The sequence below is a fragment of the Cricetulus griseus genome (assembly GCF_003668045.3).
Source record: "Cricetulus griseus strain 17A/GY chromosome 1 unlocalized genomic scaffold, alternate assembly CriGri-PICRH-1.0 chr1_0, whole genome shotgun sequence".
NCBI classification, from domain to species: Eukaryota; Metazoa; Chordata; class Mammalia; order Rodentia; family Cricetidae; genus Cricetulus; species Cricetulus griseus.
In genome coordinates this window covers 83,324,917-83,397,005 of record NW_023276806.1, presented here as the reverse complement: position 1 = coordinate 83,397,005, position 72,089 = coordinate 83,324,917, and the positions used below count along the sequence as shown (strand labels likewise).

Below are 72,089 nucleotides of genomic sequence, written 5' to 3'. Positions count from 1 at the left end.
CAGGCTAGTGGGAAGCAGTGGCTCAACTCTCCCTCTTCTAGGCAACCTCTTTCCTCTGCTCAGACAGTCTCCCCTCTGCAGATTTGATTCATCTCCCCTGAACTAGTGAAAAAAAAATACAAAGAAGCAGGGACTTCGAAGAACTCTTGGGTGGCTCAATGGCTGAGTGGTATGGGCAATGAGTGGGTTTGCTCACTGGCTGTTTTCTATAGTAAGCCCATCACCCATGTATGACACATAGTGTCTCAGTTAGGACTTCCATTGCTGCAAAGAGACATCATGACCATGGCAACTCTTTTTAAGGAAAATATTTAATTGGGGCTGGCTTACGATTTCCAAGGTTTAGTCCATTATCAGCATGGTGGGACACAGCAGCAGGCAAGCAGGGATGATGCTGGAGAAAGAGTTGAGAGTTCTACATCTTGATACACATTAGGCATAGATTGAACATGTAGACCTCAAAGCCCACCCTCACAGTGACACACTTCCTCCAGCAAGGTCATACCTCCTAATAGTGCCGCTCCCTATAGGCCAAGCATTCAAGCACATGAGTCCATGGGGGTCATTCCTTAATATATATATATACATATATATATATATGTATATATATATAAAATTATTATAAAGGGCGATGCCTTCCATTGGGATCTTCAAGTCTGTCATATCATTTGGAGCAGGGCCTAGCCCCTCTCCCATGTGTCTAGGCTGAGAGAGTGTCTCTCTATGTGGAGTGGGCTCCCAAAGTCCATTTGTGTACTAGGGATAAATACTGATCCACTACCAGAGGCCCCATAGATTGCTCAGACCTCCAAACTGACATCCTTGTTCAAGGGGTCTGGTTTCCCAGCAATCAGTCTGGGGTCCATGAGCAACCCTTGCTCAGGTCAGCTGTTTCTTTGGGTTTCTCCAACCTGGTCTTGACCCCTTTGTTCATCATTCCTCCCTCTCTGAAACTGGATTCTAGAGTCCAGCTCAGTGTGTAGCTGTGGGTGTCTGCTTCTGCTTCCATCAGCTACTGGATGAAGGCTCTAGGATGGCATATAAGATAGTCATCAATCTCATTATCAGAGAAGGGCATTTAAGGTAGCCTCTTGACTATTGCTTAGATAGTTAATTGGGGCCATCCTTGTAGATCTCTGGACATTTCCCTAGTGCCAGATTTCTCTTTAAACCTATAATGGCTCCCTCTATTATGAATCTCTTTTCTTGCTCTCCTCTATTCTTCCCCTGACTAAATCTTCCTGCTCTCTCATGTCCTCCTGTCCCCTCCTCTTCTCCCCTTCTCTTTCTTCTAGCGCCTTCTCCTCTCTCCCCATGCTCCCAATTAGCTCAGGAGATCTTGTCCCTTTTCCCATGTATGTCTCTCTAGGGTCCTCCTTGTTTCCTAGCATCTCTGGCAGTGTGGATTGTAGGCTGGTAATCCTTTGCTCTATGTCTAAAATCCATATATGAGTTAGTCCATAACATGGTTGAACAGATGTCTTTGTTGTATGAATGTGCTTCTTTTGGGTATATGCCTAATAGTGTAATTGATCGATCTTGTGGTAGACTGATTTCCATTTTCCTGAGGAACTGCCATACTGATTTCCAAAGTGGTTGTATAAGTTGGACTCCCACCAGCAGTGAAGGAGTGTTCCCATGGGGTCATTCCTATTCAAACCACCACAAGTAGTAACTGTGTGAGCTGGATGTAGTGAGTTGGCCAACTGCATGATTTTGATTAGTGTTCCTGGTTGCAAGACCCTAAGTCTAGTCCACTACCCCAATTCATTCTTTGGATTCTGGGATCTACTAAAATTATATTCACAATTTTTCCTGCTAATTAAAACAGGGTCCCTTTCTATCACTTGTAAATAAGAACACGGATGATGGAATAACTAATTGAAATTTTAAGAAGCCTTGTTTTAGAATTGACACACTGGCTGCACCTTAATGTACTGCTATTTCAGCCAGCAATTGCAACTCCACAGATACCAGCCTGCCACACAACTCCACAGATAGCAGCTGCCGGTCCACTCGTCTACTCAGGGCACAGCCTGGTGGGAATTCTGCTCCTGAAAGTATGCACGCTGTTGCTGCCTCTACAGGTAGCTTTAACTAAATCTCTGTCATTCTATTTATGAATAAGATTCAAGATTCGGCTGGGCATTGGTGGCACATGCCTTTAATTCCAGCACTCGGGAAGCAGAGGCAGGCGGATCTCTGTGAGTTCGAGGCCAGTCTGGTCTACAGAGCCAGTGCCTGGATAGGCTCCAAAGCTACACAGAGAAACCCTGTCTTGAAAAACAAAAACAAAAACAACAACAACAAAAAAAAAAGACTCAAGATTCAAAAGCTGGGGTGAAAACCGGAAAGGTCAGAGAGGTTATCTAGAAGCTGAGTAGCAACTAACTAACTCTCTCCTTGCTGGTGTCCATGAAAGACTCATGCTTCTGCTTGGCTAAATTAGAAAAGGCTGTGCCACTCCAAACCCCACCCTTCTACTTCCTGTGTAGGGCATCCCAATCTCTCTGGGATGCCTTCTGAGACTCTATGATTACTTTCTGTCAACTAGTTTCTAATGCAGCATCCTGACCCAAGGTTAATTTTATTCAATTAACACAAGTGTAAACTTGGGGTTCACAGTATGGTCAAATGTCCCCCAATAAAGCCTATTTTAGGTCCAATTAAAAGAAATCTCACAAACTATATTTGGTGTGTTAATACCTGTAGGGGAAATGTTGGGGCTGGCACAGGTGATGCAGACCACGCATACTAGGTCATGGTCAGTGCTGTAGCAAGACCTTAAATATGATGGTCGCTTGCAGGCCACTCTCTCTATTCCATGGTTTGCCTGGTTGTAGGGGACTGACTCTGTTGTGTGAATGCTCTCCTATTAAAACATCTGTTCCTCAAACTTGCTCTGACTCCCAACCCCCACTAGTAATTGAAGCAATGTCTTTTTGAAATAGCATGTTATTTTTGTCATCATGTTTTACAAATGCTATATAGTTTGGAAAGCAGGGGTTAATTTAAGGTCTTTCCCCCAACTTTGGTTTTAGAACAGGTTGGCCTCAATCTTGTTGTGTAGCCAGAATGACCCTGACTTTCTGATTCTCTTACCTCCACTTCTCAAGTGCCTTTCTTATAGGCATATAGTCCACTCCAAACTTTAGTTTAAGATATTATAAAATTCACAGTACAGTACCCCTGACAATCTGGCAGGAAAATACTTATTCCATACTGCTGAGAATAATAGTGCAGCTCAGGGAGAAAAATATTCTTGAAGGGAGGCAAAAGAGCTGTGGTAATTTGAATGTAATGGCCTTTACAAATCCAAAGGGAGTGGCACTATTAGGAGGTGTGGCCTTGTTGGAGAAAATGCATCACTGTGGGGGTGGGCTTTGAGGTCTCTTTTGCTCAAGCTACTTCCAGTGTCACAGTTCACTTTCTGTTGCCTGTGGATCAAGATGTTGAACTCCCAGCTCCTTCTCCAGCACCTTGGCTGCCTGCATGCTGTCATATCCCACCATGATGATAATAGATTAAACCTCTGAACTGCAAGACAGGGCAATTAATAGTTTTTCTTTGTAAGAGTTGCCATGGTTGTAGTGTCTCTTCACAGCAATAGAAACCCTAACTAAGACAGGAACCTTTTCCCTTTTCTTTCTTGATACTCTCACAGATCAGCAAATGCTTACAAATGTTTACAGCACCTTAGAGACACTCAAAGGAGTATGAAGCAGTTCGCAGCCTCTCGCTTGCCGAGCTCCAGCCGAAGGAGAAGGTGGGTAAGTAAGGAGGTGCTCTTACTATGGCTAGTACAAAGCAGACTGCCCGCAAATCCACCGGTGGTAAAGCACCCAGGAAACAACTGGCTACAAAAGCTGCTCGCAAGAGTGCATCCTCTACTGGAGGGACAAAAAATCCTCATCATTACAGGCCTGGTACTGTGGCACTCTGTGATATCAGACGCTATCAGAAATCCACTGAACTTCTGATTCGCAAGCTCCCCTTCCAGCGTCTGGTTCGAGAAATTGCTCAGGACTTCAAAACAGATCTGTGCTTCCAGAGTGCAGCTATTGGTGCTTTGCAGGAGGCAAGTAAAGCCTATATGGTTGGCCTTTTTGAAGATACCAACCTGTGTGCTATCCACGCCGAACGTGTAACAATTATGCCAAAAGATATCCAGCTAGCATGCCACATACACGGAGAAGGTGCTTAAAAGTCCACTATGAGGGGAAACACTTCATTTTCAAATTTTTTTTCCTCTTCCTGTTATCAGTAGTTCTGAATGTTAGATATTTTTTCCATGGGGTCAAAAGGTACCTAAGTATATGATTGCGAGTGGAAAAATAGGGGACAGAAATCAGGTATTGGCAGTTTTTCCATTTTCATTTGTGTGTGAATTTTTGATATAAAATGCAAGATGTAAAGCATTAATGCAAGCAAAATGTTTCAGTGAACACATTTCAACAGTTCAACTTTATAACAATTATAAATAAACCTGTTAAAATTTTCTGGATTTGGATTTTTTTAAAATAAGGAAATTTCTTTTTGACGGCAACTAAATGGTGTTTGTAGCATTTTTATCATACAGTAGATTCCATCCATTCACTATACTTTTCTAACTGAGTTGTCCTACATGCAAGTACATGTTTTTAATGTTGTCTGTCTTCTGTGCTGTTCCTGTAAGTTTGCTATTAAAATACATTAAACTATAAAAAAAGAAGTATGGATCATATAACTACCCTTAAAAGAGATGCATTCATTCACTGTTCAAATGGTTTCCACTGAGCCTTTTAGATTTGAAGATGTGTAAAGTGTAGCCCCCATCCCCTGCATAGGTAAAGTCATTTACAGTTCATCTGACTAAAGTCCTTCATGATATCCAGATTTAGTTATGCATTAGTTTATATACTTATTCCTAATTGCCACACCCCTGGGGCTGTTATTTTATTGGAATACTTTTTATTATATTGCGTCTAGAGAAATGAGCAGTATATGATGAGGATGTTATAAATAAACAGATTGGAGAAAGACATGCTTCTCACGGTGACAGATGCTGGTACATTAACTAGAAGAATGCACTTAAAATTACAACCCAATTGTTTGTAAAGTGAAAATTGTGAGATTATGCCTTTAAAATGCAGAGATTATTTATATACTTCAAAAACAAAATACAATTTCCTAATCAGAATGGCTTTCATCAAGAAAACAATATAAAGTGCTGACAAGTATGTGAAAAAAAAGGAACCCAAAACACTACTTCTGGGAATGTAAACTAGTACAGATGCTGTGGAAGTCATTTGGAGGCTCCTTAAAAAAATCAAAAAGAAAAAGAAAATAGATCTATCACCCAGAGTATGTACCTGAAGGAATCAAAGTTGGGAAGTTTTGAGACTTGCATTCCTATGTTTATTGTAGCACTAGTCACAAATCAGTGGTAGAATCAGTTTAGATGCCCATCTATGGATGAATGTATAGAGAAAATGTATGTATATACAATAGACAATTACTTAGCCATTTAGAAGAAAATAATGCTACTTGTAGGAAAATGGGCAAAACCTAGATATTATCATGTTAAGTAAAATAAGTTGGACCCAGAATGACAAAGATGTAATGTTTTCTCATATTGGAAGATTATTAGGAACAACAAGGGACCAGTAGGGAGGGGAGGGGTGTGTAATAGAAATAGATATACCCATGAATGAAAATGTCATAATAAAATCCATTATTTGGTGGTTTGAATGAGAATGATCTCCACAGGCTCATATAACTGAATGCTTGGTCCCTAGTTGGTGGAACTGTTTGGGTGATATAAGGAGATGTGGCCTTGTTGGAGGAAGTGTTACTGAGGGTGGCTTTTGAGGTTTCAAAAGCCCATGCCACATTTGCTGTTAGCTCTCTCTCTCTCTCTCTCTCTCTCTCTCTCTCTCTCTCTCTCTCTCTCTCTCTCTGCCTCCTGCTTATGTATTAAGATATAAGCTCTCAGCTACTGTTCCAGTGTCTGCCTGCCCGCCTGCCTGCTGCCATGCTCCCTGTCAGGATGGTCATGGAATCATGTTCTGAAAATGTAAGTCCCAAGTAAATTCTTTCTTCTTTAAATTGATTTGGTCATGGTGTCTTACCAGAACAATAGAAAAGTAACTAAGAGGTTGCAGCAATAATATATGCTAATAAAAGTAAAACATGATATATTTGAGTTGAATGGCCATGCCAGGATTCTACTGCTTATAGGGAAGTAGAAGATTTCCAGAAATAAAAACTTTTTAAGGACTGTCATCTAGGTTGTATTAACTGTAAGAATGTGAGAGCACTGTAGGAAAAATTTAGGGAGGGGTTGGAGTGATAGCTTAGTAGTTGAGAGTACTGGCTACTCTTCCAAGGGGCCTGAATTCTATTCCCAGCACCCACATGGCACCTCACAACTATCTTCAACTACATTTCCAGGTGACCTGATATCCTCTTCTGGCTTCCACAGGCATCAGGCATGCACATAATGTAGATATACATACAAGCTCATATACATAAAATAAAATAAATCTTAAAAAAGTAAGTCTATATGTATTGGATAGAGGATATATGAGGATAAATGAAAGATAAAAATCCCTCCCCAATATTAAAAATAAAAAGAACTTAGTGGAAAATATGAAGCCTAAAGTTAATTATCTTTGTATTTTCTCCATTACCTAGACAACAGCAGAGATAACACTATACCTGTAATTTAATCCTCCACCTGTTATCAAGGACACGATACAAAATATAATCCAGCTGGAAACCATCAAGCTTCAGATTACAAATTGGCTGGGTTCAAATTATAATATGGAATGTTTGGCTGAAGAAATGCTCAGTAGTTAAGAGCACTTGCCTCTCGTTCAGAAGTCGAAAGTTTGGTTAGTGGTTCCCATGGTGAGGGGAGCTCACAGTTGCCTGTAACTCAAGTTCCAGGGCATTCAACACCCTCTTCTGGCCTCTGCAGGAAGGTTCTCCCACAATGTAATACATATGTGTGTATACATATATGTATCATAATATATCATATATATTTTATATGCAAATATATGTATGAACTCCCCAAACAAAAATCTTTGTAATTTATCAACCTGAAGGGAAGTTAAAAGCAATTAAGCAGTCAGGTGGTGGTGGCACATACTTTTAATCCCAGCACTTGGTAGGCAGAGACAGGGGGAATCTTTGTAAGTTTAAGTCCAGCCTGGTCTGGTCTACAGAGTGAGAGAGTTCCAGGACAGCCAGGGCTAAGCTGAGAAACCCTGACTTGAAAAACCAAAAAGTAAACAAACAAACAAAAAACAACACACCAACCAACCAAACAAACAAACAAAAAGCAACCAAACAAAATTGATGGGGAATGTACTGTGTATGTTTATCTTATTGATTGTTAAATAAAATACTGTTTGGCCAAAGAAACGGCAAATTAGGCAGGACTAGGAGTCAAAGAGGATTCTGGGAAATGTAGTAGAGAAGTGCTGATCCAGGCAGGAAGTGACATAGCAAGGAGACTCATATTTAAGCAAAGGAGAAACAGGAAGGGCCCTCTTTTCCCCTCCGCTCCTGCTCCAGCGGCACGATGTGATCCACTGGCCAGGAGGGACGCCAACAAGGTGTCCGATAAGATAAGTCTTATAACATATATAGATTTATGATAATTAAGACTTGAGCTAGTGGATGAGAATCCTAGTCATTGGCCAAGCAGCTTTGAACCTAATACAAGTTTCTGTGTATTCATTTGGGCCTAACTCGGGCAGGCGGCTGGCATAAAGCACACACGTGGCGGTGAGGCTCAGGCAGCTTTTGGCAGAAATATTTATCATAGCACAAAATGCACAACAAAACAAAAACATGTCTTAAGAACCAAGTCTGGAGCTGATCCCTCTCTAGGCACCCTACCTTAGCTAAGTAACAGATTTCACCTGATAAATGGAGATTAATGTCCTCCTCTAAGGCAGTTATAAAGTGAAATCAAACGCTGTATGAAAGATGTCTAACGTGTACTAGGCAACTCAATATTTCTTCCTTATCTTTTTCCCCCCACTGAGGAGCTTAAGACCCAATTAGGAAGATAAGCTATTAATCTACAAAGAGGCAATGAAAAATCCAAGAGTAAAGCCACAATTCCGATGTCCTGAGGTGGCTTGAGAAGAGGATGTCTGAGTTATTTCAGCTCTGAATGCTGGTGATTCCATGTGAGGAGCTTCACCAGCCAGCACATGCTGAATTGGCAATGGGTACCTGCAGAGAGTAAGTGTTGCAGAGGTTGAAGAGGTGTGGGCTGCCTTGGGCTGCAATTGTTTATAAAGCTCATTTTTTAAAACTCTGAGCTATATGAGCTGCAACAAAAGCTGGTTCAGTTAAGACCATGTCTTAGTTAGGGTTTCTATATCTGTGGCAAAGCACCATGGCCAAAGCAACTTGAGGAGGAACTCAAGAAGGGCAGGAACCTGGAGGCAGGAGCCATGGAGAAGTGCTGCTGACTGGCTTGCTCCCCATGACTTGCTCAGCCTGCTTTCTCATAGAACCCAGGACTGCCAACCCAGGGGTTGCACCACCCACAATGGGCTGGGCCCTCCCCCATTGAACACTAACCATTTAAGAAAATTCCTTACTGATGATCTTATGGAAACATCTTCTTAAGGTTTCCTCCTTTCAGATAACTACAGCTTGTGTCAAGTTCACATAGAACTAGCAGGGCAGAGAGTGACTGACATAAGTCTGATGATAAAAATAAACTCAGTTTTTTCAATTAAAGAAGTTGAAATGGAATGTTTTGCCTGAATTTGTGTTTCTTATTCTCCTCCAGTGTTTTGAAATTTTATTATAGGATCTGAAGAGATGACTTGCTGGTTAAGAGCACTTACTGTTCTTGTAGAAGATGTGGATTGATTTCCAGCACCCACATGATTGCTTAGAACGATCAGTAACTCCAGTTCCAGGGGATCTGATGTCTTCATCTGACTACAGAGGGCCGTAGGTGTATACACATAACTTACAGACAAAATACTTATATACATAAAATAAAATACTTATAATATAAAATAAAAACAAATGCCTTTACAAAGGATGGCAGGAAAACACAAAATACTGATTGGAGAAGACCTGAAGGAAAAAGCAATATTTGAAATTGTGTTTCCGAAACACATAAAGAATATTGGGCAAGTATAATGTGATTTATCCCATGACAGGTATAATACAGGCAAAGCACAGTAGCTCTTCCGAGAAGCTCCCTTGAGTGTCAACATCTGCTAGAAATGCATTGGGGGGAGTGGGTAAAGAGGCTGGCCAAAGTAGCTTAAGCAAATAAAGTCTTTTATCCCTAACATAGAGATAATGTGAATGCGGGGAGCCCAGGATCTGTGCCTGGGACTATAATACTGCCAAGATGCCAGTTTTCAGGCTGTATGCCTTAGTATGCAGGTGTTCACCCTTACTGCTGCTTGCTTTGTAGACGTCTCATGGCTACTCCTCATGATATCACATTTGTACTTCAAGCTTCAAAAGAGCCAGAAGGACATGGAGTATTCTGGGCAAAACTTGGTGATTCTAAGCCTTTTTAATGAGAATGTTAAAGCTGCCCTGGAAGACTGTCATAATGATTTTCTCTAGCCATTTTCTGCTGACCACTATGTCTCAATGAGAGAAAACATCCCAGAATTGTCTTTCTGCAACTGGCTCAGCTTCAGGTGCATCCATTTTGTTGCAAACAACTCCATTTTTCTTTATGGCTGAAAAGCATTTCCATTGTGCACATAAGTGACCCTTTTCTTATCCACTTCTCTGCTGTTGGACACTTGGGTTTCCATAACTTAGCTGTTGTGACTAGACCGGCAGAAAACAGTGGTATGCTATGTGTTATGTTGACTTCAAGCAAATACCAAGGGGTGGCACAGCTGGGTCACTTGTAGATCCAGTTTTTTGAGAATGCTTCATACTGATTTCTCTAGAAGCTGGAAGAGCTCACATGCTCACCAGCAGTGTATTTAGGGTCCCTTTTGTCCAAGTCCTAGCTAGCATTTGTCTTTTGTTTTCTTAATGACTGACACTATGACTAGGTTGAAATAGAATCTTAATATAGCTTTAATTCACCTTTCTCCGATTGCTAGTGAGTTTGAAAGTTTTTTTTTTCATGTTGACCATTTGTATTTCATCTTTTGTGAACTGTTTGTTCATTTCATTAGACTCTTTATAGGTTTTTGGTTTCTTGGTTTTATTTTTTGTGTGTTCTTGCTATTATCTGTCAGACTCATAGCTGGCAAATATTTTCTTCTATTCTGTAGGTTGCACTTCACAAGATCAACTGTCTCCTTTGCAGTATGGAAATGTTAATTTTATGAGGTTCCATTTATTGGCTGCTTACCTTATATTCTGAACACCTGGACTCTTATTCCCAAAGTCTTTACCCCTGCCTATATCTCCTCATTTACTACTCGCTATGTTTTTCTGTTTTATTGTTTCAGGTTTTACATTAAGGGCTTTGAAGCTCTTAGAATTGATTTTTTGTGCTGGATAAAGATGGGAATCCAGCTTCACTTGTCTACATGTGATATTCAATTTCTCCAGCACCGTTGTCAATGAATGAGGTTGTCTTTTAATTAATGTGTATTTTGGACATCTCTGTAAAAAGATTTGGGCTGCAGTTGTGTAGGTTTAAATCTGAAACTTCTTGTGAAATATTCTTCAAGACCATGGACACTTGAAATGAGGAACAGCAGGGGACTCACTTATTTGGGACTCAGTGCAGAGCCTTTATTCTTAACCATAGTATACTGTTGCAGCTTTGATTACAAAATACATAGTGTGTAAGATACCAGTCTGTAATGTTGGCTTTTTTCCTGCTGGACAAAGAGCAGCTTTTTAATAAGTTACTACTTGAGCCTTCTTTCCAGAAGATAAATGTGAAGAACATGGTGTCCTGCCAAGGAAATACTTGTTGGAGTGTGAAGGCAGTATTCTGACAAAACTCTGAAAACATCCTCTTGCTTTCAAGAGATGTATTATCCTAGCCTGGCATCAGTTCAGCAAATCTCCTTCATCTTCCCCTTTTTGTTTAACCACATTTTGTAACATAATGTTGAATACAGCAGCTCAACGTTGAGTCATTTCTTGATGTTGGGAGGTCCCCCCCATTAAAATTAACAGAAACAAGCAAACTATCAATATAAACATTGTAGCATAGGAAGAGCTTGCAATCTTAAATTGATTAAATTAATTTGACTTCCCCAAGCCATCAGCAATACCCTCCAAAAATCTGTCACCAGATAGTTCATACAATTATTCTGCAAACATATGATTTAATATCAGACTGTAATTTCAATATTTCTTGAGTCATATTACCCTGATTTAATAAAAGTTCCTAACCTTATCCCAAAGGAACAAGGTCTGATTCCAGTGCAATGAATAGAATCACATTCCAATTATCTCTTAATGGTAATTGTCTTTGTAAGATAATAACTGGGTCACCTAACATAACCATAGTGGATTCTAAGTCAGTGGTTTCAACATGCAACCTACTATTTATATGTCTTTGAGTGTTCCATAATTTTTCTAAAGCATGTTTAAATATAATGTACATTTTGAATGCTTTGATACAGGACTACTCCAGGAGTAGCAGCAGTAGCAGTAATGGCAACATTTCCCAACACATTGGCAATAATTAGTTCAACTATTCTTTCAGTTATTTTCTTCATTTGGTCCAGATATATGATAAAGTATAGACATAGAAGGAGATTCTTCCCAGGCTCAACTGATCTGTACGGGCATCTAAACTCCAATTTGGGCTCAAAGTACATAAATGCTCTGGTAACTCAAATTAACAGGAACATAGAACAATTGGAACAAGATGCATAGCCTACAGATTGATTCCAAGTAGTTTTTCTAGTCATAAAGAAATAAGAAAGATAAACACATACCAAAAGCAAGAGATTTCAGTTTATAAAAAGAATTAAAAGGATCCCTCCTCACATTGTATGAGGAACACCAATTTCTGGAGCCTCTACATTCTATACTGATGTAAATAAGCCAGGAAAATCATGTTATAAGTCAGCAAAAATAAGTAAAGAGGCTTGAAGCCCTTATGATTCTGTTCAAAAGTCAGAATTATATGCTTTTCTCATGAACATTCTCCAGAACCTCTCTAACTCTCCATATGCACAAAGAGTTATTTTACATATTGAAACCCCTGAGCTTATTCCAGATGATTCAGAATTAACTTTGTTATTTATTCAATTGTAAGAAATAATCAGAAATAGAAATCATCCCTTGTATATAACACGTATCAGATCCTATATGAGTCTACCAGGCATTCTACCACAATGCAATGATGAAATTGATCAGCTGTTTGTAGGAAATGTGCTAGAAGCCTCAGAATTTTATAAGAAACACCATGTTAAAAGCAAGGGTTTGAAGAAAGATTTTCCTATCGCTTGGCAGCAAGCCAAGGAAATGTCATACTTGTCCTTTGTATAACCAAATTCCATTACCTGCAGGAAATAAGCCAAGTGTACTCAAAGAAATGAAATTTGGCAAATGGATGTGTTTCATTTTGAGCAGTTTGGAAAATTAAACTGTGTACAACATACTGCTGTGGAACAATCTTTTTGTAAACTAGAGATATGTATTACTCTCATTGGCTAATAAAGAACTGACTGGCCTATAGCTGGGCAGTAGGAGGTTAGGCAGAACAGAATAAGAGGACGCTGGGGGAAAGAAGGCCAGAGTCAGAGGATTCGCCATCCAGATGCAGAACAAGTAGGACACACAAACTGGGCCAGAGGCAAAAGCCTTGAGCCTCCTGGCAGCACATAGATGAATAGAAATCAGCTAAGTTGTAAGAGCTAGTTAGTAACAAGCCTGAGCTATTAGTCAAGCATTTATAACTAATCTTAAGTCTCTGTGTTGGTTATTTGGGAATAACCAACTTCTGGGACATGAAAACACCGACAGAAGGTGCCTGACATCTGGCATAGATCTACATGAGACCTAAAAAAGCTTATAAAATGTTCTAAACACACAAAAACTGAATCAAACTCAACTTCCTAGTCCTGTATTTCTCATGCTGGCAACAGTACAGAGACACATCTGGCAGCTGCCAGTACACCATGAGCTAAGCCACATGGTGAGTTCCCTCAGTCTCTCACATGGATGTTGGTACATTGAGGCATCTCTCAGCAGCTGCCTATGGGCTTAAGCTGCCTGGGCAAGCTCCACTGGCGAGCTTCATGGCAGGTTTGGAGTTTTGCTCATGCAGACAGAAAAAGATTCCAGATACATAGTAAAGTCAAATTCAGATGGAAAAAAAAACCTCTAAATGGGTTACAGAGTTTTAAAAATATACATAGACTTTGGAAAGAGAAGAGAAAGTGCATATACAGTCTTATATTAAAAATGCAGTTTTAAAATAATAACATCCTTAAAAGGGGAGTAAAGTAATATAAAAGAAATAAGCCACATAAAGATGTAAAATACACTCGAGAGTCTGGATCCTGTATGTTATTGTGTTGCTTTTAGATTTTTTGAGTGCTAATGAGTGAATGTTAACTGTTAAAGGACATTTGATGATAAAAGCTGCTAGATTAAATGAACCTATATATTTTAAAAATATCTTGACTTTGGAAATTTAAGTCAAAAGGTGTGTTACGTTGCAGGAGAGGTTATGTTTTTATTCTCATAGAGTGAAATGCTATGGATTCATTCCAGGTTAAAGAAAATCAGTTTTGATTGGGGAAGCCCCCCCTGAAATCCTGGCTACAGACATAAAGAAATAAACCTAAAAGAACTGTAAGACGTGATGTACACTTTACCTGCTCAAACATAAAGCAAACAAGCAAAAAACTTCTTTGACTGGTGTGTACAATGTACAATCTATACTTGTATGAAGCAGACATGCATAATACCTTTAAACATTTGTGTATTTTCAGAACAAGGGGACCAGACACCAGATGGCCCACGTGATCCAGCATCCAGAACAGCTTCAAGGCTGCTGGCTGAGATGGTCCAACCTTACAAACTACTCCAGTCAAGACCTCACAATTATCCTAATTTTCTCAAGGTCCCCCAAAAGATAACAATGCCTACAAACAACAGGAAGTAGTCTAGAGAACAATGCCCGAGATGGAGTATGGGTGGGTTTTGGTTATTCAATGGATTATAGATGTTTGTCATTGTTTAGGGGGGTTGGTTAGAAGTTGTTATTGGTCATAGTAAAAAAAAAAAAGCTAAACAAAAATGTTAAATTCAAAGATCTCTTCCTAAAGGAAAAAATGGGGAATATGATATAGAAATGATGAGATAAAAGGGTAGTTTATTGAATCTACTTTAATCCAAAAAATTACTGTTAATTTCAAAATATTTTACATTGGTAGGGATTTTAGTTTATTGATACAAATCTAAAGTTAATTTTGTTATACCATATGTAGGTTCCTACTCTTCTTTATGATATTATACTTATGTAGGTCATTTAAAATGTAATATATAATTGAGAAATGCAGATTAATAGTCATCTTTAATAATCAAACTTATAGTCATGTTAGGTATCTTTTCAAGATCATATACAGATATATTTAGATAGATAGATGGTCTTTAATCATTTCAAAGAACTAAAGAATATGGCATTTAAGATATTTAATATCATAAGACATGTGTCATGACAGTGAGACATGTCTTTTCCTGGCAGCACCAATCTACTTCAGAGAAGATGATAGTCATTGAAGAAACTCTGTATGGAGTTTGTTTTCTTTATGGCAAAAGCTAGCCATTTGGGAAAAAACTGCCCTTGCTTTCATTGCTGACAGTATACTGTCTGAACTGGACCAGCAGAATGAAAAAAAAAAAAAAAAAAAAAAAAAGGAAGCAACTGCCAAACTAGGACAGTCCTTCAAAATCCCACATGCACCCTATCCCCCTTAAGTAAGGCATTAAGTAATTGTATATATTGCTCTTCAATTAACAGGGAATTTCTCCTTTCTTTTCTCTTAGTGCTAAAAGTTTTTCTTACTTTCCAGTGGACTCCTTCTCTTTCAGTCCATGATGTCTTTACTGAAAGTTGCACGGCATTCTTCAAGTCCCATGTTGGACACCAGATGTAAAAGATAGGGGTAGAGGAGGCCACAAACTTTAAAAAGTTACTAACTGAACTGTTTTTGTTTTCAAGGGATGTCTGGCAAGTGCACTGCCCTGCCCTGATGTCAGTTCAGCAACTCTCCTTCATCTTCTATTTTGTTCCATTGATCTACATGTCTGTTTTTGTGCCAGTCTCATACTGCTTTTATTACTATAGCTTGTAGGGAGACACCATAACCACGCCTCCTAAGGGCTGGATACAGGTGTGTCCAACCACGCCCATAATGGTGTGGTCAAGGTGACATGGTAAAGGTTTAAACAGATAGCCAAGGCACATGATAGCACTCTTTTGTTTCATGCTTCTGCTCGCTCTGGTTTCCTGTCAATTGGCATTTACTTATTAAAGATATCCTGACCATTACTGGCTACGTATTAGTTATTCATTGTAATAATAGCTATGTGTTATGACTTGAAATCAGGAATAGTGATACCTCCTGCATGGTTCCTTTTGCTCAGAATTTCTTTGGCTGTCCAAGTTCTTTTTGTACTTCCCAATTAATTAAAAAAAAACTTTTTTTCTATCTCTGTGAAAAATATCATTAGAGTTTTGATGGGGGGTTTTATTGAATACAGGGATTGCTTTAGATAAGATAGTCATTTTCACAATATTGATTCTTTCAGTCTATGAAAATGAGGGGTGTCTCCATCAATTTCTTTCTTGAATATTTTAAAGGTTTCATTGTAGAGGCCTTTCATGTCTTTAAATAAATTTATTCCAAGGTATTTCTTTTAAAAAGGTAATTGTATATGGGAGTTTTTTTTTTCCTTGATTTCTTCTCCAGCTTGTTTGTTATTGGTAAACAGAAAGGTCATTAAATTCTGTGTTGTATGTGTTAATTTTCATCTGTAGTGCTATATTTTGTTGTAATCTAACAAAAAAAATATTGCCTGAAGATCAGAGTGCAGAGGTGAGCCACTAGTTAGCCACACAGCTAAGAGTTAAGCTACTAGCTAGTCACACACACACACACACACACACACACACACACACACACACACACACACACACACACACACACACTAAGTCACTAGTTATCCATAGAGGACTGGCAGTAGTGGCCACACCTTTAATCCCAGCACCGGGAGACAGAAGCAGCTCAAGACTATCCTGGGCTACATGAGAGTGATTCAGTCTAAAAGAGAAACAGAGCTCACACCTTTGATCCCAGCACTTGGGTCGACATGCCTTTAATACAAGGCAGGAGCTCAGTGCAGTCTAGGCAGCGTGAGGAGCAGTACAGTTTGGAGATGCATTCTGAGGTTCAGTGAACTACCCCTTCGGTCTGAGCTTTAGTAGAGGTGAGAACTCTCCAGTGGCTGGCTGCTTTGCTTTTATGATCTTCAGCTTGAACCCTAAGATCTATCTCCAGGTTTTTATTATTCATGCTACAATCACTTTGCTGAAAGTGCATAACAATCCCAAGAGATTTCCCTCCCCTTTCCTGGTGTGTGTACCTGCTCGTGAGTATGCATATGTGTGCAGGTGCACATAATCCTGTGTAGGTCAGAGGTTGACTGGTGTCTTCCTTGATTACTGCCAACCTTACTGTTTGAGATAGGCTCTCTTTCTGAACCTGGAGCTCACTGATTTGCCTATATTGACTGGCTAGTACGACCCGGAGACTAGTGTGTCTCTTCTTACCCAACTATGGGATTACAGGCACACCTCACCATGCCCGGCCTTTAAAAACATTTTTATTTTTAATTATGTGTTGGGTCTGAGTGTGTATATGTGCACATGAGTACAGGAGGCTACAGAGGCTAGAGGTATCAGATCCCCTTTGAGCTGGAGTTACAAGCCATTGTAAGTTGCCAATGTGGGTACTGGGAACTGAATTCTGGTCCCCTGCAAGAACATTATGCATTCTTAGCCATTGAGCCATCTCTCCATCCCATACCCAGCTTTTTATGTGGTTGCAGGGGATCCAAACCCAGGTCCTCAAGCCTGCATGGCAAGCACCTTACTGATTCAGCTATCTCCCCAGCTGCCAGTTCTAAGATTTCTGTTGGAGTCCTTAGGTCTGTTATGTATAGGTTCTTATCATTGCAAATAAGAGTATTTTGATTTCCTCCTTTCTTATTTTTAATCCTTATTTTATGTCTCTTGTTTTGCCACTCTAGCTAAAACTTCCAATACTATATTGAAAGTGGAGAACATACACTCTCTTGTCTGTTATAGTAGAAATTAAGCATATCTTTTTAAAAGTAACTATGATTTATATTGTAGTTAAATTTCAATGTTTATTATGAATATAGAAAACATACATGACTTATGGAGCTGGAGAGATGGCTCAGTAACTAAGAGCATCTGCTGCTCTTTCAGAGGACCATGGTTTGGTTCTCAGGCCCCATGTTGGGCAGCTTAAAACCACCTGAAACTACAGCTCCAGGGGATCTGATGCCTTCTTCTGACCTCCATAGGCACCTGCATACACATGGAATATAGTTATTCAGACACACATACATATAAACACAAATACATCTATGCAATTTCTGTATGTTTCTCTTGTATCTTGATATCTTGTTGAGTTCACTTATCAGTTCTAGGAACTTTTCTTGGGATTTCTCATGCAAACAATAATGCCATTTGTCTTTTGAGGCAGTTTCCTTTCTTTCTTATTTTATTTTTTTTTGTTGGTTTTTCGAGACAGGGTTTCCCTGTGGCTTTGGAGGCTGTCCTGGAACTAGCTCTTGTAGACCAGGCTGGTCTCGAACTCACAGAGATCCACCTGCCTCTGCCTCCCGAGTGCTGGGATTAAAGGCGTGCGCCACCAACGCCCGGCTCTTATTTAATTTTTTATGAACATACTTTTAATTCCTTTTTCTTGTCTTATTGCACTGGATTGGACTTCTACCATGTTGACCAAGAGTGGTAGGAATAAACATTTTTGCTTCTTCCCAGTCTTAGAGGGGAGTATAGATTGTACATATTCTTTATTATAAATTATAATTATAAATTATATAAATTAGGGAAGTTTCCTCTATCCTTATTTTTTAAAGAATTTTTGTTGTGAAATAATTTTGTATTTTGTCAGTTGTTTCTTCTCTGTTTCTTCTCTGGTATGTTTGTGTGCTACTTTAGGTTCTTAAGTTCGCTAATGGAGTTAATGTGCTGATTCTGTAGTACTGATAATATCAATTCAGTCTTGCATCCCCTTAGAAGAAATCCCAGTTGGTCATAGTATATCATTTATGATGCTACTGAACTACATTGGCAGTCGTGAGGGCTTTGATTGGGAGGGCCTCACACATGTTGAACATCTCCTTCACAGGTGAATTGATGGCTCCAGTGTTTAATGATTCTTACATCCATGTTTAAGGATATGTTGCTGTGCAGTTTTCCTTCTTCATACCATCTTCAGTTTTGGTATACAGATAGTAGTTGCTCTGTAAAGAATAGGGTATGCTTCTTTCTCAGCTCCTCCGTGGCAGAGAGTGTACAGAATTTGTGCCACCTGTTCTTGAGACATGTGCTTTAGTTCTCCAGGGAAATGATTTGGACCCGGTGGGAATGGGAGGAGTTTTCAAGTTACACATCCAATTTCCTTACTAGTTAATGAGTAACTCAAATGCTTTTATATTAGGGAGTATTACTAGTTGGTGGACCTAAGGAATTAGTCTATTTCATTCAAGTTGTTGAATTTGTCTGTGTAACTTCATCATAGAATTCCCTTATAAACTTTGCCAGTTACTTATATATCTTCTTCTGAAACTGTTGTAGAACATTACAGATTTTGTCAACTTTTGTTTCTTTGATGGAGTCTCTGCTAGAGCCAAATGGAATGCTATCAATGGACTGGTGATCTGCTTTTGCTTAACTCCACCGATAATTCATAGAAACTATTTCTGTTTTCTTAGTTTATTTCTTTTATTAACATCTTCAGAAGGATGTAACTTCGTGTCATTGTTAGGGTTACTCTTGCTTTGATGAAACACCATGACCAAAAGCAAGTTAGGGAGAAAATGTTTTTTTTTCTGCTTACGTTGCTATGTCACAGTTCATCATCAAGGAAGTCAGGACAAGCAGGGCAGGAACTTGGAGTCAGGAGCTGATGTAGAGGCCATGGAGGGGTGCTGCTTACAGGCTTGCTCCTGGTGACTTGCTTAGCCTGTTTTCTTATGGAACCCAGGACCTCCAGCCCAGGGATGGCACCACCCACAATGGGCTGAGCCCTCCTCCACCAATCACTAATTAAGAAAATGCCCTACAGGCTTGTCTACAGCTCAGTCTTATGGAAGCTTTTTTTTTTTTTTTTTTTTTTTTTATTGCGGTTCCCTCCTCTCAGATGACTTTAGCTTGTGTCAAATTGACATAAAGCTATCCAGCACACTTTGCATAGGTGAAAATATCTTTATTGGGGCTTGAGAGATGGCTCAGAGGTTAAGAAGACATGGCTTCTGTTTCCTGTACCCACAAAGTGGTTCACAACCAGTTGTCTCCTTCTGATCTCCTCTGGCATTAGACGTGCATTTAGTACAGACACACATGCAGGCGAAACACTCAAAAGAAAGTAAATTTAAGTTTCTTAGAAATATTAGGATCTCCTTTTGACACCAGTTTCTGAAACCACATTGTAACTGTTGCTTACATATCTATTTTCATCTATTTTGTGAATTCGCTTCTCAGAAAAAACATGTCCGGATTATTTCTTTAAGAATAATTTCCTTTGGTGAAAAACATTTCAGTTTTTTCTGCTTATCATTAAAAAAGTACAATGTAATCTAGGAGAACGTTATCAGATTTTTATTTTTTGTTGTTTAGTAAACAGTGATTTGATATGCTTAGGCTATCTACGGTGATATTCATATTGGGCAATTTTTAGAAAGGTTTATCTATCCTATGTATATGAGTGTTTTGCCTGGATGACCATATGTGCACCACCGCATCAGATCCTCTAGAACTAGAACTGTGGGTGGCTGAACCCACCTCGTGGGTGCTGGAAATTGAACCCAGGTAAGAACAATTGGCTTATAGTCGGTGAGCCATCTCTCCAGGTCCTATATAGAGCATCTTCAGGGTATGGGAAGGGTGAAAAGCAGAGGGAGGACTACACAACCCCAGCAGCGGTGACCAGAGCTCCCTGCCTGCTCAGCTCGCCCCGCCTCTCATGACCCGCTACCTCCATAGGCCCCGCCCTTTGCTACACGTGTACCTTACCTTTGACCCGCCCACCCTCCCCTTTCACCGGAGTCGTTTTGAACACGGAACTTCCGGTCCTGCTATCGCGAGACATTCCCAGTGGCGTTGGCCCGCTGAGGCAACTGGCAGGGAGTCCCGGCCTGGCGGGCTGCCGGTATCTTGCCCTTCCCCTTGCCACGCAGGAGCTGGTAGGTTCTGGGGTCGCGATCCGTCTCCTGGCGCCCGCACTGGCCCGTGGAGGGAGCGGGCCGGGCCCTGCACCCCGGCCGCGAGCGGACCGCGTGGGTGCGGCGGGGCAGGGCGGTGCGGAGGCCGGCTCCACGCGGGGCCGCGCGCGGCCTGAGGTCGTGTGTGGAGGACGCCTCCGAAGCCACCCACCCGGGGCCCGACCTGCACGGCCGACGCCACGGGACGTAAGGCTGCTCATCGGTCCCTCCCTTCCTTTAATAGGTCCGGAACGATGGAGTATATGACAGAATCGGTTGATCGCAGCCCCGGACACATGTGAGTCGCGAGCCTCCCTCTCCTTCCTTAGTTTGCAGATCGTGAAATGAGCCCTGGAAAACTTTGAGCGGCAGAAGCCCTTTTCTCAGTTGGAAAAAAAAATCAAGTCTTAATCCCTTAGGAAATCTAATTCATTTTAATTGATTCAGTTCATTTCTAAGTTCGATCTAGAACATGCATGCTTCATCCTAGACGACCTGCCAGAGAGGCACCGCACATACGGATGTTTTGAGTTCATAACTCAGTTCCTCCAACACACGAGCCACACACTGAGAACTCAGTAGCCACATAAAACTAGTGGCTACCGCTGGAAGTTTATTATATTTTTCTTTTGGGCAACAGTGTCAATGGTTCACAAACTTTTTTTTTTTTTTTCAAATCTACTTCAAATAGAGTCCTGCAGTGTAGCCCCAACTCCGCATGAAATTCACCCTGTAGCCAAGACTGACATTGGGAGCCTGGCCCTCCAGCCTTAGCCTCCCCAGTGCTGAGGTTATGTCAAGCCCAGTTCACAAAATTTTTCTGCTTCCAGTACACTATAGAGTTATACTTCTGTCTAGAGCTTCAGCAGATATCGATCCTGCCCTGTAGTCGGTTTTTCTTTTTAAGATTAATTTTAACGTAAAAGTTAATGCGTTTCATTATGACATTTTTATGTATACATATGTATGAGTATACATATATTTAACATTGTACAGTGCTCATATTTACCCTACTGCTGTGCTTCACTGTCTCCCGCCTCCCACTGATCCCTTTTCTCCCCCTAATAACCTTTCTGTTTTCATGTTATACATACCTTATCTTTTACCGTGGGTCCCAGTAACTGAACTGTTCCTAATGTCGTGGAGATAGTGCTCTGAACAAAGGCATCTGGTCGGATGTGACCTACACAGGGTAGTGTTTAGAAGATTAAAGAGAAACTGCACTTACATGTTGCTTGTTTTGGTTGTTTCCTTGTTTAGTTTTGCTTTTTGAAACAGTCTCACCATGTTAAGCCCCACCTGTCCTAGAACTCAGAGATCTGCCTGCCTCTGCTTCCTAAGGGCTGGGCCTAAAGGTGTGCACCATCACACTGGGCTGTCTTACTTTTTGTTCACATGGGATCTGCTTCAGTTTTTACCATTGATGTTACACTATTTTCCTTGTTAATCTCTTTTTTCCTTAGTTTTCCAATTTTAAAGAAGGGATGATGAATGACTAGAATATATCTGTCATTGCATGAAGTTCTGTTGCACAGTGCCATTGTCAGATTTTTGTTTAAATTAAAGATAAAGAAGAGGAGGAGGAGGAAGGCGCAAGATGAGACACAGGATGAGACATATTAGACATATTAACCAGTTTATTATAGGCCTGGCAGAGTAAGGAGAGTAAGAGAGAAGAGAAACAGTGTAAATGGCTGACCACCATGGCTGGTCACCATAGAGAGGGAGAGAGAGAAGAGAAGCAGAAGTAGACAGAGAAGAGGAGAAGTGTAGAGAGAGTGCAAATGGGCAGGGATCTGTCTTTTAAAGGGGTTCCCTGCAGTTGCAGCCTCCTTATTTTTTTGGGTCAATGTTCCAGGGCTCTTCTTCACTCTTTAAGATTGCTTTTTTTTTTTTTTTTTTTTTTTTCCTGTCTTAATTTGAGACAGAGTCTCATTGTGTAGTCCTGGGTGACCTGGGACTCACAGAACTGTGTTCCCTGCTTCCTGGTTGTTAATTTTAAAGGGGTTTCCCACCATGCTCAGCTTGTCCTATTTTGGCTTTAAAAGTTGTTTTACATGTGTGTGCATGAGTGTATATGTGTGTGTGCCATGTACATTCAGGATCCCACAGAGATCAGAAGAATAAGGGTTGAATCTCTTGGAACTGGAGTTATAGTTGGTTGTAAGCTGCCACTTGGGTGCTAAAAACTGTTTCCAGGTCTTTGATTTGATGGATGGATGGAGGGAGGGAGGAGGAGGGAGGAGGGAGGAGGGTGGGTGGTGGTGGGTGGGGGTGTGTGTGTGTGTGTGTGTGTGTGTGTGTGTGTGTATGTATGTATGTATGTATGTATGTATGTATGTGTTTTTTTGCCTAGTGAATTTATAAAATCTAATTGGAAAATTTTTATACTTATCTTCTCAAGCTTGTGCTGTGAGTGTGGTGTTCCAATTAGCCCAAATCCTGCCAACGTTTGTGTGGCTTGTTTGAGAAGTAAAGTTGACATCAGCCAAGGTGTTCCAAAGCAGGTCTCCATTTCTTTCTGCAAACAGTGTCAAAGGTATGGTACTGTATGTTACTTGTTTAGCTTTCTTAAGTTGATATTCATACAGAGAGCCACTGGGATGTGCTGGGATTACACCAAAGTACCAGAAGGAAGCATGTGCAATTGAGATTTAATTTTTACTTAGGTTGATGGTACCAAAGATTTTATAATTTGCGATTTCCTAATGTGCTTTCTACTGTCCTACTAATTTGGTAAAGATAGTAAAAGTCCTTGTATAAAAGTATTTTGAATTTGACAGTAGAAGATGCCTTCTGAGAGTGGATGTTTCATTCCTTCTTTAGTTTCATTCTTTCAGTTGTTGGCACAAGCTACCTACATCTGGTGGTTCATTGAGAGACAAAACTTGCCAGTGAATATAAAAATTTTATTCCTGTAATTTCCCAAATAGGTTTAGCACTTGGCTTTGTATATGTGGAGGTTGTCTGTCCCCCCCCCCCCCCAAGAAATCAAAATGTGTCTCCTCAGAATATCTGTGTGCACATACACAAGTCCATGTACTTAGTGTACTGTTTGGGGGATTTAGAGTGAGTGAGCCTGGTAAGTATGAGGCTTTTCATTTGTTATAAATATTTATCATTAAGCACATGGTGGGGTTTTGCTAGTCAGTGAATCTAGTTTATCTTGGATTTCATAGCCACTGGTTTTCTGCAATGCTCAGGTATAGTTTCTCTGAGTCTGAATTTTCTTAGGAGAATGAAGGGATTTTATTAGATGATAGGTAATATTTGAAACACCATTTAAAAGTACTTACAAACAAATGTTTTTTCTTGAAGCATGAAAATCAAAGTGTTTAACCATTTAGTAACCACCAAAAGGAAGCATTTACATAACTCATTTGAGAGTATTTAACAAATAAGATAAACAAATAAATACTGTGTACTAGTCCTTGGAAGAGCAGGTTAAACTTTTTTTAATATACAAAAAGGATTTATACTTCACTTCGCTTTACTTTAATGAGGTTTAATTAATTATTATTATTTTTTCAAGGCAATGTTCCTTGAAACTTGCCCTGTAGACCAGGCAGGCCTCGAACTCAGAGATTGCCTGTCTCTGACTCCTAAGTAGGGTACATCAAAGGCATGTATCACCAATGCTTGGCTTAATGAGGCTTATTTTGGAAATTGTGTTTTTCAGCTTAAAAATTGAAACAACTTGATGACAAACTTGTTAATACATGGTGTTGTATTGTACTGTGTTTCTGGGTTTTTGGTGTGTGTGAGAAATAAGCATTTCTCAAACATTTTAAAAGTATAAAATAAACAATTTTAGTGCCATTTTGCCATCATTCTTACCTCTTTGTCAGTATAGCTTCAAGGAAAATTTGGGCATATTGCCTTCCTTACTGGAATTTTTAGAAATTCTGTTTTTCTTTTATTTATTGTATGTTAGTATGTGCATTTGAGTGCAGTGCCCCTGAAGACCAGGGGCATTGAATACCCTTAGAGCTAGAGCTTTATTTATGGGCTGCCAATAGTGAGTGCTGGAAACCCAATTCGAGTCCTTAACTGCTGAGTCATCTCTCCAGCCCTCCTTGGTGGAATTGTGTTTTATTTTTTGTAATGTTTATGAATTTATTTGGTATGTATGTGCTTGTTGCCATGCTATGTATGTAGAGGCCAGAGGGTGACATTCTTCCACTATTCGAGCTCTCATCATCAGGCCTGGCAGCACACTTTACTCTCTGAGCTGTCTTCAGTATCTCTTAGCTGGAATTGAAGTGGTAAAATATATAATAGATACCTCAGATGGGCTTTCTCAGAATTTCAGTTTTGAGCTAAAGATGTGGACTCTCTTGGGGTTTTTAATCTTTTTAGGTTAAGGCTTCAGAGTAGCTTTGGCTATTACTCCTGGTTAATAATGAGTATAATTTCTGCATATCCAATGGAAATTGCTATTTTTTTCTAAGAAGTGGCAGATTAGTATGTTGTCTTCTTTCAGATATTTTCAGCCACCAGCATCTTGGGTACAGTGTGCTTTAGAATCCAGGGAGCTTCTTGCTTTATGCTTGAAAAAAATTAAAGCACCTCTGAGTAAGGTAGGTGAAACAGTTAAAATAAAACATTTTCAGAAAATCTTTCCATGTGGGTTTGTTTTGTTTTGGTGACATTTGTTTGTTTTTCTCCTGTTTTCTTTTCCTTCTGTGTTTTGGTGCTGGACATTTAACCAAGGGCCTTGCCCATGTTTGCCAAGTACTCTACCACTGAGCCATTTTGCTAGTCCCATTACAAATGTTTTGATATACACTCTCTCTCTCTCTCTCATACACACACTCCTAATTTTTATATTGACCTTTGTTCAGCAGTAATATTTTTGTTTTTGTGTATGGGTCCTTTGGCCTGTGTGTATGTTTGTGCATTATGTGTGTACAGTGCTTCTGGAAGCCAGAAGAGGTTGTCGGATCCCCTGGAACTGGAGTTTCAGATGGTTGTGATCTGATCTGTTGGTGCTGGGAATCGAACCTCACGTCTCTGAAAGAGCAGCAAGTGCTTTAACCATTGAGCCATCGCTCTAGGTCTAGCAGTAATATTTTTAAGTTCTTATTAATTTTGTCCTTGGGTTTTTTTTAATTGTCTGGAGAGAAGCAATATAATCAGGATAACTAGAAGGAGAAAGGATGCTCCATTGAGTTTTTTTTTTTTTTTTAAAGGTTTTGTTGGGAATGGTGAGCATAGGTAAAAGATTTTAGGATTAGATGGAGGCAGAAGAGACTGGAGAACCATATGAAGATTGATTGTAGGAAATGAGACAGTGACTGAGGTATCTGGGATTACAGTAAAGGATAAAGAACTCAATAAAATTGGCAGTTGCCTCTCTAAGGAGAAGTGTGGTGAGCCTTCTGAATGCTGAAGTGATGTCAGGGTCTCGCCCTTCCTGCAGATGAAGGTTGGATGCTTTAGGAAGAACAGGCAGACTTATTTAGTGCCGTGTACATTTCCTCCTAATTACTGCAGATAGAAACTGGGGGTTGGGTGGTGGTGGTGGTGGTGGTGGTGGTGGTGGTGGTGGTGGTGGTGGTGGTGGTGGTGAGGAGGAAGACAATGAGACTGGAGGTGGGGTGGTTAGGAATCTGCTTATCATTCTATCTGACTTGATTTCTTGACTACTGGGATTTGCTGTAGCTCAGTCATATTAGGTGGGTTTTACTCACGTGGGTTTAGTACCACGTTAGCCTTGTTAGCCTTGGTTAGCCTTGTTCTCACCATATAGTATTTGATACCATTATAATCTGCTTGCTCATACTTTAAAGTCTCTTAACAGATTTTCCATGCACCTCTAGACCAGTATCATACTATCCACTCATGTGTGTCATAGATGCCATGAAGAGATCTTTTTCCATTAAATCTTGCTTGTTTATGTCAAAACAAATTTGTATTGCATTTTGCCAACGCTGGATACTTGGGCTTTGTACTAGTGAATGTGTCCCTCCTCTTTCTAGTATATAGATATTAAATCCTGTAGAATTATCTGGTAAGTAGCTGCTCTTGCTTCTCTTATTTCTGGATCCTCTTAGTTCAAGTTTCTACTCAGATTATTACAGAGCCTCCATTCTTGTTCTCTCAGTCTTTCTGTTCCAAAGCTCTTATTCTAAGCTTGCTTCATTTTATTTAATTCATCAAGAAGAGCAGTGAATGTTACAGTTATGTAGTGACTACATGAATATTTCTCAGATGAATGTTCATTCTTTAATTTTTTTTTTTAATGTCCATTGATGTTTTACTAGCATGTATGTCTGTGTGAAAGTATTGGATCCTCTAGAACTGGAACTACAGAAAGTTGTGAGCTGTCATGTGGGTGCTGGGAATTGAACCTGGGTCCTCTGGAAGAGCAGCCGTGCTCCTAACCACCAGGTCATCTCTCCAGCCCCCAAATGACCACTATTAAAAGGAAAAAATAAACAAACAACAACAACAAAAAGAAAGCTACAGACCAACATAGAATGATAATAACTTGAGTAGAAGCTTTTATTGTTTCTTTTGGGTATTGAAGTTACCAGTTCATTTTCTTATTTTAATATATATAGCTTGAAGAACAGTAACTTTTTTTTCTTCAAATAATTTTTTCACCTGTGAAAATACTTTTAATCCTTTTTGGTTCACTAGTGCAGTCATTGGGTTGCTGTTTCATTTGCTGCTTTTGTTGCTATGGCTTTAGTGATAAATCTTTTTTCCGTTTTTGTAGTGAATTGTATGTAATGAATCACATGTTCCCTCAAAGATCTTGTGTGTCTATTAATGAGGTATCCTTTCATCTTTCCATCCCTCAGGTGGAGACTTAACATTTCCTTTCCTTGTTTTAATATTTTATTGAAGGTACGACTTGTTGATGCAGGCTTTGTTTGGACTGAGCCCCATTCCAAGAGGCTTAAAGTTAAATTGACAATTCAGAAAGAGGTAAGGTGTTCATTTTTTTTTTTTTTTTCTAAACATGGTTAAAATACCAGGAGTGGGAATGAGAGTCTAGTGTTAAATTATCTTATAGACTAAATGGCTTAAAAGGTAGAGTGCAATTTAAATTTTGTTGTTTTGTTTTTTGCTTTTTGCGTTTTGTTTTTCGAGACAGGGTTTCTCTATTGCTTTGGAGCCTGTCCTGGAACTTTTGTTCTGTAGTCCAGGCTAGCCTCAAACTCACAGAGATCCATCTGCCTCTGCCTCCCAAGTGCTGGGATTAAAGACGTGCACCACCAACACCCGGCTTTCTTTTGTTATTTTTTAATCATCTGACATGATCTCTATGATCATGACTATCATCATTAGTAGCTACCATTACTCAAAATTAGTGGGTTCCATAGTCTCTTTAAAGGTTTTGTTTTTGTTTTAAGATATATACTAGGCTGGCCTGGAACTCACAGAGATCCTCCTGACTTTGCCTCTGAGTCCTGGCATTAAAGGTGGTGTGTACCACCATGCCCAACTCTCAGTTTTTTTTCTCAGTCATATGTTGTTGGTGCCTGTAATTCCAGGGCTGCTAGTCTAGTTCTACACATGACACTCTCTCAAAACGAAACAAACAACAGAACTGGAAAGATGGCTCAGGTGTTGAGAACACTTTCTGCTCTTCCAGAAGACCTGAGTTCAGTCTCTGGCACCCACATTGGGCACCTTTCAACCACTTGTAATTCCAGTTCCAGGAGATCTAACTCTCATTTCTGGCTTCCATGACTACCTCCACTCATGTGCACATCCATACACAGTTCAAAAATTAAAGCTATTTTAAAAACAAAAATAATTTTAAAACATTACCAAAGACAGTGATTCTCAAACTTGGCTGATTATCATATTTCACAGAATCAGAATCTCTGAATAGATTTATTTGTTTATTATTTTCCTGAAGCACTGGAGATCAAGCCGAGGGTTTCAAGTGAGCCAGGCGAGCTCTCTATTATTAAACTTATGTATACCTGTAGACTGTATTTAAAAAGCTTCCCAGGTGATGTTTGATTGTTTCTGGAGAATTTCCTTTTTAATGTTCTAAAAGTGAATTCTTTGTGTGTCACACACACAGGTACACATGCATATGTACACAGCATGTACATGTGTATATAACTTTAAAAATATTTTTTTTTTAGATTCAGTTCTCAAACTCAGTATATTGCCATGGATGACCTTGAATATTTGATATCCTGCTTCTACTTTGAAAGTCCTGGATTATAGTTGTATGCCAGCATGCTGGCTTTATGTGGCAGTGGGAATCAAATCCAAGGCTTTAAGTGTGACAGATAAGCACTCCCCCAGTGAAGCCACATCTGTACTCCAATAAAAGATTATGTTCACTACCACTTTTTCTAGAGGTAAACTTAAAATCGTAATCTAATCTTTAGAATTCAACATGTGTACCTTTTTTTTTTTTTTTTTTTTGGTTTTTTTCAAGACAGGGTTTCTCTGTAGCTTTGGAGCCTATCCTGGCACTTGCTCTGGAGACCAGGCTGACCAGGCTCGAACTCACAATTCGCCTACCTCTGCCTCCCTAGTGCTGGGATTAAAGGCGTGTGCCACCAACGCCCGGCATGTGTACCTTTCTTAAACTAGTATAACTTACCACTGGGGTAAGTAGCTCAGTGACAGAGTACTTGGCCCATATTCAATCCTTGTTTGTGCCCTTCCCTCTCCCAAAATAGGTAGCATAGCTTAGTTTTATAATCTTAACTTTTAACTGGTGTCCTTAATGCAGTCATAGAAAAAAGTTTTAAATTACTTAATTTTTTTAAAATAAAACATAAACTTTGGAACAGAACTGTAAGAGTGAAGGAATGTAATTGCTTTGTTTTCCAGGTGATGAATGGTGCTATCCTTCAGCAGGTGTTTGTGGTAGATTATGTTGTTCAGTCCCAAATGTGTGGAGATTGCCATAGAGTTGAAGCTAAGGATTTCTGGAAGGCTGTGATTCAAGTCAGGCAGAAGGTACTGAAAACAGTGAATCCTGTGTCTTTTTGTTTGTTTGTTTTTGGTTTTTCAAGACAGGGTTTCTCTGTGTAGCTTTGGAGCCTATCCTGGCACTTCTCTGTAGACCAGCCTGGCCTTGAACTCACAGAGATCTGTCTGCCTCTGCCTGAATCCTGCATCTTGAACTTTTCATTGGCCATTGTAAATAGCTGATAAAAATCTAATCTGTTCCCTTTCCAAGTCCTTTATGTATAACAAGAATCTAGGTCTCTGTAACATTCAACTCTGGGAATATCTTGTTAATTTTTAAAGGATGTTTTTTGTTTGAAAAAAATGTTCTATATTTGTAGATGATATATGTGTACTATATGTATCAGTGCTCTCTTGGCATGTGATTTATTGATTGTATAATGCATGGTTATTTAGACTCTGCACAAGAAAACGTTCTACTATCTGGAACAATTGATTCTGAAATATGGAATGCATCAGAATACACTTCGTATCAAAGAGATTCATGGTGAGTTCAAATTTAAAAGGATTTGAAACTATCAAAGTTTTCTTTCAGTTATTCTAAATAATCTTATCTTTCTGAAAGTTGAAGCAGTTGTAGAAATTCTTTAAAAAATGCATGTGCATATATGTGCATGTGTAAAAAGAAAGTGAACTTGATTTTCTGTCTTCATTGTCCAGTATGGTAATGACTTTCGACATATGGCTAGTATTTGAAATGTGGCTACTATAATTTAGGAATTGAATTTTGAATTTTCTTCTGTTAGCTGATAACTAAAGTCCCATGTCATTAGTGACTACTCTGAATAGCACAGATCTAGAACTGTTTTTCTTTTTTTTTTTTTTTCCCAGTGGTGATGTCCCTTTGCCCCATTCATTCATTAAGCATTTGGTTTGTAATAGATGCCATTCTCCATTCTTGAAATATAATGATAATTAATATTAACTATTGCCCTCTGTGTTGTTCATCTTAAAGAATAAGCCAGTGACTCCATTAATGTAATGTAAAGTGCTGCAATAAGAAACTCACTAAAAACTTGTTTCATATTGGACAGATTGCTCTGATTGGAAGATTTCTTAAGTTCTTTTGTACTTTTTCTCTGTATTTTTTGTACTGAGAGGTATTTGTGGTGAATAGAATTCAATATAAACAAGAGTGATGAATAGTGAAATGTCTAAATAGTTTTAAAACTTAAAAAATTTCGTAGTAGTTTATAAGTTCTGCCTCAGAGTTTGTTTTTTGTTTGGTGTGGTTTCTTTGATGGTAGTAGGGATTAGCATCTGGGTTTTACATGACTGCCCCTGAGTGACAGTGCAGGCCCATAACATTCACTATAGATACAGTATACTTGCATATATTTGATAGAGATGCCATAGTTCTGGAATTAATAATTTAGAATATAAATATTTTAAAGCAAACACAAGACTTCTGCTAGTAATAGGTTTTGGTTGGTGCTTGTTATTGTTAGACAAGAGTTGTTTTTCTAAGGCAGATTTACTAGTGACTGTTGTTGAAGAAATGACCAAATTCCTTAAATGAGAAAATAGTATCGGTTATGTGAAAACTTAATCTAGGCCTCTAAGGTTGAGCATATTACTGGTAGGCATAGGTTTGTCTACATCATGAAACAGTTTAGTGATACCTTGTCTTTGTTAGGATTTCAATTGCTCTGAAGGGACACTGTGACCACAGCAACTGTTTTTTTTTTTAATTTTTATTTTACTTTATTAGTTCAAATTAGGAACAAACTTGCTTCAGATGTCAATTCCTTCTCCCTCTCCCTCTCCCTCCCCCCCAACATACCACCTGCCCCTAGCCATCTCTTCTCCACTCCCCAGGCAGGGTAAGGCCCTCAAAAGGGGCTCCCCAAAGTCTACCACATCATCCTGGGCCAGGCCTAGGCCCTTCCCCATGTGTCCAGGTCAAGAGAGCATCCCTTCATATGGGATGGGTCTCAAAATCCCTTCTTTTTTTTTTGTTTTTGAAGACCTTACATATATACAGTGTGTTACCCCTGTACAACTGGAAAAAAATTAAGTTCAACATTTCTAGAACAATATGGCTGTTAATTTTTGTACAATGCCAACTGAAAGCAGTAAACTGGGATACTTTTTTCCAAAGTTGACACAGCTAAAGTTTCCAAAAATTCAAATTATATGTGTGTGTGTGTGTGTATTTATATTTATATTTATATTTATATTGAAAGACCAATAATGGCAGTATGTTATGCATCAATAGCAACAATGGCTTTTCCAGGTTCTGCAGTCATTTGAACAAAATTGTAGAGACATCCAGCACTCTCCATTTAAAAAAAAAAAAAGTAAAAAACAAAATCCCAGAAAAACAGCACAGTTCTGTTACCCTTGTGGTACCTGGCACCATTTTTTTTTTTTTAAATTAGCTTCTCAGTCATCATCTGGAAGGAAACCATTCTGAGCAACATCATTAAAAACAGCTCTGATAAAGCACGGTCACTACTATGTATCATAAAGCAGGTCAACATATGAGTGAGTACATATCATGTTTGTCTTATTGTGATTGGGTTACCTTGCTCAGAATGGTTTCTTCAAGTTCCATTCATTTTCCTGCAAATTTCAAGATTCTATTGTTTTTTTCCGCTGAGTAGTACTCCATTGTGTCAATGTACCACATTTTCTGTATTCATTCTTCAGTTGAGGGGCATCTAGATTGCTTCCAGTTTCTGGCTATTACAAACAATGCTGCTATGAACATGGTTGAACAGATGTCCTTGTTATATGAATGTGCTTCTTTGGGGTATATGCCTAAGAATGGAATTGCTGGATCTTGTGGTAGACTCATTCCCATTTTCTTGAGGAGTCGCCATACTGATTACCAAAGTGACTGTACAAGTTGACACTCCTACCCGCAGTGGAGGAGTGTTCCTCTTTCTCCACATCCTCTCCAGCATAAACTGTCATTGGTATTTTTGATTTTAGCCATTCTGACAGGAGTAAGATGGTATCTCAGAGTTGTTTTGATTTGCATTTCCCTGATGGCTAAGGATGTTGAACACTTTCTTATGTGTCTTTCAGCCATTTTAGATTCCTCTATTGAGAATTGTCTATTTAGTTCTGTACCCCACTTTTTAATTGGATTGTTTGGTGTTTTCGAGACTAGCTTCTTGAGTTCTTTGTATATTTTGGAGATCAGCCCTCTGTCAGATGGGGGGTTGGTGAATATCTTTTCCCAGTCTGTGGGCTGTCATTTTGTCTTGCTGACTATGTCATTTGCCTTACAGAAGCTACTCAGTTTCAGGAGGTCCCATTTATCAATTGTTGATCTCAGTGTCTGTGCTACTGGTATTATGTTCACGAAGCGGTCTCCTGTACCAATTAATTCAAGGGTATTTCCCACTTTATCTTCTAGTAGGTTCAGTGTGGCTGGGTTTATGTTGAGGTCTTTGGTCCATTTTGACTTAATTTTTTTACAGGGCGAAAGGCTTGGGTCTATCTGTAGTTTTCTACATGTTTGCATCCATTTATGCCAGCGCCATTTGTTATAGATGTTCCCTTTGTTCCAGCATATATATTTGGATTGTTTGTCAAAAATCAGGTGTTCGTAGGTGTGTGGGTTAATTTCAGGGTTTTCAGCTCTATTCCATTGGTCTACCTGTCTATTTTTGTGCCAATACCAAGCTGTTTTCAGGACTATAGCTCTGTAATAGAGCTTAAAGTTAGGGATGGTGATGCCTCCAGAAGTTCCTCTATTGTACAGAGTTGTTTTGGCTATCCTGGGTCTTTTGTTTCTCCCTATAAAGTTGAGAATTGTTCTTTCAAGGTCAGTGAAGAAATGTTTTGGGATTTTGATGGGGATTGCATTGAATCTGTAGATTGCTTTTGGCAAGGTTTCCATTTTTACTATGTTGATGCTGCCTATCCAAGAGCATGGGAGATCTTTCCATTTTCTGGTATCTTCTTTAATTTCTTTCTTTAGAGACTCAAAATTCTTATAGTACAGGTCTTTCACTTTTTTGGTTAGTGTTACTCCAAGGTATTTTATGTTGTTTGTGGCAATTGTAGAGGGTGATGGTTCTCTGATTTCTTTATCCACCAATGTGTCATCGGTATATAGTAGGACTACAGATTTTTTTGAGTTAATCTTGTATCCTGCCACTTTGCTGAAGGTGTTTATCAGCTGTAGGAGTTCCCTGGTAGAGTTTTTTGGGTCCCTCGTGTCGACTAGCATATCATCTGCAAATAGTGAAAGTCTGACTTCTTTCCCATTTGTATTCCCTTGATCTCCTTTTGTTGTCTTATTGCTATATCAAGAACTTCAAGGACAATATTGAAGAGGTATGGAGAGAGTGGACAGCCTTGTCTTGTCCCTGATTTTAGGGGAATTGCGTTGAGTTTCTCTCCATTTAATTTGATGTTGGCTGTAGGCTTGCTGTATATTGCTTTTATTATGTTGAGGTATGTTCCTATTACCCCTGATTTCTCCGGGACCTTTATCATGAAGGGATGTTGGATTTTGTCAAAGGCTTTTTCGGCATCTAGTGAGATGATCATGTGATTTTTTTTTTTTTTCCTCAGTCTGTTTATATGGTGGTTTACATTGATGGATTTCGTATGTTGAACCATCCTTGTATCCCTGGGATGAAGCCTACTTGATCGGGATGGATGATTTCTCTGATGTGCTCTTGGATTTGATTTGCCAATATTTTATTAAGAATTTTTGCATCAATGTTCATGAGGGATATTGGTGTGTAGTTCTCTTTCTTAGTTGTGTCTTTGTGTGGCTTGGGTATCAAAGTTATTGTTGCCTCATAAAAAGAGTTTGGTAATGACCCTTCTGCTTCTATTGTGTGGAATACTTTGAGGAGAATTGGTATTAGCTGTACTTTGAATTTCTGGTAGAATTCTGCACTGAAGCCATCTGGCCCTGCGCTGTTTTGGTTGGGAGACTTCTAATGGCTGCTTCAATTTCATTAGATGTTATAGGTCTATTTAAGTTGCTTATCTGTTCTTGATTTAATTTTGGAAAATGAAATCTGTCCAGAAAATTGTCCATTTCCTTTAGATTTTCAAATTTTGAGGAAGATAGGTTTTCAAAGTATGACCTGATGATTCTCTGGATTTCCTCTGTGTCTGTGGTTATGACCCCCTTTTCATTCCTGATTTTAGTAATTTGCATGTTCACTCTCTGCTGTTTGGTAAATTTGGATAAAGGTTTGTCTATCTTGTTGATTTTCTTGAAGAACCAACTTTTTGTTATATTAATTCTTTGTATTGTTCTCCTAGTTTCCATTTTATTAATTTCAGCCCTCAATTTGATTATTTCCTGGCGTCTGCTTCTCGGGTGTATTGGCTTCTTTGTCTTCTAAAGGTTTCAGTTGTGCTGTTAATTCTCTAATGTGATTATTTTCCTGTTTCTTCACGTGGGCATTTGGCGCTATAAACTTTCCTCTTAGCACTGCTTTCAGAGTATCCCATAGGTTTGGATATGTTGTGTCCGAATTCTCATTGAATTCTAGGAAATCTTTAATTTCTTTTTTTATTTCTTCCTGGACCCATGAATTGTGCAATTGGGTGTTACTTAATTTCCATGAGTTTGTAGGTTTTCTGTAGTTCTTGTTGTTGTTGAATTCTAATTTTAAATAAAGCATGGTGGTCTGATAAGACACAGGGGGTTATTTCAATTTTTTTGTACTTGTTGAGGTTTGCTATGTTGCCAAGTATGTGGTCGATTTTAGAGAAGGTTTCATGTGGCGCTGAGAAGTAAATTGTTTTGTATTTGGGTGGAATGTTCTATAGATATCTGTTAAGTCCAATTACGCCATAACTTCTCTTAGTTCTTTTGTTTCTTTGTTAAGTTTTTGTCTGGTGTTCCTGTCCAGTGGTGAGAGTGGGGTGTTGAAATCTCCCACTATAAGTGTGTGCGGTTTTATGTGTGATTTGAATTTTAGTAAAGTTTCTTTTACAAATGTGGATGCCTTTGTATTTGGGGCATAAATGTTCAGAATTGAGACTTCATCCTGATGGATTTCTCCTGTGATGAGTAGGAAATGACCTTCTTCATCTCTTTTGACTGATTTTAGTTTAAAGTCCAATTAATTGGATATTAGGATTGCTACCCCTGCTTGTTTCTTGGGTCCATTTGATTGGAAGATCTTTCCCCAACCTTTAATTCTTAGGTACCATCTGTCTTTGAGGTTGAGATGAGTTTTTTGTATGCAGCAGAAGGAAGGATTCTGTCTTCTTATCCATTCTGCTAATCTGTGTCTTTATAGGAGAGTTAAGACCATTAATGTTGATGGATATTAATGATCAATGATTATTGTTCATTCTTGTTTGTTTTTGATTTGGTGATGGTGTTGAAATTATGTTTGGGATTCTATCCCTTTTTTCTTTTGACTGTTGGTAAACTGGGATTATCTATTGCCTATGTTTTTCTGGTTGTAGTTAACTCCCTGGGTTGCAGTTTACCTTTCAGTACTTTCTGTAGGGCTGGATTGGTGGATATGTATTGTTTGAATCTGGTTTTGTCATGGAATATCTTGTTTTCTCCATCTCTAATGATTGAAAGCTTTGCTGGGTATAGTAGTCTGGGCTGGCATCCATGGTCTCTTAGTGTAGGTAGAATATCCATCCAGGACCTTCTGACTTTCAGAGTTTCCAAGGAAAAGTCAGGTGTGATTCTGATAGGTTTGCCTTTATAGGTTACTTGACCTTTTTCCTTTGCTGCTCTTAATATTTTCTCTTTGTTGTGTATGCTTGAGTCAGATGACTCTGAGCAGCGATGATGAACCAGAACCGGAAACAGTTCCTGGCCTACCTGGGCCTGTGGATGGAGGCCTGGCTGCCTCTGGGTTTTCAGTGTTTGTAACCCACCACCGCCGAACTGAGTCTGGCGCATTGGTCTCTTGCATCAGATGACTCTGAGCAGCCCCATGGCAACTCTTACATTTAAAAAAAAAAGTGCATTTAATTGGGCTAGCTTACTATTCAGAGGTTTAATCCATTGTTATGGTGGGAAGCACAGTGGCTTGCAGGCAGGTATGGTGCTGGAGAGATAGCTGGAATTTCTATATCTGGATTGTCAGGCAGGAGCAAGAGAATGACAGTTGGCCTGGCTTGAGCATCTGAAATCCCAAAGACCTCTCCCAGTGATACACTTCTTCGAACAAGGGCACAACTCCTTAAGTGCCATTCCCTATGACCCTGTGGGGGCCATTTTCATCCAAACCACCACATTTGTGTATAAGGTTCCTTTATTGGCTAATCCCTCGACAAAGTGTGCTGAGTAATGCCTGATAAAGAAACTCAAAGCTGGGTGTGGTGTTACATGCCTATCTAGAATCTCAGTATTTGGAAGTTGGAGGCTGGAGGAGCTAGAGTTTGAAGGTTGTCCTTGATAAAAGCTTGCCTGAGCAACATGAGAGTCTGTTTTTATTGGTTTGCTTTGTTTTTAAGTTGTATGAGGCGAGGAACACATTCATATCTAACTAGAAATTATCCCCACAGAATGTTTTGTTGACAAAAGACTGGATACATTTTACAAATTACTGTCAAACCCCAATGCTGCAGGTTTAACAACCCTTCATCCAGCTAAAGTCTTTTTTCATTACTAAGTTTTGACTTAAATGAGTGTTTTACTTAGCTTGTATATTAGTAACTTAAATAAAAATGTAATTGGAACTGGAGAGATGACTCAGCAGGTAAGAGTGCTAGTTGGTCTTTTAGAGGACTGGAGCTTGGTTTCAAGCACCCATTTTCAGTGGTTCAAAATCCACCCGTAATCCAGCTCCGGGAAATCTAATGCCTTCTTTGTCCTATAGGCAGGCACCTTGCATATGTGTATATAAACACACACACACACATTAATAGAAACAAAATGTGTATGTAAAAATAATTTTAAAAATTAAGGACTTTTCCCACACTTTACCTTATCCATCTGTCTGTCATATCTAGAGATAGTATATAATTCCTTAAAACAAAATATACTCCTTAAAACAATAGTTGCTCTCATGTAGTGCTCCATGACTGATACACATTTAACACATTGGAAGACGTCCAGCAACAGTGCATATAGTTCCACTTAATTATTTTTAATTGTTGTCTGATAGTCTTTAGTTAGTGGATATATAAATTGTTTTTTTTAGTGGACTTACATTTATTTTTTGCTGTTGAAAACAGCACTGAATAATTATCCTTATGTTTGTCTTTGTGCATATGTAGTGGTTTTTCTTGAATTGATTTAAAGAATTAGAATTACTGGACAAGAGAATCCAAATATGTGGTGATATATTGTTATGATCTAATAAAGCCACTGAAGATCAGAATGCAAAGCTAGCCACAGCCATAGAAGCCTGAGATGGTGGCATACACCTTTAATCCCAGGACTCAGGAGACAGAGGCAGATGGATCTCTGTGAGTTCAAGGTCACCCAGGGCTACGTGAGAGTGAATCAGTCTAAAAGAGAAACAGAGCTCATACCTTTAATCCCAGTACTAAAGAGGTATATAAGATAGGAACAGGGCATTCAGTATTCAGTCTTCTGGAAATTAGTCTGTAACCACATTAAGGTCAGGATCCCTCCTCCAGCCTTGATAGAGGTAAGAGCTCTCTGGTTGCTTGGCTGCTTTGCTTTTCCGATCTTCAGCTTGAACCCCTGATCTACCTCTGGGTTTGTATTATTCCTGCTACAAAATATAAATTTTGATATCCCATAGTAGTGCTAGTATACTTTTCCCTGCACTAGTAAGCTTTCATTTTTCCAGACACTTACTGGTAATGATTAAGAACTGTATTGGCCTTTCTAAATGGCATATTGTTTTAATTTGTACTTCTTGATTAGTATGAGGGATAACAGTTTTCTTATGCATCTTAATCATTTGTTTCTAATGTAAGTCATCTGTTAGTTATCCTTCACTCATGTATCTATCTTGTCTAGTTTTGTATGTATTTTTAGGATGTTGGTTACCTTCTAGTGCTAAGAATAATATTTGTTGAAGCTACATCTTCTTTTCCTTTTCTCATGCTTTTTAAATTAAAAAAAATTGTATGTTACAACTCCTCTCAGATACTGCCTTCCAACTTCATGCTCTTTCTCTCTCAGAAAAAAAAACCAAAACAAAAAAAAAACTAACCTCTTACCCCTCCACCCCCTCAAAACACATTAAAAAAAACATGGATTCCATGTAACCTAGGCTGTCCTTGGACTTTCAGTGTTCCTGCCTCATTCTTAGTACTGGGATTTTGTATGAGCAGCTGTTGAGGATGTGCTGGTGTGTGTATGTACATACATATACATACATACATACATACATACATACATACATACATACATACTTAAATGTGTTTCTGAACTTTTTGTCCAATTTTGCTTATCAGTTGCATTAGCAATGGGGAAAATTACAAAATTTTTCTTCATTTTCTTCAGTGCTCATTAACTCTATGCTTTTGAAGAACTTGTCCATTAAGCCATTTAGTGAGGTATCTCCTGGGCATAAGTAATTTCATTTCCCTTTAAGACATTGATCTATTTCAGCTAGTTCTCAAGAATCATTTTCATTGCACTATTTATGTATTTAATTTTATTTGTTGTGGCATATGTCATGCCATGTGTGGAAGTTAGGGAACATCTATCATCTTTAAGCCATCTCATGAGCTCTGTCTCTGAGTCTGTATTTAAAAACAGAAGTCTGAGTTATATGGAAAATTTATGTTGGTGGTTATGTTTGCAAAATGGCCACAGTGTATGTGGCTGTGGTCTTTACATTCCTGACAGGAGTGTTGAAAAGTTCCAGATTCTCTTTTAGTTACTGACTATCTTGGTAGACGGAAGCCTGTAGTGGTATTTTACTATGGCTTTAATTTCCATTTCACTAAGGACTATTGATATGAAGCGTATTCTACATATAAATCTCTTACTCCCTTTGTGATTTGCAGCGTTTTCTATAGGACTATAGCCTGTCTCTTCCTTTTCTTAATGTTGTCCTTTCTATTGCAAACATTAACTTTTTTTAACTTTTTAAAATTTATTTATTTTATATGTATGAATGTTTTGCCTGCATGTATATAAGTAATAGCTCACAAAGCTGGGAACCAGGAACATACTACACATAGCCTGCAGGCAGCTCAACAGGTTGAAGAATGTCCTTTTTTAGTGACTCATTTGGTCTAAAACTCTTCTAGGCAGCTGGTCTGATCTCAGAGTCTTGTTTGCAGCTTAGCTCTGCTTACTGTGGCAGGCAGGGCTCTAGTGAATCTGGGTAGTTTAGGGACTTTGTGAAGCTATTTTGAGTTGTTTACCTTCTGCTAAGTATCCCTGCAGGATGGAATGTTTCAGTCTCTAGGAAACTGTATACAACACCATCTAATCATTTTTTTTCATTTATCTACTGTGCATTTCATTAGTCAATTTAATTAAGGTCATAAACATAGCCTATTTTTTATATGCTTTATAACTTTAATTCATAGTTAGTTGTTAACTCTTTAATTGGTACGAAGTGCCTAAATTCATCTTTTATCTGTTAAGTTCTTTTGATTAAATGTAATAGCCTATTTCTGCAATCTCAAGTTTACATGAACTTAGTTTTATGCTAGTCCCATACTGTTTTAATTTCATGCAAGTCTTGTGAATTTGCTCATTTCCCTCAATATTGCTATGGCTATTATGGGTAACTTTAATCCTTATTTAGGTATCTCATAAATATTTCTTAGCAGTAGATTTGCTTTTGACTATTCCTTTGTTGATAGTGTTAAATGATATTGCACTGGCATAGATAATGTGGTCTAGTGACTGCTTTGTTCGGTCTAGGTATGTAACTTTTTTTCATGTGTGTTAATCTAGGTGGACTCTGTCATCATCTTGGTAGATTGTTCTATTTATTACATAAAATATTCTCCCCCTTTTCTCTCTTGGCCTTGAATTTTGTTCTTGTGAATTAATGTGAATTTTGTTTTCATTTGTTAACTTTTACCAGATTTTTGTCTGCCTTTTTTTGCCAAACAGGTCTTAATTGATATCCCCAATCTGACTATAATATTTTTAATAATATATCTTGCCTATGGGTTTAATTTGTAATCATGTTAGAGGAAAACCTTGTTTTTCAGAACCAATTTTATTATTTTTTTAGATGGTCTGGATTTCTACTATTCTTCAAAACAACATGCTCAGAAGATGGTAGAGTTTCTTCAGGGTACAGTTCCCTGTAGGTATGTTGTAAACCTAAATGTGTAAGTCCATGGATCTGGGAATAGGACATACATAGGTCACATCTGTTCTTTAGGCTTAGATAACATATTTTGTTAAAATTAAATTTTAGCATCACTGTTTAAACAATCATGAAACATTGAGTTATCCATTTTATATTAGCCAATGAGTGCTGAAGACTCTTTTGATAGCCCCATAATAATAAGCACTGTAATGCTGAATCATAGAACATGGATAGAAGAACTAGGACTTCAGGATGGGAGAAGTTTTCATAAGCTGAGTTTATATTGAAAGCTGAGATTAGTAGGAACAAAGACCTGGGAGGTGGATTAGTGTGGCTTAGAGTGTAGTCATTCTCATGAAGGTTTGAAATACAAGTGGATAAAATTAGTCTTTTCTCTGTGTTCTAGTTTTGTGTCTGTTGCTGTGATAAAGGGTTTGTTAGGTTTACAGTTGTTTCAGTTCATCATCATGGGTAAGTCAAGTCAATGAGTCACATCACATCCAAGAGCAGAGAGAAATGGATGTGGACATGCCCACCCACTTGTTTGTTAGTTCTCAGCTAGATTTCTCTATTCTAAAACAATTCAGGACCCTCTGCCTAGGGCAGTGGTGCTCAACCTTCCTAATGCTGTGACCCTTTAATACAGTTCCTCATGTTGTGGTGACCCCAAATTTCATTGCTATTCATTACTGTTTTGCTATTATGAATTGTAATGTAAATATCTGATAGGCAGGACCCACAGACTGAGAACTGCTGTCTTAGGGAATGTGCTACTGTGAGGCTGGTTCTTCCCACACCAATTTAGTTAATTCAGACAGTCCCCCATAGACATGTTCATAGCCAACCCAGTCCTTCTCAATACTAAGACAGTCCTTCTCAGGTGATTCTAGGTTATGTCAAGTTGGCAGTAAAGCTAACCACACCATCAGGAAGCTGTTTGAAGACAGTGGACTTTGATTTGATGAAAGTTGATGTCCCCAACTTTATACAAGGAAGGACTTGTCCCTTTCATTAATACTATTATTTTTTTAACAGATACAAAGCATCACAAAGATTGATCTCCCAAGACATCCATAGTAACACATACAATTACAAGAGCACTTTTTCTGTGGAAATTGTTCCAATATGCAAGGTACCTCTCTTCATATAATTAATGGCTGTAAGAGAATAGTAATTAATTGGCTATATATAATTTATTGCTCCTGGTTTCCTACTGGCTAAAAGTAAGAATGACTTCCCTTAAATGATTTCTGACATGCTCAGCTTTGTTAAAAAGGTTTAAAATACGTGTTTATAACTATGAATTGGAATGTTCTTCATTTTGGTGTACTATGAGGAAAAGATTGGGCTAGGGTGATGGCTCAGCCTTTTTAACGTGCTTGCCATGCAAGCTTGATAACTCGAGTTGGATCTCTGGTACCCATGTAAAGGTAGGAGAGAACCAGTTCCACGTAGTTGTCCTCTGATTCAACATGTACACCTTCATGAACATGCATGCACACATATACACAGACAAATAATAAAATTATAATAAATTGATTGTAAAAGTTTATAATACACTTTTATTAAAAATTGGAGTCTTAGTGGACATACACTAATTTCATAAAACTTTCATTTATAAGAAATGGTAGTTAAAAAGATCAATGAGCCTCTTTGGAATATGTGTGGGTAAGAGTTTTGTATATGTACACGTGAGTGCATGTATATATAGATGTGTACATATGGAGGCCAGAAGTCAGTTTTAGGTGTCTTCATCAATGGCTGTCCATTTTATTTTTTGAGATAGTTTCTCACTGTACCTGGAACCAACTGATTAGCTGGCTAATGAGCCACTGGACTTTGCTTGTCTCTACTTCCCTATTTCAGGCGTATAAGCTTTTTTACCTGAGTGCTGAGAATCAGCTTGTGCTATCTTTCTAGCCTGGCCAACAGGATTTTGGCTTACAGTATTAAAGGAAATGAGATCCTAGAATCATCTTTGCTTGTAAACATAATTTCAGTAAAACATTTAAAACATACATTATCATTTCATTTAAATGTACTAAGATCAAACTTTAAAAAAAGACAAATGATTGAATTCCAATAACTAGCCGGGTGTTGTAGTACATGTCTTTAATCTCTGCATTTGTGAGGCAGAGGTAGGCAGATCTCTTGAGTTTTAAGGCCAGGACAGCCAGAGCTACATAGTGAGACCCTTCTCAAAAAAACAACCAAAAAATTTCAACAGATAGTAATAACAGTTGTACTGGGCTGGGGATGTAGCTCAGTTGATAGAGTGTTTGCCTAGGTGCTTGAAGCCATGGGTTCAGTCTGTATAACCATATAAAATCAGATGTGTTGGCACACACCTACAGTTAAAGGTCATTTTCAGCTACAAATAAAGTTTCACGAAAGCCTATATGATACTATCTCAAACAAGAAAGGAAAGGTTTTACTAACGAAGAGCTCTTTACCATGTAGAAACTTGTGTTTATATTAAATCACTAAAAAATTATCAATATTATAATTTATGGTGGCCTTTCTACATTAAGCTGATATTTATATACTTCAGTATCTTTCACTTAGATTTATGTCTTACGTAAGATGATGATATTGAAACTTAGAAAGGTTAGATAGATGACTTAATGTAACCACAAGTGATGAAACTACTCTCTGTACCTAGGTCTGTGACTAGAGCTTTTGAAGTTGTTAACACTGAATTATATACCAATACAAAACCAGGGATGAAATGACAGCCTAAAATATGGTTGGCAGGCTTCCCCTAACAATATTTCTGTTATGTTTTGTGCTTTCAGTCCATCTCTCCAGTAGAACTGTTCAACTCCAGTGTTGACAAGGGTATCCATAGATGTTAATATGTAAGCAAATGACCATAGCTGTGTTCTAGCTAAAAGTAGTTATTTTGAGTACCACTTTTTGCCAGTCCTCATGAAAAACAATAAAAGCCTTGAGTAATATAAATTTAGGTATGACAGCATAATTAGGCCTGGTGTATTAAATAAAATGAAGGGCTGTAGTTGTCTTGTGGTATCTATAGATAATTAGGATTCCCTGTAGACAACAAACTCCAGAGATATACAAATCTCTCATAAAATTGTGTAGTATATGTTACTCATTAATAGATTACTTAAACTTAATATAGTATGTGTGCTATGTAAATGGTTCTTATTTCAGCTCTAATTTTAGGGAATGAAAACAAAAAGATTCCACCTGTCCAGTTTAGGTGCAGTGCTTAAAAAAATATTTCTGATCCACAGTTGGATGAGCTAGAGGGTATGGAACACATGGACATAGAAAGCTGATTATGTGTTTGTTTGTCTTTGGGAGCTCCTGAGTTCAAAACCAAAAGTTGGAATAGGTGTTAATGAATAGTGACCCCTCCCCCCCCACTGGAAAAGCCTGTGAATGTGCTCAGATAACAGCTTTATGTATTGGGGAAGGGCCTAGGCCTGGCCCAAGATGATGTGGTAGACTTTGGGGAGCCTCTTTTGAGGGCCTTACCCTGCCTGGGGAGTGGAAGGGGGATGGCTAGGGGCAGGTGGGATGTTTCGGGGGAGGGAGAGGGAGAAGGGATTGACATCTGAAGCCAGCTTGTTCCTAATTTGAACTAATAAAATAAAATAAAATAAAATAAACAGCTTTATGTATGACCCACATTCTTTTTTAAATTTTATTTGGTTGCTTATTTTTTGAGATAAGGTCTTACTCTTAAATCCTGGATGGACTGGAACTCAGATATTCTCTGCCTTTGCTCCCAAGTGTGGGATTAGAGGTGTACACCACCATGCCCAGCCATTTGTATCTTTTAATAAAGTTAAGAAATGAATGAGTAACATTGTTGGTTAATACAGTATCTTCCATTGTACATGTAGATGTGACTTTTTCAGTCATTCAGTCTTTAATTACATGCTCAGTGATATAGCTGTTTTAGAGAAATGTATTTTCCCATTGAAATTTGGTTTTATGGAGATCAAAAGAAGTCTGTCACAAGGAGATTTAGACGGTTACTCTATGGTTTGATTAGTGTATACACTATATTATCAATACAGATACAATGACAAGCAAGTATGTTACAATTAAATTGAAATGAATTTAACAAACATGGATTGGAAGGCTGATTATAAATTTTAAAATTATAAAGATGATTCTTAAAGGATATTTCAGTTAAGACAAATGGGCCCATCTTAAGAATGTGGAGAGTGTTTCCATTTCTCTAAGGTAGAGACTCTTATCTGCAGGTCCTTTATTGGCCCAAGACTGAAGTATAATGCTGTGGAGCCAGGCATGGTAGCATCCTATAGGCTGAATCATGAGGCTTGATAATTCTAGACCAGCCCATACATACATTCAGACAGACTGTTTTGCTTGGGCAAGAACAATTTTGCCAGGTTTATTAATGAGTGTTAAAGGCTGCTAACTTAGAATTTGCCTTGTTTTAGATGTTACTTCTTTTTGCCTAGGACAATGTTGTCTGCCTGTCACCAAAATTGGCGCAGAGTCTTGGAAATATGAGCCAGATTTGTATTTGTATTCGAGTAACTAGTGCCATCCATCTCATAGACCCAAATACCCTACAAGGTAAGCTTTGGAACTAGGTTTACTTTAACAGTTGTTCTCTATAGTAAATAGTAATCACTCGTGGTCATTGTTTATTCCCCCACCCTCTTTTTTTTTTTTTTTTTTTTTGAGACAGGGTCTCCTGTAGCCTAAGCTGCCCTTGAGCTCTACATGTAGTCAAGGGTGACTTTCAGTCCCTTACCCTCTTTCCTCCACCTCTCCAGTACTGGGATCAGAGAAATGTGCCTTGAAATATGCCACTAGAGATTGAACCCAAGGCTTGATGGATTCTAGGCAAGCATTCTTCTAAGTGAGCTACATCCCTAGTCCCAAGTGTCATTCTTGATAATGTTATTTTGGAAGACTTAAGATTAGTACTTAAAAATACTGGAATTATAAAGCTTTTTGTTACTCTATTTCTCTTTTAAAGAAACAGTTCTGTGAACTTTTAGGTATTTCAGTTTTATTCCATTCATTTTTCTAACAACTTTCTGATTCGTATAATTTTGGTGACTAAGTCTTTTGCCAGATGTATGTGCTCATGTGTGAGAATCATACCTAGAGCCCTGTGCCTGCTAGGAAGAGATTCTGCTGCAAAACTGTATGTCTAGCCTGTTTTTAACAAGTATTTTAAATTTTGGGATATTTGAGCTGTGAGCCAATGAAACACCTAGTTTAAGAATTTTAACTTTTCATCATTTTTTTTTGTTTTTTGTTTTTTTGTTTTTTTGTTTTTTCGAGACAGGGTTTCTCTGTGGCTTTGGAGGCTGTACTGGAACTAGCTCTTGTAGACCAGGCTAGTCTCGAACTCACAGAGATTCACCTGCCTCTGCCTCCAAGTTCTGGGATTAAAGACGTGCGCCACCAATGCCCAGCTTTTTTTTTTTTTCATGATTTTTTAAGGGTCATTTTTAGTGTATTTTTATATAAATCATTTTTTTTAAAGGAAGACTGCATAGTGATAGAAGTCTTGGTATTTGTCTCCTCTATCTTTTTCTTAACTTATTAGTTTTCTGTTATTTCTGATACTTTTCAGAAACTCATTGATTATATTATTATCAGCTAAGGTCTATTTGCAGTAATAGGGTAGGTGGGCATTCTTATCTTTCAGATAAAAGTAGGCTTTATGGCTTATAACTTAAGAGCTATGATGACCAATTAGTTTCTACAGTCAAATGTCATCACGTGAAATCACCATAAAACTGACTGAATTTGTTCAGTGGCATTCTGCTTACAACATCTAAGTGAGATGTAAATATTTTTGACTCCCAGTATTTCCCCTTGTGCCATGGGACATTTAGGACTCATGTTTGGAAGTAAGTGATAACTTAAAGTGGCTTGACTTCTGTTCCTGTTGGCCGGATATTTCCTGCTTGTTACATACATCTTTCTGGTTAACATGTTTAATGACTCAAAAATTTGTTAGTTATCATGATTTTTATGCTTTTTCTTAGTTGCAGATATTGATGGAAACACATTCTGGAGTCATCCTTTCAATAGTTTATGCCATCCTAAACAGCTTGAAGAGTTTATTGTGATGGAATGCAGCATAGTCAGGGATCTGAAAAGAAGTGCGGGGGCTGGAATCATATCAAAAAAGGTAAACAGCATCTATACATTCTTGCTTGTTGAAAAAACTGTTGGTTTTCAGTTGTTGGTAATAATAAAATGTGGAGTCCAGATAAAGGAAAACACCATGTTGCATGTTTGTATTTTCATTGAGCGATGTTTGTGTTTTATACAAGTTTTTATGGTTTCCTTTTAAGTCATTTTATCTATTCCTGATTTGTTAGTTTGTTAGATTTGATTGTTTTAGAATTCTGGCAGTTCTAAATGAGAAAAAGGTATATTAAATGAGAAAAAAAGTCAGTATTATATTTAATTTTTAAATGAAACGATTCTTGAGTTGTTCTGTTATTGAATCTTTTTTCTTTTCTGTTAAGCACACCCTTGGGGAAGTCTGGATCCAGAAGACATCTGAAATGAATACAGATAAACAGTATTTTTGTCGAACTCACTTGGGACATCTTTTAAATCCTGGAGACCTGGTGCTGGGGTTTGTTTTATTTTGTTGTATTTTAACTTGCCCGATAGCATTACAAGTTTTCTTCAGGAGCCAATAAATATTTAAACTTGTTAATTTCAAAAAAGATTTAAGAGTTCTTAAGCACCTACTAGCTTATTTTATTATTGATAACTGTAAAACCATGTATTGGACAGAAAGCCAATAGCTGTTCCATTTGGGCCATCATCTGAAAGAGACATTTATTCAAAGATTTTGGTAATTAAACACTGAATTTATATAGTTTGATGGATATTTATAGATTTTTAGTGGTAGTGGGTTGTTTAATGGCTGTGAAAGTACTTTACTTTTTGGAAATAGGGGCCAAAGAGGTGGCTCAGAGGTTGTGTGTACTGCTCTTTCAGAGGACCCAAGTTCAGTTCCCAGTCCTCATATCAGGCAGGTGACAAGTATTAGTAGCTCCAGTTTTAAGGGATCTGACACTTCTGACTTCTAGGCATTTGCATGCATATAGTGTACATAAATGTATGTAGGCACATACATATACACATAATTAATAAATTAAAAAAGCAACAGCCCTATATGCCAGACAGTGCCCATAAAGTAAATAACAGTCTCTGCATCTGAGCTCATCAGTGTGCTCTAGACATGGGCTTTGCCCCCAGTTAAAGTTGCATTTACAACAGAATGCAAGATTGTTGCTTATTTTATAAACTACGCAGACTCATTTAGTTGCATCCTGAAATTAAGGCTGCTGTGTCAGTCTGTCCGGCTTTTTTTAACAAGTATGTGAAAAAGAGGTCCCACGGTGGACAGTTAAAAACTTAACAGTGCAATATGTTCCTGTTTTACATAGCGTATTTCACAACTTACTTATTTTAATTTTTAAAAATTTAAAATTTTATGTTCATCTTTTGCTTGCATGAGTGTATGTGCCTGGTACCCACAGAGGCTGGGATCCTGTGGAACTGGGGTTAAAATAGTTGTGAGCTGTCATGTGAGTGCTTCTGGAAGAGCAGCCAGTGCTCTTAACCACTGAGCCATCTTTTCAGCCCAAAATTTCAAAACTTAAAATGGAGAGCATACAAAATCTTTTACTTAGAAAGATAGATGTGAGCTGGGAATTGGTGGCGCACGCCTTTAATCCCAGCACTCAGGAGGCAGAGGCAGGCGGAGCTCTGTGAGTTCGAGGCCAGCCTGGTATCCAGAGTGAGTGCCCGGATAGGCTCCAAAGTTACACAGAGAAACCTTGTCTCGAAAAACCAAAAAAAAAAAAAAAAAAAAAAGGAAAGATAGATGTGTATGTGTGTGTATACATATAGAGATGCTATATATAAGGATTAAGGATTATATACAAAGGATACTCATTAAACTTTTAACTATTTACATTTCAGATTTGATTTGGCCAACTGTAATTTAAATGATGAACATGTCAACAAAATGAACTCAGATAGAGTTCCAGATGTGGTAAGGCTTTAGGGTTTTTTTGTTGTTATAATTTTTTCAGTGTTATAGAGGGTTGATGTAATTCTGAGGATATATTCAGGGCATCCCCACCTCCAATAATCAAATTTTCATTTTCTTAGCAAACACTTGATACTGCTGACCTGGTTGGTGGCATAGGCTTACAATTTCAGGGATGCAGGGGGCTGAGCTGGGAGAATCACAAGTTCAAGACCTACCTGGGTTAGAGAGTGAGTTTAAGTGAATTTAAGATTGTATTGGGAAACTTAATGAGACCCTGTTTCAATAAAACAAAAATGGACAGAAGACTGGGGATATTACTTGGTGACAAAGTATTTGCCTAGTATGTGTAAAGCTCTGCTTCAGTCCCCCAGCACTGCCAAACAAAACTCAAAATACTGTTGATAGAGTGAAAATATGTTTGTACCTGGAAATGATGACTTTTAAAATTTATTCAGACTAAATCTGATATTAGGTTCAGCTCATTTTATGTATTTTCTCCAAAGGATATTTAGAAATAAGACCATTATTTAGTATTAAATACAAATTAGAACTGAAAATAATCTTAGTATCAACTCATGAAGAAAGACTTTTACTTGTGAAGTCTATAGAGTAATAACCTTCATAAATAGCAGTGGATGAAGGATGATACTCCTACTCCTACTTGCTTAATCTTTTTAGAATAAACTTGAATTTAGCCGGGCATTGGTGGTGCACACCTTTAATCCCAGCACTCGTGAGGCAGAGGCAGGCGGATCTCTGTGAGTTCGAGGCCAGCCTGTTCTCCAGAGCGAGTGCCAGGATAGGCTCCAAAGCTACACAGAGAAACCCTGTCTTGAAAAACAAGCAAACAAAAAAAAATTTGTAAGTGCTTATGTCCATCTGTAATGTTTCAAAGTACTGTATGAGTGGTGACTGAAAATTAAAGTTTAAGGAAAAACAGTGTAAATTTTTGGCATTAAAAATTTAACATTTAGTCATTTGAAATTTTCGCAGTTGTATAAATAATGCTCAAATGCATCCTCATTAATACATGGTAAAGGTTTTAAAAGTCCTCTTGACACTGCCTGTTGATCTCCACACCTTTCTTCTGAAGTGTAACTACCACCATCAGTTCGACTCCCTGGCATGCCTAAGTTTTAAATTTTTTCCCTACTGTGTGTCTCTTGTCCTGTAACTGCAGATATTTCTGTTACAGGTGTTAATTAAGAAGAGCTATGACCGTACCAAACGCCAGCGCCGTAGAAACTGGAAACTAAAAGAACTTGCAAGAGACAGGGAAGACATGGATACAGATGACGAAAGGTCCTGCTTTCCTTTATTAAACCTTAAAAGTTATTTCAAGGGAAATCCTTAGAAATTAGTCTTACATTGTCAAGAAATTGCTATTATCCAATAGATCTTTACACTCAAAATTAACTTTGGATTAGAAAGTTATGAATGGAATCTACATAAGAGAATTGATAAAAGAATGTAATGACAGCTCAGAAATTATTTCCTGGGTTATTGTCTTTTACAGGTTTGTTATAAATAATTTAGTTTAAAAGATCAATTGTAATGAATATTACCATGTGGATGTTACAAATTGACATTAGATATTACTCAGATAACTTAAGTAAAGTAAAAATAGTGTTTTCTAAAAGTGTTTATTGAATGAATTTAAGATGTGACCTTAATTCTTAATTCTTTCTTTTCTTTTTTTTGGGGGGGGTATTTTTATTTATCTTTACGTGTATGAGTGTTTGCATGTGCATACAGTCTCCATGGAGGCCAGAAGAAGGTGTGAGATCCCCTAGGACTAGAGTTAGAGATGGTTGTGAGCCATAATATCAGTGCTGGGTAGTGAACATGGGTCCTCTGGAGGCCCAGCCACTAGCCTTAACTGCTGAGCCATCTCTTCAGCCTGTGTGACCTTAATTATTGATGATGGTAAAAAACATTGAGAAAAATGAAGACTTTATATTATTGGGAAGTAATGGCATGTCATAAAGTAATATCTATATATCTATATATCTATATAGATTTATATAGATATATAGATATATATATATCATGTTAAACTGTTTAGAAGTACATACTTGACTATTTCATCTGTAATCTTAGCCTGGAGCTTATGGCTCAGCAACTAAAGGCTCTTGTGTGCAAGCTCTGTGACCAGAATTCCAGCCCCTAGAGCCAACATAAAAACTGAAGGAGAGAACTGACTCAACGCTGTCCTCTGGGCTGGAAAGATGCTTCCTGTTCTTTCAGAGGACCTAAATTCAGTTCCCAGCACTCACATGGGGTGGCTCTAACTCCAGAGCATCCAGTTCCCTCTTCTGGCCTCTGTGGGTCCCCTCACACTTCTGGCATATAGTCACACAGATATACACATACAGACTCACACATAAATAAAAATAAATCATTTAAACAAAACAGAACACCTCAAATTAACGGTAGTGTTAAAAGGTTATATATTTGCTTGTCTGTAAGAATTGGCATGTTTGGATAGAATGAAGGTGAGGTATCTTCATTGTCTTGCATTTAATATCACCTTAATATTCATCAGTTATATAATATTGCAAGGAAATTTGTTTTCCAGCCTGCCTACTTATTAGCATCTATTGACCTTTGTATGATAATACTTGAGAAGGTGCTCAAAGTTTCTTTTTCTTGTAGGCAATATCAAGATTTCCTTGAAGATCTTGAAGAAGATGAGGCAATTAGAAAAAATGTCAACATTTATAGAGGTTGGTGCTTTAGGTGTCTTAAAGTCATGTTGTAGATAGTATCTTTGAGGATATTTAGGATTTTTAAACTTTACTTTCCATAAGTGACTTTTATTTGTCTTATAAACTACTGTAGTCAGGCTTTTACCTATATAAGGAGCAGTAAAATTTACTAAATATTATTTGCTGTATACATATGATGCAGTTGTTATCCCAGCCTCATTCCTTATGTTGCTAGCTCTTTAATTTGCTACTTTATTCAGTAAGTATTTGAAAGCGTGCTGTATGTAAGAGCTGAGAGCTTGTACTACAGCATGGTTAGTTAGTTCATTAGTTAGTTAAGTACTGATGATGGTAGGGGTGGTTGTTTGTGCATTTCTGTATTTTTATATGTGAAATATCTCTCGGCTTCCTTAGATTCCACCGTCCCTGTGGAAAGTGATACAGATGATGAAGGAGCACCTCGAATTAGTCTGGCCGAGATGCTTGAAGACCTTCATATTTCTCAAGATGCCACAGGTGAAGAAGGTGCATCAATGATGTCATGAGTCATGTTATATGCTGTTCGCATATCTGTGACCTCAGGAAGTCAGCAAAATAACCTTTATTGTATAGTACATGTATTTCCTTATATTTTGAGATGAGAAATTTGGCCTTAAACTTGAATAAATGACTATTTTGATTGTTCACTTAAAGTGTTGAAAGGTTTCATAATTTGATAGTTAGAAATAAGAGATTAGATGGCAATCATTTTATTTCTGCATAGAATTAGTGTCCTTACCCCTTTTCTCCCTTCCTGGGAGTAAGCCCAAGGCCTGTGCTTGCAAAGTTGGTGTCTTATCATCAAGCTACAACTTTAACTCTACAAAAAAACTTTTAATTGACAGTTATTTTAATTTTTATTTCAATAGAATGTGTTTAAAATATCTATAGATTTGTAGGGAACACAGACTAATTTTATAGGTTAAATAGCAATTTGTTTTGTATTGATTCTACCTTGGACAGCATTTTAGGGTGATAGCTTGCTTATATTATAAAAATACCTGCCGGTTTTATCAAGGATATAGTTTTTAAATTTGGGGTTTCAAGTTGAAAAGGAAGACTTTTCTGTAAGTTTCTGTCATTGATCATAACATACTAGCATCAGCAAGAATGTGATTGTAGATGATGGAATAGGAAAATCTTTTATAAAACCAAGAATAATGCCTTCCATATTCTCAAAGAAGAGTGTTGACTTGGGTTTAAGCATTTTGAAAATGAAGTTTTATTACCTTGTTCCTGTAAGCAGGATTTGCTAAGCACACCTTACTGAATGCTCTTTACTTAGTCTGTGTATATCATTAAATATGCAGATGAAACCAAGTACTCAGTGCAACACAGTCTTTAAAGACTCAACTCCCTGGTTTTTGAAGTTAAGAATAAAGGTGCAGACATCCTCCAGTCCTAAGTTTCTGTATGTGTATTCATCTAACAGGCATATTCTGCTCTGGTGGTAGACTGGTGAGGATTTGTGTTCTTCAGAGATGAGCATGACCTTATCAAGTCCTGACTTGTTTTACCACTGGTTGGTTTGTCAAGATTTTAAGGCAGTATCTCATGCAGTTTTATGAAATGGAGTTGTCAATTTAAATATTGAATTGATTTTCCACTTAAAAATTGAGTTTCCTTCTAGCCCTAGTCTTTTCTGAGTAAAGTTATCCAGGCACTTGCAGAGTTAAGCAGTTTGCTAAGTCTACCATTTCAGTGAGTGCCATGATACTATGACTGCTGTTCCAGGGGTGATAGTGGTTAGGGAGCTAATCTTAGTCCAATGCACAAGAAGTTTTTATAATCAGCTTTGTAAATTCTTTGGTTATCATTGTATGTAATGGAAACACACACTTGAAAACTGCTGTTTTGTAGTCAGAAGTCTGATGAGCAAGGAAGAAGATGAGGGAGAGTTGCTTTTACAATTGAGATGCTTAACAGGGTCAGGCTAATACCTTGCCATGGTACAGAACATGTAAGTGTAAGATTCTGTGTTACATTAGCATCTCATGCCTCTTTGATAGGACTAGTCCTTTAGTAGTATGTTTTACTTAATTGACATTTTTTAAAGAGTCCAAGACAGTTATTTTACAGAATGACCTCAGTTTGGCTTGGTCTTTTCCTGTGACTAGATTTAGGTTATGTCTATTGGTAGGGCTGCCTAAAGAGAAGTCAAACCTGATGCATTAGCATAGGATACGCGTGCTGCCCAGGAGTCCACATGCTCCCAAACCTGGCATTGGGATTTTGGCTTCCTGGTCTGAGGATGGGCTCTCATTCCATGTATTTGTTTATTCAATTTCTTTTTTATATCACTATAAACTCTAGGGATTCCCCCCCCCCTTGCATCTAGCATGATTTGTGTATGGTCATTAGTTTTACTTGCTCTTTTAAAAGCTCATTTTCAACAATTAGACAATCTGAAGTTTGGTTTTTTTTGTTTGTTTGTTTGTTTGGTTGGTTGGTTTTTCAAGACAGGGTTTCTCTGTGGCTTTGAAGGCTGTCCTGGAACTAGATTTTGTAGACCAGGATGGTCTCGAACTTGAAGTCACAGAGATCTGCCTGCCTCTGCCTCCCGAGTGCTGGGATTAAAGGTGTGCATCGCCACTACCCAGCTAGGTCTGAAGTTTTACATGTGTAGATTATATAATCACAATCAATGTTCAGGTCAGCACATATACATGCTAACTATTCCTTCATTCTTTGTTTTTAATCTGTACCTGTATTCCGTTGGTAATATCTAATCTGGACTCTGAACTTATTTTGCTTCTCCTAAAGTAACTGAGTAATATCATACTATATGTGTGTGTGTGTAAATTTTTCATTTTAATTTCTCAAGTTATTTATGTTTAGAATTTCCCTTTATTTCTGATACTACACTGTATAGATATATTTATCTATTCCTTTGTTTGAGACATATTTGTTTTTAGCTTTAGATCCTTGAGTGAAGCTGTTATGAACATTTCTGTACAGGTTTTTGTTTTATTTTTTCCATTTTCCTTTAGTAAAGAACTAGAAGTTGGGAGTAAGGGGAATCTGTGGTTATAGTTCAGTGGTAGAGTACTTGCTTAGCATATGTGAGACCCTGGCTTAGATTTCCAGCAATAGAGAAAAACAATAGCTAGTAAGAGTGGGGTTGTTACACCCTATAGTGAATGTATGCTTAATCTTACAGAATTGTCCAAGGTTTACCCAAGTGGCTGTGCCATTGAGTTTTCAGACCAGCAGTGGATGAGAGTTTTATTACTCTGATCGTAGTCAGTGTTTTTAAGGACAGCCTGGTAGGTGACAGTGGTATCTTTTGTGACTTTGTTGAGTGTGTATGTGCTGCTGAGGACTGGTCCAGACCTGTGTACTTTAAGCAAGTAGTTCAGCATTGAGCTATATCTCCAGCCCTCTTTTTGTGATTTTATAGGTATTGTCATAGTACTATCTTTTCATGTGCTAGTTTTGTGTGTCTTCCTAGATAAAATGGTTGTTCAAATCTTTTGCCTATTTTTTTTGAGATTATAATTAGAACATTTCTCCCTTCCCTCCCTTCAGACCTTCTCATATACTTTCCCCTCATTCTTTCAAATATTAGCTTCTTTTTTTTCTAATGTTATTGCATGCATATATACATATTTATATGCACATAAAATCCTAAATACAGCCTGCTTTTACTTGTATGTATGTTTTCAGGGATCGCTGTTTAGTAGTGGTCAAACAATTGATACGCTCTTCCCTGGGGAGCATCACATCTCCAGCTCCCAGTTTTACTCAGTTGCCTGTAGTTCCTTTTATCTACTTTTTAAAAATGTTTTTTTTTTTTTTTCTTAGCGCAGGGTGCTATGAAAAATATTATGCAATGGACTATATAAACACTGTAAACTTGGGTGCTTCTGAGGCTAGAAAGCCAAGTTTAGGGTTCCATTATGATTAGGCTCTAGGGAGGGCCTTACAGTTTTGCAAAGACCCTGGTTCTTCATAGGCACAGAGCAAGCCCTCTCTGAGTCACCTCCTTGGAGCACTAATCCCTTGGTAAGAGTGCTACTCTCAATTATTTCCCTAAGGCCTCTCTTGATCATTAACATTAGGATTAGATTCTGTCATGTATTTGGGGAACATACATTCAGTCCATAGCAGGTTGTTTGCTTTTATTGCTGAGTAGTTAATTTTTAAATTTAGTGCTGACATACCAGAACCAGCCAGTGGGATGCCTCTTCAAGTTGAATTCTGTCTTTGGCATCTGCCTTATTGCTACATAAAATCTTGTTCAGGGGTGGTGTACTCTTTTGGATTTCCTTTGATCAGGCCCTACATTATGTGAATGCCTTATTTTGCCTCATGAGACTATGTTATTAGTTAGAAATTAGACAGTTCTCCATTGAGCCACCTGGTTTAAGAAATCATGAGTTTCATAAAGAGTAACATATTTAATGGTTGATCATTCTCAGCTGCTCAGTTTTGTCACATGTTGGGTTTTTTGTTTGTTTGTTAAGACAGGGTCTTACTGTATAATCTGGACTGGACTGGAGTTTATTATATATAGACTAGGCTGGCCTCAAATTCAGATCCACATTTTTAAACCTTCCAAGAGCTAGGACTAAAGGTGTGTACTGTTATGCCTGGCCTTCTGTTACATGTTGCAAATAACTTGACCAATTCCAGGAAGATATGCCTTGAAGGCAAGAGATCTAAGTTTCTCTTTTTACTGCAAAGTAGAGTGATGGAAAATACTCAACTTGAATTCTTGTAATGACATTGATTTTGAATGAACTTCCTATTTCTTGGGGGAAAGACTTACTTCTCAATGCCTGTTCTCTTAGGAGTAGTTTGGGTAACCACATGTTTCTTTAGCAATGCTGGTTGCTATTGATCCACTGGGGTTAGCACTGCAATTATGATTCTTAGACATTACCTTCTGTCAGTTTCATGTGAGTTGGTACTTAAAACCTACTTCACAGCATTCTTGTGAACTATTTTGAAATAATATGCATTAGTACTAGTTCATGAAGTGCTAAAAAAGCAATTCTTTTAGGCAGGCCTTGTGATGCAGATAAAGAAGTAATGGCATGATAGGGGTGTGGGGGTAGGATGTAGCTCAGTGGTGTAGCCCCTGTCTAACATGCCTGAGGCCCTGGTCTAGTCCCTACTACCACAGGCAAAAAACAAACAAACAAACAAAAACCTTCTACCTAATAGCCAGCTGCCTTGAGTATCTGGTCTCCCCCCCCTCTCTTTCTCCCTCCCTCTCTCTCTCTCCCTCCACCCACCCACCCCATCCCCACCTCCGTATGTGTGTATGTGTGTGTGTGTGTGTTGCTGGGGATGGAACCTAGGGCCTCAAGCATGCTAGATGAATTTCTTACTGATCTGCGTTTATTCTGTAAAGTGACTCTTCCCTTCCCCTTCCTTCAGAAGACAATCATTGTGTACAGCCCATAGCTAAGATGTAGTGAATTTTTCTACTCAACTCTGAGGGTGAGGTATATAAACTTTGAAATTCATTTTCATGGGAGGTTTTTTCCTATGTTTACTCTTCAGTCACTTAACTCAGTATAGATTCATGGGTATTTTATAGTTTGTATTATCATCTTATTCTGTTTTATCTTGTTAGAGTTATCCTAGCTTCAGCCATTGAGATAACTCATTCAGTTACCACCTGTGCTTGTTCGATTGGCATAATGTGGTATTTGCACTGAGCATTTTTTTTTTTCCATTTTGGAATTACAAAATGCCTATGCTCAGCTTGTATATTTACCTTTCTTGAGTTGGCCATTTTCCACAGATCTTGTTCTACTTACTGGAAAATGGTTCAATAAACCATTATATGGGCAATAGGCATACTTACTACAAGAATCCACTTAGCTTAGGCTGTGTACACACCCTCTTCTAATAACACACCTGGCATTATAAGATTATCTGTATGTACCCCCTTTTTCTCCCCCTAAATAACTCACCTCGAAACCTGCTAGCAATCTAAAGCCCTCTACCTGCATTGAGCTACATGCTCCATTCTAAACAATGGGATACATTTCTGCAACCATCAAATGTAGACGTCCTATCCAGTCATAGTCCATTTATGTCCTGATATAAGAGGGCCATATCTGGCCTAACTTGATTTCTGAGGCTCTACACAGCTCTTAGTCTTTATACTTGAAGGCATTCAAGCAAGACATGTCTGGGCATTTGACCCACAGAAGCTAAGATGACAAATGTTATTTTAATCGTTAAATCTATCTGCTAGCTAGCAATAGGTAACTAGTATATATACCCTCGAGAGGTCTACAGAGTTCCTTTTCACCATCATTTCACAAGAGTTTTTCATTTCTTGACTTTCCCACAAACCTACCTGGCAGTACTAGATCTTTCCATTTTAATTTTTTGTCAATCTTGTAGGTGGTACCAGTGGTATTCATTTTAATTTCATTTGTTTGATTACATGTTGAATAGCCTTTCATAGTGACTAGACTTTTGAGAGTCCATTTCTGAATGTTGATTTATTTTTCTGTCTTACTGATTTGAAGACATTTCTTGCGTAAATGGCTCTTGATGGTTTTGGACATGGAAAATGCCCAGATGTTTGCCTGTTATGCTGTCCTTTGCAAACAAGTTTCACTTTGATGTAGTTGCAGTCATACATTTGTTTAAGATTCATGTCTTATGCTGGGTGTTTGTGGCTCACACCTTTAATCCCAGCACTCGGGAGGCAGAGGCTGAGGCAGGTGGATCTCTGAGTTCGAGGCCAGCCTGGTCTACTGAGAGAGTTCCAGGACAGCCTCCAAAGCTACAGAGAAACCCGGTCGTGAAAAACAAACAATAAAAAAATTTCATGTCTTACTAGACAGGACAACTGACATCTGAAATTCAGATTTTCAAATAATACAATGGCCTTTGTATTAAATATTGTTGAGAATGTGGCTGGAGAGATGATGGGTCAGTGGTTAGGAGAATTGGCTGTATTCCCAGATCACAAACCTGTAACAACATTGTAACTCCAATTCCAGGGGATCTGCTGCATATTCTGGTCTCCAAAGGCCCCAGGCACGTATGTGCAGGCTAAACACCCATTAAATTAAAAAAAATAAGTTGTTAAGAATTGAGGTGCAGTGGTGCATGCCTCCCTGGGGAGGCAGAGGCAGACAAGTCTCTGTGAGTTCCAGGATAGTCTGTAGTCTATATTGCTAGTCAGGCCAGCCAGGGCTACATAGTAAGACCCTGTCCTAAACCAATAAATAAATAAATAAATAAATAAATAAATAAATAAATAAATAAATAAATAAATAAGACAGAAAGGAAAGAAGGCTGGTGTGTATCTCAGTGGGTACTGCCATCAAGCTTAATGTCCTGAATTCGATTCCTGGGACTCACATGTTGGAAAGAGAACGCTGATCATTTAAATATGAATAACACCAACAACAAAAACTGTTGCATGACTTGAGGGGTGGTAAATTGTTTCGTCATTTGAATTTTCGTGTGCAGACATACCACTCTGAACATGAATTTTCAGTACCACTGCCCAGTGGTTTATAAGTAATAGAATTTGAACCATTCACAGTCTGGATTAAAATGAGGTTTAGCCTTCTGGAAAGTGATTGACATGGGTTTTGGTCTTCTGAAACTAAGTCTCTGAAGCTAAGATGATGAAGTTTGTTACCAAATAGTAGAAATGTTTCCCTACCTTTTAAGTGATGAGACAATAATTTTAGGGTTAGTTAAAATGTCCACCAGGTGGCACTAATGCCTGACTAATCTGAAAGGCACACTACCAGGGCTTAAGAAACACTAGGTGCAGCTCAGGCTGTGTGGGCTCCTGTAGTAACAGCACTCACTGACTTCTCTGTAATTATTTACCTGAGTCTCCATCACTTGAGGCAGGATCAGGACACATTCAGTTTCAGGAGGCTAGTTTCGGTGAAACATTTTAGATTTTTTTCTTTGGTGTGTGTGTGTGTGTGTGTGTGTGTGACTTTTGGGTTATGATTTAAAGCTCTGCATGGAAGAAAAAATTTAAAGTATAGATTTTCCTATTTAAATTTGTGTTTGAATGCTAGAGGTTGAATCTTACAGGTTCACAGAAAAATTGAAAATAATGAAAACATTGTCTCGCTTAATTTTATTTGTTGATGATGATAATCACTATTGCTTACCTTATTTGCTAGACTGATGTATAAATCCTCTTTCATCATGAGAAAAGACCATAAAGACTGGGCTCTTGAAAAGATAAGTTCATTATGAATTAATATGTCCAAGGGTCATAACCTTCAACCTTCTGGACTCCAGATAATACTCAAAAAGCCATGGCACCAGTGAGAGCCGGGTTGTCTGTGTGATTGTCTTAGAAGGGTTTCTCATCAGTGAGTGCCACACCCTCCTACTAGTCTTCTCTGTGATTCGTGTGCTGAGAGGCACAGATGACTGACTAATGGCCTTCTACTCATAGAAAAGAAATCTCCAGATCCTTCTGGTTGCTGTTGACTTACAGTTGGTACTCTGTATGATTTCATTGTTGACTATACTTTCAAAAATTATGCCCACACTTTCCACATGTGGCCAGTAAAGCAATAGTCCTCCAAGAAGCCACTTGGGGGATGTTTAGGAATTGGTTTTTATTTTTGTTTTTTAAGATAGTTTTGTCTTTACCTCTGTTTAGCTTACCTTATCACATTAAAGGCACTCTGAAGCACTACTCCTTGAGGAACATTTGATGGGTGGTGTTGTCACAGTGTTTGGCCTGGAAACCACAGTCCCCATAAGAGGCTCATAAAAGTCCCTACCACCCACCCCATTGGATTTTAGCTCATCTTGACAAGTCTTGTGGCAGTATATAATTAAGACTGCTGCCAGAGTCTGTTTACATTTAAATATAGAGAGATTGAGTATCTTAAGAACATAATGATTATGTATATCAAGTAAAGATTAATTTTCTTGGAATTTTACCTACAATTGCTCACCTCCATCAATGCTGCTTTTGTCGTTTGAGTGACTGTGTAGTTTAGCTTACATTTGTGCTGGTCAGTTTTGTGGTGGTAATATAGATGAAATGATCTAACTCAACTGTTGTTGCCTCTTTTGGAAGTTATGCTGATGTAGAGCCTATTTGAATTTTATTTCAGGGTAGTAATTAAAGTGTTAAAAAGCATCTTACAGCGAGGATGTTTTGGCTCTGGTAAATGTGGCAGCTACTATATTTAAAAGTCTAGAGAATTTTCCCTTAGCTAAATTTATTTCATAATAGAGCATTTTTATTTGATGCCTGCTGCCAAGTTTTGTTAAGCTATTTGTTAGGTTTTCATTTGTCTTTTTGACGGAGTATAAATTTACTACCCGTTCAACATGGGAGCCTACCCATGTTTTCAGACTTGGACTAAAGAATAGTGGAGAGTTGGTAGAATTTGGATAAATGAAAGCTTTGACTGAAACACCTAGTGGGAAAGGATGGTATGTGCCCTGTCTTGAGGTACAGTATTCATGCTTGGAATAGCTGTGGAACCAGTGGACAAACACTGAACAAGCATGGCCTTTTTGCCCATCTCTTTCACTTCCTCATCCTCTTCCCTTTCCCTTCTTCCCTCTCCCAGTGTCTTACTATATAGCCCAGGCTGGCCTCAAACTTGCAGTGCAACACTACACCTAGCTCCTTCCTCTTCAACTTTGCATAACTAATACACTGTTTAGGGAAGTAGATACCTTTTCCTACAAGTTGGCCTTCTATCTTTCTCATGTCCCCATAGCTTCATCCTGGTCATGCATGGATAGACTTTTTCTCATGGGCTTTGTGTCAGTCTGTAGCTTATAGATTACTTGAGTGACTGCAGGTCAGAGAATCCCCTGGTTTATGTCTAACACCCATATATGCAGCCTGGGTCTTCATAGAACCTTTGTTCTCTGGTGGCCTACAGAACCGCAGGAATTGCTGCAGTCACTTAGAGCCTCAGGTAGTTCTTGGCCCTCCCTGAGGTTCCAGACTCTTCAGAATTCTAAATCACACAGTCAGACTAGGTCCCCACTGCTCACTCAGAGCAGCTTGGGAGTCCCTAGAGGAGCCCCAAGGATAAGGAAGCACATTTCAGCTGAGCTTGCATCATTAGCAGACCCTAGCAAAAAGCTGGTCATGAGGCTACTTTCTGCCCATCACTGTCGTGTGACTTCTGCTGCGGCTTCTCTAGTGGATCTTGGGCCTTTTGTGGTAGAAGGCTGCAGTCAGCAATTGGATCTGAGCAGCACTAGGCTATCTTGCTGAATCTAGGGCTGGCCCTCAGTCATAGCAATGAGATCAGTTTTGAAATGCTACCCATTTCAAGTCCCAGCTCAACTGTCACATTTTTTTCCTATAGGTTCTCAGAATAAATTACTCTTTGTTGTCTGTGTGTCATAGCATTTAAAATATATTGCTGATCAAACAATCCGATGGCATCTAAAAGGAATCTGCCTAAATGCTTTAAAGGAGCTATATAAGCTTATTAAGAGTAAAAGTTGCTTTTTTTCTTCTGGATGTGTGTGTGTGTATAGGACAAAGGTCAACTTTCGGTGTCTGTTGTCAGGTACCATGATACCATGATCTCGTTTTTTGAGATTGGGTCTCTGACTTGGAGCCTGCCAAGTTGGCTAGGCTGGCTGGCCAGGAAGCCCCAGGGTCTGTCTGTGTCTTTGTCTAGCGCTAGGGTCACAAGCAAGTATCACCATGCCTGGCTTTTTAAGTTTTCAGTTTTGTGGATGGAACCCAGGTATTTGTACTTGAGTGGCAAGCTCTTTATGGACTGAACTCTCTCCTCAGCCCCAGTGTACCCTGTCGACCTGTCCCCATGTTTGCAAGATTTCCATTGTGAGTAGAATAATGAGCTCATTAACTTAACTTCCCTCAGAGGTCAGCAAGATGAAGACCAGAGACTGCTACTTTCCTAATTTATTATTTCAAGGGCCATCTGTCAATATACTTGTATGCCCTAAGCATGAAGTATGAATAAAACAGGTATTTCTTACCTTCAGGGAACTTACAGACCTCTCAACTTTTATACTTTGTTTCCTCAGTTCAGTTCACTGTCCCTGATAAAACAAATGTCACCTCAGGTGATAGTGAGCTGAGCCAGAACCCTCATCCTTACTTGCCTGACAGGTGCTGTTGCTGGGCTCCCACAGAGAGCAGAATGTTGCCTGCTCTTGGCACACCCAACATGACTAATACATCTAGCTCTCCCTGAAGGCTTGGAACTGTGATGAGCCCAGTTGTGGCCTTATGTGCCACCTAAGGACAGCTTGGGTACTGGTAACATAGGCTGGATCTCCTGGAGTAAGTGTCCAGGGGAGACCAAGGGTGAATGGCGATCGTTTTTTTCAAGCTATGTTTATTTATTTCTAATCCAGTGGGACAGGAAATGAGGGTCAGTTTTCAAAACTCAGACAGGGATGGAGCTAAAGAGCTTAAATAACAGAGAGAAAAGAAAAGAGAGAGAGAGGAAGGGAGACAGGCACACCTTAGGGGCAGTGAGAGCTAGGCTGAGATAGGGTCTTACGCTGGAGCTCACATTGGCCTCTAACTGGTGATCCTCCTGCCTCATGTGGCGTCATGCCCATCTCAGCTCTCTTTGTGAGTTGCTCAGCTTATTAAAGATACAGTAGTGTCTGTTTCTGTGGATACTAACCCTCCCTGAAAGAAAAGGAGAGAGAGCCCCAACTTAAATGTATTTCTGCCTGGTAAGAACCTGTAACCTAGCTATGAGAGGGGAGTCACAGATTTTAGATCAGAGCAGGGTGAACTAGAATTTAATTAGGAACTAGAATGGAGGCGTCTGTGGGCAAGGGTTGGGTCAGTGAGAACTAAAAGGGTGTGAAGGCTTTGGGGGCTTTGTAGCAGGTAGAATTCAGAAATCCCTGCTGATTCCCAGCCAGCAACCTACAGTACACAGGAACCACAGTGACCCCTGTGTCTGGCCACAGTTCATACAAAGGTAACAGTGCTAGACTGTTCAGGTGAATGCAGCTTCATACTTAATTCAGTTTTCTCCTTAGTATTTTAAAAATAGTATTTATTGGGGAAATATTCCAGGCTCAAATACTTGTGCATGGCTTCTCATGCCCTGCTATTTGACAAGGGAGGGATAGGCACTATTGGCTGCCGCATCTGAGAGATCCATGTTTCATCACATGTACTGGTCTTGGAACTGACTGGGCGAGTTTCTCAGCTTCACCTGCAGTCTGACTCACTCTGTCTGCCTTTGAGGCCATTTCTGGATGGAGCACATTTTCTGTTCTGCTAGATTGCTCCCAGCTGGCTGGAAAGATGACCTCTCACCAGTGGCCTGTGCAGGCATGTACCTCTCGTTAATAATCGGAAGCCCTACCTCTCCTGGTGCCACTCCAGAATGCGCACCTTTCTGAGTTCTTGCATTTCACTCTGGGGAGCCTGGGATTCTGAGTGTCCCCAAGGTGCGTAGTACATGAAGTGCCAGGGACCTGCTGTCCTGCCTTTGTCTGGTGTCAGGACAGAGCTGTAAACCAGAGTTTGTGATCTGCTTAGACCAGCTGCATAAAGAATTGGCAACTCTTAATGAGTATGCACAGTTGTCTTGCTTTTTCTGTATTTGTTTTAAGCATACACACACACACACACACACACACACACACACACACACACACACACACTCTCTCTCACTCTTCATATAAGTTGGACAGGGTGGCATATACCTTTAACCCCAGCATTCAGGAGTCTGGAATAGGTGGATCTCTTGAGTTGGAGGCCAGCCTGGTCTACAATGTTCCAGGACAGCCAGAACTACATAACAGAGAGACCCTGTCTCAAAAAACAAACAAAAAACTAACAAAAAACAAAGCAATTAAGCTCACTTGTTGCTTTTGCAGAGGACCCAGCACACATGTTGAACAGTTCACAACTACCTGTCTGATGCCCTCTTCTGAACTCTGATCTTAGGCACACATGCGTGTACACACACAACACACACACATACAACGAGCACAAACATGAAATTTAAATTAAAAACCATTATTTGGCATAGTTGACAGTAGTGGTTTGATACTGATGTTTCCTCTGCATTCTGATATCTTCTAGCCTTGCCCTTGCAGGAAGTGACCATTAATCACTAATTCTAAGCTCACTGGATGACTGTAAAGCGCAGTCTGCCACCAGAAGTCTCAACATAATTATTTTTGTCATCACTGCAGTCTCTGAGACTTCCAAAGTCTTTTGGAATTGTTACTACATATTGGAAAGGTCTAGAACTTTGCTGGACCACTTTTTGAGTGGCTAATTCCTGTAAGTATGTGGAGGGACCCTGTAATCAGCTGTAAAGTGGCAATTTTGTTGGTTGACTACCTCATTAATTCACTCATTCATGAGGCTTCTACTTTGTCCTGCTACTTTAACTGTTAGGAATAGAGTAGTATAGAAGACAGAAATATCTCTTTTAATGAAGGAAGGAAGATAGTATGGGGTGTTCACCAGAGAAGACTGCTCAGACATGGGTTTAAGCCAAAAGAAAGTCTTTTACTAGCTAGGTGACTACTACACTGCACGTTTAGGATGCCAGTGTAGCCCTGACCCTTTCTCAGGGTGGACTTTTAAGCACAAAAATCATGTTCTGGGTTGACATACATCAGTTAAGAAGAACAGTTAGTCAGAAGCACAACTACAGAAGCCAAAAAGGCAAGGTCAGTATATGTAGAGACTTTCCAAGAACTATGGACTTTGATGGACTACGTCTTTGTTTGCGTTTTGGCTGGTGGTACTGTCTGTATGCAGTTTTATGGCCTGAATGGTACTTTCGTTATGGAGTCAGTTGCGCTTAAGTTCTGGGGGCATACTTGGGTCTGGGGTGGGACCTTGTTAAAGATAAAGCAAAGAAAGTAGAGCAGTTGGTTATTGGAGTGTACGAAGTGCTATAGAGAAAAGTGAGTCAGGGCAGGGGAGGTCGCTGCCTGTTTGGGCAGGCAATAGGAAAAGCATCTGTACTTTTATCTTCTTGGCAGTACTAAGGATTGAATGGAGAGCTTCACATATGCTAGATAAGAACTCTAGTACTTACCTATCACCCCAGCCCCAAAGCGTTTTGGTTTTAAATGTCCTGTAGGAAAAGCTTGGTTTTGTGAGAAAGGAGAGGGAGTCAGACAAGCATATCACGGAGAAGGCATTTCAGGCCGAGAGAGGGGATGGTAGATACAGAGGCCTGAGGCAGGAGGTGCCTGGCATGTTGAGCAGCAGGCCAGTGACAGCTTCAGAACCTGTGTGCAGTGTCCTGGTGACCAGACACTGTAAGAAAGGCCCTCCATTCTCTCATAAAACCCTCCAGGGTTATTCATTTCCCATTCACAGAAGAAGCAACTGAGGCCAGACAGGTTGTGTAAGGTGTGGAGACAGTCAGGCTCCAAGTCTGCTGCCATATCCCCTGATGAAGATTTAGCTGGAGTCGCTCATCCTGTTACAGGCTGCCCCTTCGCCCTTAGGAGAAAACACTCTTCTGATCCTCAGGTTGGGCAGTAGTTGGGTTTGTCTTGAGCAGCTAGTTTATTTCAACTTGATGATTTTGTATTGTGGACAGTGATTGCAGATCTTGACTTTATGTCGGTCATTGGATATTTAAAGACTCAATAGTTTCTTTTCTTAAAACGTATTTTATGTGTATGGGTATTTTGCCTGCATTTATATCTGCACCACATGAGTGTCTGGTAACCTCAGAGGCCACAGAGGGTATCAGATCCCTGGAACTGAAATTATGGACAGTTGTGAGCTGCCATATGGGTGCTGGGAATTGAACCCAGGTCTTCTGGAAGAGCATCCATTGCCCTTATATGCTCTGCATCTCTCCAACCCCTTTCATTTTTTAATATGATTTTGTACTTTGGGATAACTCCCTCATATCTTCTAGAAATAGGGAGAGATGAATGAATAGAAATACACTCTATTTTTAGACAGACTCTCGTTATGTAATTCTGGCTGACCTGGAACTCACTGTGTATACCAGGCTGTCCTGGAACTCACAAAGTTCTGCCAGCCTCTGCCTCCTGAGTACTGGGATTAAAAGTATGTGCCACCACACCTAGCCAGAAATACACTTTAAAAGAACATGCAGAGTACTTAGTGGTTTAGAACTAAGAGGCCATCTGCCCTGGTTCTGGGGAAGCTGCTGTTCAGCCCAACAGGGCAGGACAAGGATTCTTATTTCTCCATTCTTTCAGCCACAGCATTGCACAGCCCTTAGTCAGGTTTTCCTTTGGTGCTGGGGAGGAGAGTCACCCAGTAAGGTTTCTGAGTCTCACCTGGGTCTGTGTGGCTTTTGATCAGGTATGCTGCTTGTACCCTGGGAATGGGTTTCTAGATCAGATGTCCAGCCTGCCTTGGGATCTTCCTGCTGCATCCTCAGTGCTATTTGCTGTGTACTTGTCTCCCTGTCTCACCTCCTTTACTTCCCTGCTCGGATATTTATACCTTTGTTTTTTACAATCCTGGCTAAAGAGAAAGGAACCTTTTTGGGAGAAGTGTGAGGGTGTGTGTATGTGAGAGGGCCACTTGTAAAATGCTTGTTCCTGCTCTGCCTTCAGTGCGCCTTGAGCAGGACAGTGCAGCAGTTCACTCTGCTGAAAGACGGAGTTGAAATCAACTAGTGCCCTGGCAAGAATCTTGCTCCTTGGACAGCTACTGGCAACTCTTGACTCAGCCCTTCTTCATCTCCATCTTAATTGCCTGCCCATTCATTCATCAATTTGCTTTTATTTTCTTTGCATCTTTTAGTACCACTTAAAAACGCAGACACACCCATGTGTGTACACATGCACGCACACACCATCATCGCCTTTCCCTTTTCGTGTTCTATTATAAGCCCAAGAGGGCAGAGACTTTGCCTTATAGAGTGATTACAGGGCCTTCACACTGAGAACAGTGTCCAATGTCATAAAAGTTTAACAAATCTCTTAGAAAATAAAGAATTAATAATTGTATTACTTAAAAAAAAAACATAGGAGCATCTACTATATTCCTGACACAATCTTTGTCTTTAGTCTAATTGAAAGGAAGATGAGTCAGCAGCACATGTGAGAGTCACCATGCACAGAGCTGGGGTGGGGGCTGCTGTTGGAAAGGTAAGTACACTGCAATGATGGGAGACTCTGGGGCTGGAGAAAGGAGCAGAGGAAGCTACAAGCCAAGGGGCTCATGTGATACTGTGGGGCTGTATTCTGAGGTCACTGGAGAGCTCTAGGAAGAAATGTGACCTGAGCAGATTCTCTTACCATCCAACTGTCAGCGTTTGAGAGGAAGGACAAGGTAGCAAAAATCAATCCTCGCATCAGATCCCTGATGTCAGCGATTGGTCATTTGATGCTTGGAGCTCCTGAGTCAGATAACAGGCATAAGACAAGGCTGTCTGCCCTGCAGCCTGTCAAGTGAAGAAGGCAAATCACAGGCACAGCCTTCTGTGGATGGAAGGCAGACGTGTCCTGTGGGTCTGCAGAGGCATCGTGGTGACAGTTCATGCCGGTCGTGGTAATGCCTTCCAGAAGTTTCCTCCTTGCTGTCAAAACCAGAAGGAAGGGAAGCTGTGAACCTCTAATCAGAACAACTCTAGAGAGCCAGGGGAAGATGAAAACCCTCCTTTCCCCAACTTGTTTCATGCATACCGTTTGATAATATTTTGAGACAGTCTCACTATGTAGCCCCCGACTGGCCTGGAACTCATACAGGTCTGCCCATCTCTATCTCCCGAGTGCTAGGATTAAAGGCATGTGCCAACAAACCCAGCCCCTATGCATACAATTATAAACATACAAATAGTATCTTTAATATTTATAGGAGGTTGGTTTCATTTTTGTTTTTGCTTTATTTAAACAGGGTTCTTTTACATCAGTGATTCTCAACCTTCCTAAAGCTGAAACCCTTTAGTATAGTTCCTTGTGTTGTGGTGACCCCCAACCGTAAGATAATTTTTGTTGTTACCTTATAACTGTAATTTTGCTACTGTTATGAACCGTAGTGTAAATATCTGTGTTTTCAAATGGTCTTAGGCAGTCCCTGCTAAAAAGGCATTCAACCCCCAAAAGAATTGAGACCCATATATTGCGAACTGCTCTACATGTCCCTGTCTGTCCTGCAACTCACTATGTAGACCAGGTTAGCCTTGAACTCACAGAGATCCACCTGTCTCTGCCTCCTGAGTGCTAGGATTAAGGCGTGCGCCAAATGCCTGGCTTAATGTTTTTTGGTTTTTGTTTTGTTTTGTTTTGTTTTTTTTTGGGGGGGCGGTTGTCTCTGTCTCTTGAGTGTTGGAATTAAAGGTTTGTGCCGCCATGCCAGACCATGGAGGAGATTTTTTTTAACAGTAAGGTGGGTAAGCAGAAAAATGAAAAGTGATCAAAGGAACTGACTTTAGCCAAATCTAGTTTCTTGAGACCCAGTTATCCTACTGCCAGTGGGGTGACAATGGCATACCAATTTTACCAGTCCAGCGGACCCCACCAGAGTGTTATACGGGACTTGAGAATGCATGTTGGAGTCAGGGATCTGTGCCTTAGGTAAAATTGCTCATATAGGAAGTGTACAGGTGAAGTGTAAGTTCACAGTCAGCTCTCCTTTGTGGGTCTAAGTGTGAATGGTAACTACATGCCTACCACCCTGAAGGCCCTGCCACTCCATGCAAATTTATTCAGATGATTTTTTAAAAAACAGTAGTAAAATTCACATAATATAAGATTTGGTGGCACTCACTGCACTTGCAGTGCTATAAGCTTTTCTAGTTCCGGATTTTCATCATCCAGGAGGAAATCTGGAGTCTGCTTCATGCCCCGCTTGACCATCTTCGTTCTGTCTCCATGGAGCCATCTCTTCTGGATATTCCATATAAATGGAATTTTGTGTCTGCTTTCTTTCTGGGGGTCAGTTACCCTACAGCATGTGTCAATACTTTGTTCCTTTTTATGGTCAAGTAACATTGCGTCATTTCATCTTTTCCTTTCCATGCCTCCATAGTGGTGCACATGAGTATTTGGGCTGATGCTTTCAAGAGCATCAATACTGAAAAGACAAGCAAATGCCAGGTCCTTATAAGGCTTGTTCCAAAGTGAGTGTCCAGCTTCTCACTATGATGATGGAGCATGGCTCTGCTCGTGCATTTGAACTGGGAAAATGTTGTAAACCCACAGTATCATGAGTCATAGATAGAGGAGTATCTCAAAGACCTAGAAAAATGGGAAAATGCTATGTTCCCAACCCATCAGTTTTGTTTCATTTTACTGATGTCAGCTGATGCCATAGACCACGAAGAAAGACAAAAAGACACAGAAGGGAAACCTGGGCCTGCTTTTCTAGGGCTATAAAATGTACACATAAATGAAATACCTCGATAATCTAAATGAAACATGGCATTGCATGCATACAACATAGTTTGTTTATTCATTCATTTGTTGATGGGCATTTTGGCTGTTCCCACCTTTTGGCTACTTATGTAAACATAAGTGCACATGTACCTGCTGGAGTATCTGCTTCAATTAACGCTAGTATAAATGCCCACCTGACATCAGACAAAGGGGCAAAGCAGTTCAATGGCGGAAAAGCATTGTTTTCAACAAATGCATTGGAGCAGAGAGGCACCCATAGCCAAGCAAGTGATTGAGCCAACCTCTCATGATCTGACCCTGAAATCTCAATTCATCAAAATGGATCACGATTTACAGGTAAAACTCCAATATCTTTTAAGGGCTGGCAAGATGGCTCAGTGGGTAAAGGCACTTGCTGCCAAGTCTGAAGACCTGAGTTTGATTCCTAGGACCCACATGATAGAAGGAGAGAAGCAACTCCCTGAGTTGTCCTCTTCTTTCCCTACCCCCATCATGCACATGAATGTTAATTTAAAAAAAAAAAAAAAAAACACCTAGGGAAGACTTGTTTGTTCTTAGGGCTCTGTGAGGAGTTCTTAGAGATGTCGCCAATTATGTCATTCATAAAAAAGATGACGATTGGTTCTGCATCAGACTTAAAATCTGCTTCGAAGACCTTCTTAAGAACATGAAAGATCCCCCCACTTGTTCATACAATCCCTTATAGTGGGAAATTACCAATACGGAGTCAGGTAGAAATATAAGGGTATTTAATAGGGAAAAGCCTTACTTACAGAGCCACCTAGCCAGCCAGCGTGGCAGCAGTCTGTCCAGCAAGTACCAAAGTGAAACCGAAATCGAAAACGCAGTCCCATGCAAGTATTGTTCTACATCACCCTGACCACACCCTTGCAAGTGGTCAGGCACACCTGTAGCCAGCCCCTTAAGTAGGTGTGTCTACAGCTTCCCCTACAATCCCTCCTCCCTCTCTTGATGCAGGGGAGGAGGGACTTGGTCCTGTCACAACTGAATGTGCCAAGCTATGTTGACTCCCCATTGGAGGCCTTACCATCTCTGAGGAGTGGATGCGAAATGGGGGTGGGACAGAAGGAGGGGAGAAAGGGGGAAAAAGGAAAACAATAAAACAAAAAAGAGCATGAAAGACAAGCTTCAGACTGAGAGCAAGAATTTGTAAACTACACGATTGACAAAGACTTTTCAAAGTCAACAGTAAAAATCTAGACAGCTGAGTTCAAACCCGGGCAAAAGGCGTGGAAGGCTATTTCACCACAGAGAAGCCATAGATGGCAAAGAAACACATGAAAAGATGCTTATTAATAGCCATTAAGAAAGTGCTAATTAAAGTCACACTAAGTAAGAGTCTACTTACCCGTCAGATGAGCTATGGTGTTAGCAGTGCCAAACGCTGGGAAGAATGCAGAGGAACTGGATTGCTCAAGTACTCTTGGGAGAGTAGGAACACAGCCGCTTTAGGGACAGGGCTTGGAAATTTTTTATGTAACTAAATTTGTCTTTAGCAGAGAGTCAACAGCTTTACACCTCAGCATTTCTTCCAGAAAAATAAAAACCCATGCTCTCACAAACACGTGTAAACAGATATTGAAGTCAGCTTCGCTGTTACAGTCTCAAACCAGAAAAAAGCAAAACTATGGCGTAACTAGACCATGAACTACTATTTAGCAGTGAAAAGGAATGAGTTGTTGACATATGGATCTGCAGAGCATTATACTGAGGGGGAAAAAAAATCTCAGAAGGTGTTATGTTGTTTAATTCAGTTATGTGGCATTCTTGAAATGAAAATGGATGGTTCCAAAGAGGCAGAGGAAAGCCAGGAGAGTGATTACAAAAAGAGAGCATGTGGAGGTTCCATTGTAGTACAGCAACACGATTGTGCTGATAGGAACATAAATGTATACACAATGCTACCGTTTACATCTTAAATGGCCCCATTTTAAGGGATTAGTCCCTAACATGGCACTATTGAAGGGTATCAGAAACTTGAAGCGACAAACCCCAAGAGAAGTCTTCCCAGCCATAAGGAGGATGCCTTTGAAGAGAATTGTGAGACCCATATTCCTTCCCGCCCCATGCAACTTTGCTTGCTTATATGCTCTTCCTACAGGCTCCAAAGCAGCAGGGACAACAAAGCAGGGACTGAGCCCCTGAATCAAAATAAACCTCAGTGTGAGAGCTGATTGTTTCAGCTGCTTTGTTATGGTAATAGAAAGCAGACTGTACACAGAACTACACACAACTACAAATACGCAGTGCCTGTGAAATGAGTGCCTATGAAAACCCCCAAACTGAGTAAGGTCAAGGGTCATGGTAACGGCATTATGCAATTGCAGTTACCTATTTTGATACTGTGATATTACCAATGGGGGCAGTGCTGTGTGACTCATACAATAAATT

At 39.2% G+C, this 72,089-nt stretch overlaps 2 protein-coding genes across 2 annotated transcripts; both read left to right on the top strand.

Moving 5' to 3' along the window:
* Window positions 1–3,778: 3,778 nt before the first annotated feature.
* Window positions 3,779–4,204, top strand: LOC100759332 (histone H3.3A-like). The gene has a single exon (XM_027391780.2). The coding sequence runs from the start codon at window positions 3,794–3,796 to the stop codon at window positions 4,202–4,204; it is 411 nt and encodes a 136-aa protein (XP_027247581.1). The 5' UTR covers window positions 3,779–3,793.
* A 16,083-nt stretch (window positions 4,205–20,287) lies between these two features.
* Window positions 20,288–52,024, top strand: Nmd3 (NMD3 ribosome export adaptor). The gene is made up of 16 exons (XM_027391781.2): window positions 20,288–20,442; window positions 20,705–20,758; window positions 22,865–22,999; window positions 24,944–25,040; window positions 27,316–27,396; window positions 29,275–29,403; window positions 29,812–29,902; window positions 40,497–40,575; window positions 41,613–41,709; window positions 45,038–45,155; window positions 46,589–46,734; window positions 47,078–47,190; window positions 48,552–48,624; window positions 49,820–49,926; window positions 51,280–51,350; window positions 51,747–52,024. The coding sequence occupies exons 2-16, from the start codon at window positions 20,715–20,717 to the stop codon at window positions 51,875–51,877; spliced, it is 1,512 nt and encodes a 503-aa protein (XP_027247582.1). The 5' UTR covers window positions 20,288–20,442; window positions 20,705–20,714; the 3' UTR covers window positions 51,878–52,024.
* The last annotated feature ends 20,065 nt before the right edge of the window (window positions 52,025–72,089 follow it).

What these genes read in the sequence shown, in the direction of transcription:
- LOC100759332 (XM_027391780.2), top strand. Translation starts at nt 3,794, where the DNA reads ATGGCTAGTACAAAGCAGACTGCCCGCAAATCCACCGGTGGTAAAGCA.
- Nmd3 (XM_027391781.2), top strand. Translation starts at nt 20,715, where the DNA reads ATGGAGTATATGACAGAATCGGTTGATCGCAGCCCCGGACACAT. An exon ending in TTAAAGCACCTCTGAGTAAG is followed by an intron (nt 25,041 to 27,315) that starts GTAGGTGAAACA and finishes ATTTTATTGAAG; the next exon opens with GTACGACTTGTTGATGCAGG. An exon ending in TGATTCAAGTCAGGCAGAAG is followed by an intron (nt 29,404 to 29,811) that starts GTACTGAAAACA and finishes ATGGTTATTTAG; the next exon opens with ACTCTGCACAAGAAAACGTT.